Source organism: Oncorhynchus tshawytscha, linkage group LG07 (assembly GCF_018296145.1).
Source record: "Oncorhynchus tshawytscha isolate Ot180627B linkage group LG07, Otsh_v2.0, whole genome shotgun sequence".
Taxonomy (NCBI): Eukaryota; Metazoa; Chordata; class Actinopteri; order Salmoniformes; family Salmonidae; genus Oncorhynchus; species Oncorhynchus tshawytscha.
In genome coordinates, this window is record NC_056435.1 from 57,637,869 (window position 1) to 57,705,487 (window position 67,619).

The window sequence follows — 67,619 nt, forward strand, 5'->3', positions numbered from 1 at the left end:
ATATATATATATATACCCACCTTTGTGTGGAGTTTCAGTTTAGTCTCAACTCCCTATTCCACCTATTGGACTATAAAAGAATGGGGGATTCTACCACACACCCCTCACAACCTCAACTCTACCCTGCTTACTTGCCTGTCCTTATCCTTACAGCCTGTTTCTAGTCGATCATGTATGTTGGATGTTTTCCTCCACCTCAACCTCCTCAACCTTTTTCTAGTTGGCCCGGTCTTGTGTCCATCAAATGATTCAGCCAATCATCCCAGTCTTTTTAATAGAGATGATTATTTCCTTGGAGGAAGAAGCCCCATCCTCCCTCCCAATCAGAATTGTTTTACTGTGCTTCTTTTTTGTTTGTTTTAAGTGTCATCATGAGGAGAACTCCATATCCATATGTTATTTTTAGTTTTTTTTAGTAGCAATGTTCTTTTTTTAACATCTTGATGTTGGCTCGCCTCTACTAGTTTGTCCTTTTATTTCAATGTATGAATTTACCAAAATTATTTATTTATAATGATCTAAATGAATTCATCAGTCTTTTTTTTTGTACATTATACTCTCATTTTTTATTCTCTTTTTATCCACGTTGATCTTTTCACCAGTGTCTGTGAAAGAGCAGACCAGTGTCTGTGAAAGAGCAGACCAGTGTCGCAAACTGGCTGTGTGAGATCAGGAAGTCAGTCACCACATGTATCCAGCATAGAGGCGAGCATAAAATGACGACTGTGTTACTTTGTTAATATCATTTTAACAGTGAATAAAACACTTAACTTGCGTTATTACATCATTTTGATTGTGTATTACACTGACGTGATGCTCTTTGCACAGATGTTTTTTGAACATATATTCACATGGAAACACAAACCAATATGCTAAATGTATTTTTATTGAAATTGAGTTGAACATAATTCTTGCAACCTTCAATTGCACTCTTGCAGCTGGGAATCTGTGAAGGATAATGGATTTGGATATGATGAAAAATGATGCGTATGTCCTTATAGTAAGACCGGTGCGGGAGTTACCGATGGGATGGAAGCAAATACTCCACGGCTTTTTGACACTACATTGCAGTCAGTCTTCCACATCAGTAAATATGACATCTTACGTATTTGGCTGGAATTTCATACCTGAGTGTTAAAACTAGTACAATATTAGCAGATATATGGTCCTCTGGTTTCAAGACCTGCCATTTTGGGGGCACTGCACAAGTGTCAACTTTGGAGAAAATAAATGAATCGCAAGAAATGTGCATTGGTCCATTTAAGCCTAAAGGCAATGCAAAGAAAACAAAGCAGCAACATCATTATCACCACTGTTTTAGACACAAAACCGACTGTCCTTTTCTCCTTGGCTCTCAGATACAAAATACCACTTTTACATTACTAAATACTTCCAAAGACCACCCTCTGCTGGCCACCCAAAATAACTGTGAAGGAGATGAAGAACTGAGGCCTGTCATTAAAAAACATCCCCAGAAAGGCAGATGATCGGCAGCAACAGCGCTGTCTCGTGGACGCTTTGTGTTCCACATATGAAGTTAGTAAGTATACACTACTACACTACTGTGTAATTCTCTGCCATACAACACTTTTCTACTAGGCCATGCTGACATGTGCTATCCAATTCTATCCTTATTGGTGATTCCATACCACTTCTTTGCTCAAAGTAAAGTGAACACACAATTTGAAACAATTACCAAGCTATGAAATGCTCTTCCACTTTGACATTAAAACTAGTTCAGGAGTAGATGTGACCAAAACAAAGTTGCACTAATGTAAGCCACTGATAGTTTTGGGCACTAGGCAGAATGCATGTTGGTCCTCCAAAGAGCTCTACAGTAAAGCTTGTATTAATGCTTTAAAGGAGAAGTTCACCCATTTTTACATGTGGCCTTATCTTCACTCTTTCTGTGCTTGTAGTTGATCCCACAAACCGTTTTTTAATATTTTGTTTCGTTACAGAGAAAATTGGTTGTCACATTTAGCTGAGTCATCACATGCTATATGAACTACAATGCACCATGAACATGTGTCTAAGCATGTTATAAACAGTAGCGGTGTGTGGGTAAAAGTACTGGGGAACCCAAGCCAGAAGAAAATGCCATTTTACAACCTGTGTTGTGATAATTGCGTTGTTTTCTTTATAACCTGATCATTTGCCTTGCCACTGTGATAAATAGGCCTAAGGCAGGGACAATAAGAAGAAACAGTGGCAGAATAAATTGAACCACACATTTTTTTCTATCACAAATCCGGAGAGCTACCTAGGTCCGGTAAAGTCCACAAAGCATATTGCATGTAACGGTTACATGACATACAGCAAGCAAGTTAATATTTACATTTTCAGACTACTAAAACAACTATTAATTTATAAACACAGAGAGTTACCGCAAGTCGGAAAGAAAACAGGAACAGCCTCCACTATTCCAGCACCATTTCAACTTCAACATTTCAACATCAAATCCCCTATGCTCACAGTGACAACTAAAAGATACAACAAAAGAATTGGCCAATCAACATAAGCTAAATATGATGTGGCTGTCCATGGTTCTGATTTCTCTCCGTATGTGTGTGTGCAAGTAGAAAAAACATGTTAACCCTACTTTTAGAGAAACACCAATGTCATCCTCCTCTCTTTCATTTTGACGAAACAGTCTATGACTCTGGCATACAGTACACACTTTTAGTTGTTGACCTAGGCTACCTGACTAAAATGCTTGCTCTCTAGTCTAACTTCCTTTCATGGGCAACAATGAACCAAATAGTTAACATTAGCCTACTACATCTAGCCACATTTTGAACTTCCATCCTCTTCAGACAGGGGCACAATGTATGAATTTATGGTTAGATCAGAATCACTGTTGTAATGATTGGCCAGTATGGAGAAATAATTAAAACCATAAGTCCAAATCCCTATCTCTGTTCATGGCTAATTTAGGAAAGGGCTCATTTTAGCTATTTAGCCATCGGATGACAACAACACAATGAGATGCAACAATTCAAGTTTTCTGTCTGTCGTTTGGTATTTTGATGTGATGTGTTTGGAGTGAAGATAGATCCAAACTGGCTTCCCTTGACACTTTGTTTTGGTGTGCAGGACCCTTCAAAGTAGAGCTCACTCAGTTTAGCTCAACGCTAATTGGATATTATTTTATACTTTTTTATCAAGGGAGGTTAAATGCTTACTGGCTTGCCTTGCATTCAATGCTATGGGCGGCAATAGTGTCATACTCTTTTTGACCAGACAACATCAGATGGGCTACACATACAGAAAGAGGGGGGCGCTGTTTGGCTCGCTCGGATGCTTTCTCTGGTGAGATACATTCAACCTCTTGCAAATTGAAGGAAAATTATGAAACACAGAGAGACTGGTTATAAAACACTCCAAACTACCTCATATTACAACAGAATCTCATTCTGGATAATGTCTCTGCACTCAATTTTTGTTTTCCACTGTTCTATGAATCCATATTTGCACATTTTAGTTGTTGTAAACTGCATTATTCAAACATTGATTTATGGCACAGTGAAAAAAACATGTGAGTGCAAAAGCATTATTCAGATTGAGAGTGTGATGTAATACGAGTTGGTTTGGAGTGTTTTATTACATGCTTTAGACACATTTTCATAATGCATTGTAGTCTACAGAAAAATCTGACAACCAATTTTCACTGTAACATAAAATCAAAAAATACATATTTGGGGGATCAACTACATGTAATGGATGTACACAAAATAGTCCAAATTGGTGAAGTGAAATGAAAAAAAATAACATGTTTCAAAAAATCATCATTGCTATGAAGCCCCTAAATAAGTTCTGGTGCAACCAATTACCTTCAGAAGTCACATAATTAGTTAAATAAAGTCCACCTGTGTGCAATCTAAGTGTCATATGATCTGTCACATGATGTTGTCCGACGAACCATCAAACAGGCAAAGCATCAATACAGGACTAAGATCAAATCGTACTACATCGGCTCTGACGCTCGTCATGTGGCAGGGCTTGCAAACTATCACAGACTACAAAGTGAAGCACAGCCTAAAGCTGCCCAGTGACACGAGCCTACCAGATGAGCTAAACTACTTCTATGCTTGCTTCGAGGGAAATAACACTGAAACATGCATGAGAGCACCAGCTGTTCCGCAAGACTGTGTGATCACGCTCTTCGCAGCTGATGTAAGAACTTTAAACAGGACAACATTCACAAGGCTGCAGGGCCAGACGGTTTACCAGGACGTGTACTCCGAGCATGCGCTGACCAACTGGTAAGTGACTTCACTGACATTTTCAACTTCTCCCTGTTTAAGTCTTTAATACCAACATGTTTCAAGCAGACCACCATAGTCCCTGTGCCCAAGAAAACTAAGGTAACCTGCATAAATTATTACCGACCCATAGCACTCACATCTGTAGCCATGAAGTGCTTTGAAAGGCTGGTCATGGCTCACATCAACACCATTATCCCAGAAAACCTAGACCCACTCAAATGTGCATACCACTCCAACAGATCCACAGATGATGCAATCTCTATTGCACTCCACACTACCCTTTCCCACCTGGACAAAAGGAGAATGCTATTCATTGACTACAGCTCAGCGTTCAACACCATAGTGCCTTCGAAGCTCATGAATAAGCTAAGGACCCTGGGACTAAACACCTTCTGTAAATTGTATCCTGGGCTTCCTGACGGGCTACCCCCAGGTGGTAAGGGTAGGTAACAACACATCCGCCACGCTGATTTTCAACACGGGCCCCTCAGGGGTGGGTGCTCAGTCCCCTTATGTACTGCCTGTTCACTCATGACTGCACGGCCAGGCATAACTCCAACGCCATCATTAAGTTTTCCGATGACAACAGTGGTAGGCCTGATCACCGACAATGACGAGACCGCCTATAGGGAGGAGGTCAGAGACCTGACCATGTGGTCCCAGGACAACAACCTCTCCCTCAACGTGTTCAAGACAAAGAAGATGATTGTGGACTATGCTTTGGCATGGGTACTCAGTTCCTCTGTCACGTTTGCTGTTTTCAAACTCCCTATCATAAATGAGCCAAGGCGCAGGGTGCATCTAATTCCACATCTTAAATCGAAGTGAAACCTTTCACAAAAAAAAACAGGTAAATCAGACCGTGACGCAACCGTGGCGCACACAAACACTCATAGAAAATAAATAATTACCCACAAACACAGGTGGGGAAAAAGGCTGCCTAAGTATGATTCCCAATCAGAGACAATGATAGACAGCTGCCTCTGATTGGGAACTATATCCGGCCAACAAAGAAATAGAAAACTAGAATTCCCACCCAAATCACACCCTGACCTAACCAAAGAGAGAAATAAAAAGGCCCTCTAAGGTCAGGGCGTGACATATTCAAAATGTTCTACAGCGGCACCATTGAAAGCACTGGTTGCATCACTGCCTGGTATTGACAGGGCTGCAGTGGACCAGGTTGAGAGCTTCACGTTCCTTGGTGTCCACATCAACAACAAACTATCATGGTCCAAACACACCAAGACAGTGGTGAAGAGGGCATGACAAAAGCTATTCCCCCACAGGAATAGCGCCAACTGAAAAGAGTGCAAAGTCTAGGTCCAAGGGGCTCCTAAACAACTTCTATCCCCAAGCCATAAGACTCCTGGATACCTAATCAATTGGCTACCCAGACTATTTGCATTGCTCCCCCCTTTTTACACCACGCTGCTACTCTCTGTTATCATCTATACATAGTCATGCTCTACCTACATGTACAAATGACCTCCCCCCGCACATTGACCCTGTACCGGTACCCCTCTGTATATAGTCTCGCTATTGTTATTTTACTGCTGCTCTTTAATTACTTGTTATTTTTAATTCTTATTCTGATCCATATTTTTTTTAACTGCATTGTTGGTTGGGGCTCGTAAGTAAGCATTTCAATGTATGGTCTACCTACACCTGTTGTATTCCACGCATGTGACTAATAAAATTTGAATTGATTTGAACATGAAGACACTGCAACCAACTGTCTGTCTACTTACATGTGCTCACACCATGTGCTCTCTCGCTCAATCAATCAAATTTCAATCAAATGTATTTATAAAGCCCTTTTTATGTCAGCAGATTTCACAAAGTGCTATACTGAAACCCAGCCTAAAACCCAAAACAGCAAGCATTGCAGATGTAGAAGCACAGTGGATAGGAAAAAGGAAGACACCTAGAGTTGAACCAGGCTCTGAGGTGTGGCCAGTCCTCTTCTGGCTGTGCCGGGTGGAGATTATAAGGGTACATGGCCATTTATGGCCAGATTGTTCTTCAAGATGTTCCAACGTTCATAGATGACCAGCAGGGTCAAACAATAATCACAGTGGTTGTAGAGGGTGCAAAAGGTCAGTACCTCACAGAGTATATATCAGCTGGCTTTTCATAGCCGAGCATTCAGAGTTCGAGACAGCAGGTGCAGTAGAGAGAGAGAAAGTCGAAAACAGCAGGTCCGGGACAAGGTAGCACGTCCGGTGAACAGGTCAGGGTTCCCTAGCCGCAGGCAGAACAGTTGAAACTGGAGCAGCAGCACGACCGGGTGGACTGTGGACAGCCAGGAGTCATCAGGCCAGGTAGTCCTGAAGCATGATCCTAGGGCTCAGGTCTTCCGAGAGAGAGAGAATTAGAGGGAGCATACTTAAATTCACACAAGGACACCAGATAAGAGAGAATTACACCAGATATAACAGACTGACCCTAGCCAACCGGCACATAGACTATTGCAGCATAGATACTGGAGACTGAGACAGAGGTGGGTCGGGGGACACTGTGGCCCCATCCGATGATACCCCCGGACAGGGCCAACCAGGCAGGATATAACCCCACTCACTTTGCCAAAGCACATTCCCCACACCACTAGAGGGATATCAACAGACCACCAATTTACTACCCTGAGACAAGGCTGAGTACAGACCACGAAGATCTCCTCCACCACATGAGCCCAAGGGGAGCTGGTGCGGTCTCTCTCTCTCTCTCTCTCTCTCTGTCTATCTCTCTGTCTCGCTCTGTCTCTCTTTCTCTCTGTCTCTAACTTTCTCTATCTGTGTCTTTCTCTCTCTCTCTCCTCTTCCTCTCTCTCTCTCTCTGTCTATCTCTCTGTCTCGCTCTCTGTCTCTCTTTCTCTGTCTCTAACTTTCTCTCTGTCACTGTGTCTTTCTCTCTCTCTCTCTCTCTCTCTCTCTCTCTCTCTCCTCTTCCTCTCTCTTTCTCTCTGTCTGTCTGTTTGATTATACACTACTTGTATCTTAGTTTCTATTTCAACTGTGTACAAATGGACAGGAAGGAAACAAGCTGTTTGCCATCATTACCTTTTCCTCTTGCCTTCTATTTGCTTTTTCAAGAATGAGAAAAAAAACTGTTTATACAACACAACACATCAAAAGGTAGGAATACACTTTCTTGTAATTCATGAAATGGTTTCGGTTCAGGATTTCCAACTGGGTCAATATTAATAATCCAACATATTTCTTGTGAATCAGTTTTGCATCCTGTTCATTAATGTTGGTTTACTCTGCAGAAAATAGCCTACTCTGATTGATTCATTGAAATGAGGGGATTAATTTCGGTTTTCAGCAGCCATAGCAAATCAGAATTGAAAAACAATTAAAAGTGTGGGGGGTTTTTTCCAATGGGAGAGAAATAGAGGATTCCTCCCACTATTGTGACCCATGGCCCAGTGTCAGACTCTCTCTCAGCCCAGTGTTTGTTATCTACTATGGGCCTCTTGGAGTCCCTCCCTTGGCCCTGATAAAGATGGGACTTCCTCTCTGAGTAAGGAAGAAAATCAAGGATGAACATAAACTCATGCTGGGCGCAAACCATAAACAGCAGGGAACATGATAGTGTATAGGCCAACCATGCAGATCACTATAGGGGGGGTCTGCCTCCCCATAGCCCACACCTGCTGTTTATCACTTTATCACACATTCATCTTGTTCTATATATTGCCTTTAAAATTCATACAATATAGCCTAACGTCTCTGCTTACATCTCCACTGTGTGTTTTGGAGAACATGGCTCCATATTTCTAACCCGAGGATTCTCTTCTGGTGATTTCCAAAACATTGAACATGTTAATATTTAATCAGTCAGACAGCCAACTTCTCTATAGGGCATTTGGTGAATTGGAAATTACACACTGTCTTGGAATATCATATCTGATTAATATTTTAATATTCAAAATTACATACCTAGTCTAGTATTTTAATATCACATCTCATAAAATGGACTGTCTTACTTTCTCTCAGACCTTGCTGCTGATCGATTTCAGCACCTTCAGCACTGGACAGCTTTCTATTGGCATGTACTTGCAACTTGTTTCATGTGAACAATTACATTTAAAAAAAAACTTCCAGGAATTTGTAGCCTTCGGAAGTAGTAAATGTAGAAATATTCTGCTCTGTTTGATGGAGAAGAAGCTATCCGGGTAAACGGATGAGTGGGGAACGACATGAAACAGGACCGGATTAGGCATCAGTAATCTCTCGACGACAGTGTGCATGCGCAAACATTGATGAGATTGACAGTTTTGGGGGGAGAAAAAAAACTAACCTATGGCCCTAAACCTTGGACCCCAGTCAACATTTGCCCACGGTTAATACGTAACCAATGATGAGGAGGTGAGCAGACTTCCAAAATCCTTTTTTACGAACGTAAAGTTTGTGGTGCATCATGGTGGGTCGCGCGCGGTGTCACTAAAACTGGGTAGCCATCGGATTAAAACGGGTGGTTAACTGGTCGTTATTAGCATTGTCATCGAGAATAGTGACGTTCTGGAATGTATATATATCTATAGCCTAGTGTGAAATTGCGTTTAAAGAAACGATGTGATGACCTCAATAACATCTCCAATGGTAAATTACAATTTAACACCAATATACACTATAGGCTTTCCTTTTTATCCTATAGATTTTTTTTTTAAAACTGTTAAACATGGTCGAGTCTGTGTAACTAATTTGTAACCGATGTGGATAGTTGTTGCTGAGCTACACGTAGTGGTGGCCCAGTTGGCGAGGTGTGACCGTGCAGCGCCTGTTCTTATTCTTGTCAATACATTACGCTATAGGGGACACAATCGTTCCAACTCCAACAACTGCATTCCTAAAATCAAAAATATTATAGTTGCACTTGACTTGGTCACAGCTAGGGGGTCTAGGGGGTCGACCTTTGTCAGGGCTGCTCTTTTAGCTAAGATATATCACTTTCAATTCAGAGTGAAGGAAATCCTTTATTCTATTCCAGGAGTTATAGCCTAAATGAGCATACTGCACATGCTTGGAATAGCAATAGATAGGCAATTTTCATTCAACCTCTCAATTGTATGCATTCCCTAGTAGAATAGTGCCTTTTTGTCTACAGTCTGTATAGTCATGGATCATTTTTTCCTCATGTCAATCCCCGCTGAGTGCCTCTTTCCCAACAGTCACATGAATACAGGTGGCCTGTCATGTTTCTGTCATGTCAAAAGTTTCCATTGAATGTCTGAAATATCTTCCTCATTCGCTGTCACGTGAAAGCTATGCTCTCGTGCAAGATTAAACTAGTCAACTTGTCCCACGTTTTATATATAATCTTATGAATCCTGGTTTTGGCCAACAAATATTAATCTACATTTTTTTTCTCCATTTGTAGGCTATATTTCATATGTAGCCAGAGCCAGCTGTATTCTACCAACTACTTTTCTTGCTGTTGAACTGTTAAACAGAATTTAAATCTTTCTCTAGTTTTGGTGGATGAAAATGAAGTCTGTGAAAGGAATGAGTGCAGTCAGCTGGTTCATCTTCTGTCTTTCTGTTCCAGGTATAGACAGCAGTCAGGATACTGGGATGTGATGAAGTCTGAATGTGATTAAAGAACTCCTGTAGAAAGATGTATTTTTTAAATTCCCTCTGATTTAGAAAGCCTGACTGGTCTGTGACAGAGCCTGAAGAGGACTCCAAGAACAGATGTTGTTCATCTGACACCTGTTCTGGCACACTGCTCATCACTGCTCATCACGCCAACACTTTCTCTGCAAGATAGACATCATCTGACATGATCAAGGCTTAAAATACGGATGCTGCGATGGTCCGTGGACGGATTAATAACAGCGAGACTGAGTTCGCTGCATGGACCAGGTGTAGGTGTAGTCCATGCTAACCATGGGCAGTGAGTCTCCACAGGCCATTGCCCGGCTTTTTGCCTGGGTCAACGGGATCTCCAAGTGTGAGCTGATTGAGCTGAAAGATCTCAGCCTAAATGATCGCACTGAGCTGGCACCGGAACCACCAGCCGCTCCGCCCCCAGCAGCACCCCTGACTCCCAGGCAGGTGAGAGATTCCCAGAGGTCCAGCCAAGTGGTCCAGTTGGTGGTGGATAGTGTGAGAGTTGAGGGGCCCTCGTTGTTCACAGGGCAGGGTGGGAAGGGACATGACTTCCAGCCTTGCAGCTACACCCAGATCACATGGTGAGACCTGTGTGGAGAATTCATCTAGGGCCTTTACAAACAGAGCCTGAGCTGTGCGAGTAAGTATCCAACCCAGTGTGTGCGTGTGTGTGTGCACGCGATCACTGTATGTGTGTTGGTTTGTGGGTATATACACTGAGTACACCAATCAGAACAGCCTCAATTCATCGGGGCATGGACTCTGCAAGGTGTCAAGTGTTCCACAGGGATGCTGGCCCATGTTGACTCCAATTCTTCCCACAAAGTTGGCTGGATGTCCTTCGGGTGGTGGACCATTCTTGATACACACGGAAAACTGTTGAGTGTGAAAAACCCAGCAGTGTTGCAGTTCTTGACACAAATCTGTGCGCCTGGCATCTACTACCATACCTGTTCAAAGGCACTTAAATATTTTGTCTTGCCCATTCACCCTCTGAATGGCACACCTACGCAATCCATGTCTCAATGGTCTCAAGGCTTAAAAATACTTCTTTAAGGGGTCTCCCCCCCTTCATCAACACTGATTTTAAGTTTATTTAACCAGTTACATCGGTAAGGGATCATAGCTTTCACCTTGATTCACCTGATTAGTCTATGTCATGGAAAGAGAAGGTATTCTTAATATTTGTTATTCAGTGTATATGCATGTCAATTTGTGTGAGAGTTGAGAGAGTCAGACATTCACACAAGCAGGAATATATATATAAGCGTGTGAGCATGTTTTCTGAAGCAATCTCTTTTTCCTATAGTGTGATAGAGCCTTATATTTCTCCCATATACTGTGTACTCATCCCAATAGGATGTTTATTGATTGGGAATCAGATCTGTCTTATTGCATCTTAATAAAGATAACTAATCAGACTAATCTTTAGATGAAGTCGATTATTTCTCAAATATGTGAACTACTCCATGAGACAAACAGCCTGCTTTTTGGATTTGTTTTTTCATCCAATCAGGTGAGAGCTTGTCCCAGAGCACGACCCTATCAGCAGAAAACCTGGTGTTTTTAGAGCATAGGGGATAGCAGGAGCATGGGAACATTCTTGTCTTCTAAAATAACCTTTGGACTGCATGTTTTTCTGTGTTGTGTATTTTAAGTGAAGAAGGAAACTGCAACGGCCATCAAAAATATATGGCCAATCCCAAGTGGGCCCCTAGACCCTATGCACTTGTGGAGACCAGAGAAGATGTCACGTGGTATCTTAAGCTTTCTTAAGATGAATGCACTAACTTTAAGTCTGTCTGGATAAGAGTGTCTGCTAAATGAGTCAAATGTAAATGTAAAAATTGTAATAGCTCCCCCTTGCCCTCTGATAGGCTAGGGGGAAGTTTCACAATGTTTCTTATAGCAATCAAGTCTTCTCAGATCTCCACAAGGGTGTATAGTCTAGTGATCCATTTGGGATAGAGCTCACTAGCTTTGCTAGGTCTCTCTTTATGTAGTGTTGTCTCTCTTGTTGTGATGTGTGTTTTGTCCTATATTTATATTGCATTTATTTATTTATTCAACTTTATTCAACTTCTTGATATGCCACACCTGTCAGGTGGAGGGATTATATTGGAAAAGGAGAAATACTCACTAAGAGGGATGTAAACAAATTTGCGTACAAAATTTGAGAGAAATAAGATTTTTGTGCGTACGGGACATTTCTGGGATCTTTTATTTCAGCTCATGAAACATAGGGACAACACTTTAAATGTTGCATTCATATTTTTGTTCAGTGTATGAGTTCCTCAGGCACGTTATGTTCACACTGTATTGACATGCCCATTGACAATCCATCTAAGGACTTATGTTCCTGTATCCTTTTTTCAGAACCGAGACGGATCATACACTGGCTTCATCAGGGTCCTTTTTAAGCTGACTCGTCCCGTGTCACTCCCACCCCCTTGGAAGGCGTCTTCACCACAGGAATCGGGGCAGCTGGATGGGGGAATGAAGTGCCGGACCTCTTTCTACCTTCCCAAAGATACAGCCAAACACCTGCACATAGGCTCCCGGACACAGGTACGAGAGGTCATAGAGGCCCTGAACGTCAAAACCAGAGTGAGTGTCCATAGGCAATATAACCTAAAAGCACTGTCATGAACGTGCTCAAATAATTTCAACTTAATATGATACCAAACACAATGTATGAACATGTCCTCTCTCTCTTTCTCTTATTTATTTATTTGCATGGGAAAGAGAGATTTATTTTTATTTATTTATTTATTTATTTGTTAGTCGGCAGTCGCCTGCCGACTAACTCAGCCCAGGGACATAGTAGTGTAAGCTAGGAGAGAAGGTAGAGATATTTAGAGCAAACATGTGGGCTACTACTATGGGTGTTGTGAGGCCTGGATTGGGCACTACTGTGAATGACTGGAAGAAGTTGTCTGAGGAGTGAGGACCGACGATAACGTCATTGACTGGACACCCGGTAGATGTCCGCTATGGACACCGCTTAACTGGAGAACTGGAGTTTCTCCACTGGGAAAATGTATTCTGCTGCTCAGATGTTGGGGGAGGTTGCAATAACTGAAAATTTAATTGTATTGAGCTGTTACTCCAATAATTCCCCTTGTTAATAAAGGGATCATTGAATGCGTCTGACATGCCAATCTGTTGTGGGCTTTCTCTAGATTTCTATCTTAGTTTAGGGACGTGTGATGAAACTTGACAACAGTTTTAGACCAGGGCTGTGTTCAGTAGTGCATACTGTAGCAAAAATGTATTTCAATCAAAAACAAAATTCTGTGTTCTTACAGGGACAGTTTTAGGTCTCTCCCTGTTTAAAAAACATTTTCTTCCTACTGCACATGGCCCAGCTTTCTGGGAAGCCATTTGTCAAAATTACTCAGATAAATCCTTTAAACTTTTAATTAGCCAGTGTCATGCATGTTTTATTATGGGAATTACATATCTAAGGAAATAAATATATTTTGCAGTGCTCATATTTCCAATAATAAAAAGATAAGTCATTGAATATTTATTTTGTTATCAGTGTTGTTACTTTGACTTAACGTTACATCACCCACTTTAGAGTAGACTATTTTGCTTATCTGCTCTCTTTCCTCATCTCCTTTCCTTCCCAACAAGGAAAGTAATAAAACAAATAGACTGGAAGTGACGCAGGTACATTCCCTCCATTTGACGGAAGTGAGGGAGAGGCTGAAAGCTGTGTCTAGCTTTTTCAGCATGAGAGAGCTGTTTGTGTTTTGAAGGCATTCGTCGTCAAAGGAAGTTGCCACTTCCTAGATTTCAATCGACATCACGCTGAAATTACTCTGGGTATGGCGATAGTGAATGCGCTTTCAAGCATGTAACAATCAAATGGAAACGTGACAGCACGTATGGCGTTTTGTAGCTAGCTATCTGATATTCTGAAGGGCCTTAGCTACAACTAGCATATCACCGCCTCAGACACGCTGGAATGTTCTGCCAAGCTCAATACTTCAACCCGTTTCAGATATGACATGCTGCTATTTAACAGGAAAGTTATAAGTGAGTTGTCCGCTAGATAGCTACGGATGATGACAGGACGTCGTTGGTGTAAACAGCTCGCTAACAGCTAGCTAAGCTATATTGGTTTGGGGAAACTAACGCCAGCCTCAAATCCTACCATGCTCGTTTGCGATGTTTAAAAAAAAAATAAACTGGGTGGTTCGAGGCCTGAATGCTGATCGGCCGTGGTATATTTAAGCAATAAGGCACGAGGGTGTGTTTATATGGCCAATATACCACGGCTAACGGTTGTTCTGAATCACGACGTAACACGGAATGCCTGGATACAGCGCTTAGCCGTGGTATGTTGGCCATATACCACATACCCCCAAGGTGCCTTATTGCTATTATAAATTGGTTACAAACGTAATTAGAACAGTAAAAATAAATGTTGTCATGCCCGTGGTCTACGGTCTGATATACCATGGCTGTCAGCCAATTAGCATTCAGAGCTGAACCACCAAGTTTATAATTAAGTGATAATGACCGAGAAGCTGGTGTTTGGAGGGTATATTGGCATGGGGTGTTGTTAGGGACGAGGCAAAGTATTTTATGCAACGGGTTAGCAACATATTCAAATAATGATTGACATGTTCATGTTATTTTGATTAACTTATTCATACTCTTTCATCCTTCCACAAGCTTATAGTCCTGACAATTTGTGTTGCTATCCAAGCTGGCTGGCTGGTCTTTCGTTCTATCAGTTCGGTTGCCAGAGACGCGACCCGGTCATTCAGTCTTTTTGTTCTATATCTATGGACGCGACCCAGTCTTTCGTTCTAAATGTTCTATTACCATACTGGCTGGCAACGTTCTTATCCCTTGCTTGCTGGCTAGCTAACTATGGCTAACTTAGTCACGCCAAACAGTGCAGCCAGAATAACAACAGTAGCTGCATTTGTTTAAGCAGCTTTCTAGTGACATTTATTAGGCTACATCCATAACAATGAGCAAATGAGACGTGATTTCGCCTGGCATAGAAAATGTGCTCTCTCTTCACGTCACTGTTGTTGATAGGAGCTAGCCAACAACACAACTAACACAATCACTTCAAACTGAAGCTGGAAAGTGTAAACAGTACTTTGTTTCGTTGTAGCTTTTTTCAATTGACATTTCTTTGTATATATCTGTAAAAACAATACCATCTGATTCATGATTTCTACTGGCTGAGAGGCTGTTTCTCATCCCGACTCTTGACATTCCCATTACAATGGGAAAGTTGGGACTCCCAATCACATCCGGGTTGTGATACAGCCTGGAATCGAACCAGGATCTGTAGTGATGCCTCTAGCACTGAGATGCAGTGCCTTAAACTGCTGCGCCACTCAGGAGCCCACAAATCTGAGAATGTGAGAATAAAAAGACGCTTTTTATAGTGGAGATCAACTTTATATATTGCCCGGCTGGGTTGATGAGACAGTGGATTGCGTAGTCACATGGAATGGGCATGACTAATGGGCATTTTAACGTCAGATTTAGCCTGTGGTAATTTGTGGAATAGACACCGGCTGGAAAGTGGTTTTAACCAATTAGCATTCAGGATTAGAAGCACCTGTTGTATAACAGACCGTATACCACGGGCATGACATTTACTTTTACTGTTCTAATTTCGTTGGCAACCAGTTTATAATAACAATAAAGCACCTTGGGGGTCTGTGGTGTATGGCCAATATACCACGGCTAAGGGCTGTATCCAGGCACTCCGTGTTGTGATCTTGAACAGCCATTAGTCATGGTATATTGGCCACATACCACACCCCATCTGGCCTTATTGCTTGAGTATAGAATACTAGATGAAAGACCACTAACTCATGCTAAATAGTAACAAATGGCTAGCTAGCTAGCAAAAGATGTCAACATAGCTAAGACTGCAGGTAATGTGGTCTCTAGCAAAACCAGCAGCTGCCAGGGAAATGTTTGTCACCATTCATCCATATCTAGCTTCTAGTAACTTCCTTTCTCTGTAATTCCTTTAGATTCGAGCTAGCTACTGTCTTCTACTTGATTAACAACGTCCCTGTCTCGAACTGTCAACACCTTCATCGAGCACCAACTAGCTACATCTCCTGGGTGCAGTCTGGCCAAGAAAATAATGTCCTACAGTTGAAGATGGGAGGTAGTGGCTCCAAAACCAAGGGTTATTGGCCTTTTGCTGGTTCAGGCAGTGTTGATGGTGATCCAACCAAAGAGGGAGTCGACGAACAGTCGCTGGCGAGGCTCCGAAGTTTCCAAAGGGCGACGCCCTTCGTGTTTACCAGACAAAGGTAAATACAGCATCATAAGTACCTATAGTGCATTCGGAAAGTATTCAGACCCCTTGACTTTTTCCACATTTTGTTACGTTAGACGTATTCTAAAATAGATTTTGTTTAAATTCCCTCAATCTACACACAATACCCCATATGACAAAGCAATAACAGGGTTTTAGAAATTGTAGCATACCCCGTCTTATTGGGTATGACTCTACAAGCTTGGCACACCAGTATTGGGGGTGTTTCTCCCATTCTTCTCTGCAGATCCTCTCAAGCTCTGTCAGGTTGGATGGTGAGCGTCGCTGTGCAGCTATTTTCAGGTCTCTGAGACTTGTCCCGAAGCCACTCCTGCGTTGTCTTGGCTGTGTGCTTAGGGTCGTTATCCTGTTTGAAGGTGAACCTTCGCCCCAGTCTGAGTTCCTGAGCGCTCTGGAGCAGGTTTTCACCAAGGATCTCTCTGTACTTTGCTCCGATCATCTTTCCCTCGATCCTGACTAGTCTCCCAGTCCTTGCCGCTGAAAAGTGTGCAAAGCTGCCATTAAGGCAAAGGGTGGCTATTTGAAGAATCTCACAAACAAATCAAAATGTATTTTATATAGCACTTTTTTTGGTTTCTAAATTATTCCATGTGTTATTTCATAGTTTTGATGTCTTCACTATTATTCAACAATGTAGAAAATAAAGAAAAACCCTTGAATGAGTACCGGTAGGTGTTCTAAAACAGGTAGTGTATCTGTGGAGAACACCTAGTCTGATTAATCACGGAGTAACACAATTAATTGTTATATACAGCCTCAAACTAATGCTTGCAAAATAATTAAAATGTTCCTTACAAGAAAGAATGTTGAATAAAATTACATTTTAAACTTACTCTACTCGTTGTCTGTGTGGTTTGATCTTCAGCTGCTTGAAATTTGACCAAATATCTACAGGAAAGTATTGTTTACTCAACTTTTTAGAGAGCCAGTAGGTGTATGGTTCGGTTCAGCACCAAAGTAAAGTTTGTTTTATGTTGGATATTTGGTATATTTCTCTTGTATTTCTCTTGTCAATAGCTATTGAACCAAGCATGCCATGACAATGAACATTTATATATTCTGATTTGGGAGGATGGAGAACAATTGAAATTGGCATACAAAAAAGGTGTCTATTTGTTCTCCATCCTCCCCTAATTCAGACTGTACAACTGTTCATTGTCATGGAACGCTTGGTTCAATAGCTATTGTTGAGAGAACAGAATATTGAATATAAAACAAACTTTTCTTGGTACTGAACCGAATCAACCCGGCTCTCTAAAAAGTTGTGATAAGCAATACTTTCCTGTGGATATTTTGTTCAAAAAAATCGAGCAGCTTACTGATAAACCTCACAATTGGTAGAGTAAGTTTAAATGATATTATATTCAACATTCTGGCTTGTAAGGAACATTTACACGATTTTGCAGGAATTAGTCCAAGGCTGTACATACCAATTAATTGTGTATTACAGCCTGATTAATCAGACTAGACCACACCCAGCAGTAACCCTTATGTCTTATCTGCTTTCAGCTCCCTGTACTTCGACGAGGATGGAGACCTGGCCCACGAGTTCTATGAGGAGACGGTTGTGACGAAGAATGGCCGCAAGAGGGCCAAACTGAAGAAGATTCAGAAAAACCTCATACCTCAGGTAACGTTCCCCTCTGTCAGGTAACGGCCCCCTCTGTCAGGTAACGGCCCCCATTTGGAATACAAAATACAAAAGTTCCTGTTTGCTTCCAATCTGAATTTCTCCAATAGAAACTCTATTGGACACCCCCCTAGTATGCATGATGAAAATTGTCCCACCCCCACACCAGTATATCCGATATGGCGATATCCAAAATCCTGATCTCACATCTCAACGTTTAGGTAACTAATGAATGATCATGTGCTTTAGTTTTAGTTCATCATTCTGTCTCTCTTGTGTTTTTTTTTCATATAGGGAACCATAAAGCTGGAGCACCCCTGCATCCATGTGGATTTCCCTGTCGTTCTCTGTGAGGTTTGATGAAGCCTGGAGCCACGTTTTGAGACCAGACTCAGACTAGCCAATGTGTCAACTCCGTCCCCCTGTTTCCCTCTCCACCTATACTTTACCCTGAAGCCCTCTAAACCACCGTGGTCTCCCTGTGATGATGTTTGGCCGGAGCCCTGACCTGTGATGATAGACAGGCTGTCTAAACACATGATTGTGTTGAGCCCCTGCATGTGGACTCTGTAAAGTGTGGCCTGTGTGCAGTCACGTTACACAAAGTAGTACCTGGCCACTTACGGAGACCGTCGATGATCTGTGAAACACGTCAGTTAAGATGGCTGAAGACATAATTATTGCTCACGTTACCCTCAACCTGTTCAATATATACAGTATGTGTGTTAGTGGATATGGAATGAAGTGTGACAACAGCTTGTCTGCCTGTCTCACAGCAGCAGTGTGCTCTGGTAGGAGGATCCATTGTACGTTGTAAGAAGAATGTAATGGGACAATATGAGTTGAACCATGGGCTGTTAAGTAGAGTCTCTCAAAATAGGCCGGCAATCCTATATCTTTAAACCCTGCCCTAGAGAGTTAATTTACCATCTGTACGCATTAAGGGGTGAGATTTTCCGATACCTGTTCAGTCTTCAGAGCTTCCAGAGTAATGATAGGGCTTCAGCTATTAGGGCCATATCCTGTGGTCAGAGATATAGAAATATTTAATGCACATTATATGTTTACAAGTAAAACAAAAAAACACCATGGCTTGATATAATTTCCACCATGTGTGATGATGGCTCTGCTTCTCATTTCCCCATGATGGAGCTAAACAATTGGTGGCCAATGTGATGTAAGCTTATCTTAATGTGACGTGTTGTAATGTTTGACTGGCTGTGGTGATCATGGTGTCAAGACCAGGGCTTTATGAAATGTTTGAGTGACGGGCTGGGGTCTGATCCTAGCTCGGCAATCCTACTGAATTGCTTTTTTCCCCCTTTTTTTTTTTAGCACTGGCCCAGGCTTCAGACACATGTACAGAGAAGCACGAACTTTAGTCCCCCTGGGAAAGTCCTCTGTTCCTTCACTGCTTTAGCGCAATACATTTCACTGTTAATTTATTTTAACTGTTATAATGGCATTATTTTTAATTACAACTCAAAATGTATCCAGTTGGGTCGTGGTCCCTTTGTCTTCTACATACCATTACACAAACTGATGTCTCCCTCTTTCAACTGTGGAATTTCTGTGTTCTCTTCTCCCCATATCTGTGTTCATGGAAAGTGTTATGGAATAGGTTACTTAGTTGAGACCGCACACTACAGCTCACTACCACTTCCACACTCCATTCTCCCGCCAGGGGGCAGCAGCAAACTTGTCCAGGTGTTGAGCCTGGTTGATAAGCACATCAGGTGCTGCCAATTCAGTTGGTCAGTGTCCCAGCTTGAGAGCCATGAGGCTGCTGGGTTGGTTTGGTGGCCATAAAGCCTTTCGTTTTGATGTTGTCTCTTTAGTTTAGGTATGCCTGTTTGTAGTTTTTTTATACATTTGTTTCCGTCACCATCTGAACATAATAATCCGCTTTAGCTCGCCAACCCAAAGGAGTCAAGTCAGAGCTGGACCTAAGGCAAGGTTGCTGTCTCCCTGGGCACCTGTGCACCCAACACCGTCCTCAAACACTGATTTCTCATACAATGAACAAAAATAAACCCAACATGTAAAGTGTTGGTCCCATGTTTCATGAGTTTAAATAAAAATTCCACAAAAAGTTCCATATGCACAAAAAGCTTATTTATTTCGTTCTGTGCACAAATGTGAGCATTTCTCCTTTGCCAAGATAATCTAACCACCTGACAGGTGTGGCATATAAAGAAGCTGACTAAACAGCATAATCATTACACAGGTGCACCTTGTGCTGGGGGCAAAAGGTCACTTTAAAATGTGCAGGTTTGTCACAACACAATGCCAATGATGAATTGAATGTTAATTTCTCTACCATGAGCTGCCTCCACTGTTGTAATAGAGAATTTGGCAGTACTTCCAAACAGCAGACCACGTGCAACCATTTCAGCCCAGGACCTCCACATCCGGCTTCTTCACCTGCGGGATCATCTGAGGTGGGGTGTGGGTGTGCTGAGGAGTATTTCTGTCTGTCGTGAAGCCCTTTTGTGGGGGAAAACAAATTCTCATTGACTGGGCCTGGCTCCCCAGTGAATGGGCCTGGCTGCCAAGTGGGTCGGCCTATGCTCTCCAAAGCCCACCCATGGCTGCACCCTTGCACAGTCATGTGAAATCCATAGATTAGGGCCTAATTTATTTATTTCAATGGACTGATTTCCTTATATGAACTGTAACAGTAAAATCTTTGAAATTGTTGCATGTTGCATTTATTTTTGTTCAGTATATAAATGCACACATTCAATCACGTTACAGACCATGTAACTAGGCCTGAGACCACTATACAAAGGGAGTGCAACAATATCAGTAGGCTAGTTATTTGTTTGGTAACAATAGTTGTGCCTGATTCAGCCACAAGGGGGAGTATTTGTCATTTCATCTTTGCCCTTTAGCCTCCTGTACTAGTGATTGGCTCAAGCTTTTCCCCTAGCGACCCCAACAGAAAGGCGATTCCCTCTGCCCAATACAACATCATTGTACTGACCAACTGATGAGAGCATTGCTCCAAGGGAAATTTTCAGACGTTGTACTTTTCAGATGACTTTATCGGCCAGTCATATTGAAGTGGTGGAAGCCTGCCCTATCTAACGGGTGTACACTTCCAGACCTTTGCCTAAAGTGGAAAAGATCAACATTGGGCCAGAGCACATTCATGTTCACAATGGCACAATATGTTGAATCGCCATGTCCACAGACACGCACCTCTCCAGCCTGCCTCTCAGGGGGACGTTAATTTAATTTCCAAGCCCCCATTGGCTACTCACCCACACACGGGTCCCCTGTAGTCTCTAATTTCCTTCTGAGGACAGACTCTGAGATCCCTGCAGACAGCAAGATATGTTTTAATTGGGTAAGGGGTGGGAGTTTCTAATCTTATAATCTATGCCATATGGGCCCATTATGTCTGTCTGTTTTATGGGCTTTTGTCTGATAAATTGCTTCTTGTATCCTCAGTTAACTCTGAACTCCATGGAAGAGGTATACATAGTGGTCAAATCTAGCTAGACATGACGAGAGCCTTCTAATGTAAATGTCTCTATTGTAAATAGAAGGCTCTGTACATGACTGTGCTTGAGTTCTTGGCACAGATGACTCCTGCAGTGTCAAGCCATATTATAAAAAAATAATTTTACACTGTTAGGAAAGTGATTGGGCATGTTTGACATTGCAGCCAATGTGATGCATTTTCAGTCAATTGTGACTGAATGATCTACAAATAATATTGAGTAATTATTTATGATGTAAGGTTATTTGTAGATCAGTCAGTCGGCAGTCTCATGCAAGGCTGGCTGCAGTTTCGAACAAGCCCAGTAACTCATTGTTTGACAACCAGGGTGGTACCGTGTCTGGGAGGAGAGGGAGGAGAGGATGGAGTTCAGCAATCATGTGAGGGTGTGTTTCTACATATTATAAATAACTTCTAAAGTGGTCCTTCCGCTCTGTCACTATTCTAGGTTGGAGGATGTGTGTGTGTGTGTGTGTGTGTGTGTGTGTGTGTGTGTGTGTGTGTGTGTGTGTGTGTGTGTGTGTGTGTGTGTGTGTGTGTGTTTGCACATAGCATGCCGTTCTGTTGTAAATTGTGTTTTGTCTGATTGCTAGCAGATGACCCACAGTACTTACGCTGTGACTTCATTAAACTTTAGAGCAGTGGATAGATGCCACAGACGCTGCTTCTGCTGCAGTTTCTCTACCACTGATCGGAGCATGTGTCGTCTGGAGAACACTACTTGAAAAGTTGTAATTGTCATCCACTAAATTGTGTCTATGAAAAGTGAATTGTAGATATTGCATAGAACTTTGTGTCACTAGGATTACTAAAGGCACTACTTCAAACATTATTTCACTACAGAGGTTAACATTAGATCTGGTTGACAGGCTTGAGAGACATTATTTTGCGTCTCACATTATAAAACTATTGAAGGCTGTGAAGCTCTGTGTTCACACGAGTGTGAGTCTGTGTGTGCCCTTGACCTTGGCACATTTGGCAGCTGTAGATTGCTCCCAGGGCAATACCATTATGTTCAGCAACAGCATGTGACATGTCCTTGGCCCTGGTGTCACAATACCGGGTACTCTGCTGATGTGCGGTCAACTTTGTCACGCTGTAGTTGCAGCCACAGTCCACCAATGTTGTTATGGAAGGCGTCTTCCTGTCTCCCGTCCTCTATGGGTCTGGACATGCTAAGAGGGGAAATTGAAACCTGGGAAGGATGTCACTGACGTATACACAGGGTGGAGGAAACAACCCCAACTACACTCCTAGAAAAAAGGCTTCCAAAAGGGTTCTTCAGCTGTCTCCATAGGACAACCATTTTTGGTTCCAGGTAAAAACCCTTTTGGGTTCAATCTAGAACCCTCTGTGGAAAGGGTTTTATATGAAACCAAAAATAATTATTCCAAGGGTTTTCTTATGGGGCCAACCAAAGAACCCTTTTAGGTTCTAGATAGCACCTTTTTTTCTAAGAGTGTACTGCACAGGAAACAGCAGAGGCCAACAGCAGTTATACTGGTCGGTGTGTTGGTGTTCGTGGGGCTACCTTTCACTCTCATACCTTTTCCTATTTATTACTCATGAGGAAGGTGGGTTGTTCCACCTCCAAAAACCACAAGAAAGAGTTTTTCTACGGACACATCTCAGATTGTTCTGAAATTGTTTCTGTCGTTAGAAACAGTTAAGATTAGCATTCCTGCAACATTATTTTGTTGAATTTTTTTCTGAGAAATTAAGTTGATTGCACCCAAATATGCCATTTTAATTTAACCTAACATCCGGTTTGGACCAAGCTTTTTTCTAACAGTGAGGAATCCAGAGAAATTGACAAAAGCCACCCAGGGTCATTGAAGTTGTTAGGTTTATGTCCCATCCTACATCCTACATCACCTAACAGCAGAAACAGCACCATCTAGTCAGACCTGGTAATATCAGTATGTAGGATGAGAAATAACTTCAATAACACATTTTTCTGAACAGGGCGGGAAAAAACGTACCAAATTCAACTGAGAATACATTACATGAATAACAAATTCTCAGAGCCGCAGCTGCATACTAATTCTCCAACATAGAGAACTGATATTGTATACTCATTGTTAGGGTAGTATTGGTGTGGGTGGCTTTCGACAATTTCTTTGAATTCCTCATGTCTTACTCACTGTTAGAATTGGATGTTAGGTACTTTATTTATTGAATATTATATTTCTCATATAAATGAAAATGGCCAATTTGTGTGCAATCAATTAGCTTAATTTCTCAGCGATCAAACTATATTTCAACGAAATAATGTTGCAGGAATGCGAATGTTTCTAACTACAGAAATGATTTCAGAACCATGTGTCATGGCTTGTTGATATGACATGGAATGACTCAGGTGTCTTTTAGCACCCTGTTCTTTGCCCATCTGAAAGTGTATGTTGAATGTGTGTGTTTGTCCTGCAAAGAAGTCTGTGTTATTGTCTGCTTAGAGGATAAAAGAATGCTGTGTAATGGTCCACTTCACTTTATTGCTTTTATACAAGGTTTTGTTCTTGTCTTTTCAGCCTTCAAAAAACTCTGCTGTGAGTCGCTGTGTGCACTGCGTCACAGGAGGGAGATTAAACAACGGTTAATAGTTTGTTTTATCTCTGTACTTTTCCACAAAGCTACAATAATATTCCAGAGGTTTGGTGAAGGGCTATGCACAGGTGAGATGGAAAGTTTTGTTTTTTTGGTAGGTTGTGTTCTGAACTTCATAATTTTTCTTTGGGGCTTTCGAGAAACCCAAAATTCTCTTTGGGTCCAAAGAAAAGGGATAATGAGTGTCTTATTTGTTCACGTTGGCTTTTATACAAGCATATTGTTTTTATTTCACATATTGTAGGCCTTATTGTGGCAGTCTCAGAGTATTTATGAGGAAACTCAATGCCCATTCCCTCTGGAGGACATTTTTCTTTCAGTTTAGGGAAAGAACAAGTATTAGTAGAAGAAGAGCTCTTTCTAGCATCACACTTCCAAGAACGGAACCATTATTTTTTCTGTCCCTGGCTGTCATATAGCAAGGCGCTCACTTCAGAATGTTTTGCATAGTACTTATTGTAATTGTCATTGCAAAGAATTTTGCTTAATGTTGTAATTAGTGAATTACCATGAAACATGTTTGTGGGTGGGAGGGACTGGAGCCAACCAAACTGTAATCAAATGTAAACACATCAGAAAAGCCAAAGGATAGGAAAGAAAACGAAAGCCAAAGAAAGACTAGAAGCTATTTGGAATGTCAATGATTCAAGGAGCCATTTTCCACATCCTGGTGTGGGTTTTCTGTTATCCCTGGCCGCCTCGTATGTCCTAACAGACCTGTGGTTTTATGGGGATGTAGATTAATGCAGGGTCAAAGGTGACATTCTCCCTGCTGGACAGTCAGACCGGAGTCTTTGAACCGGCCCTGTCTCGTCTCGAGTTACCTCTTCAGAGTTCGGAATTCTAAACTGTTACATTGTGCATGAGCGGAATGCAAACCATTTTGATTGGAGGCATCCGAAGGCTCTTCCCAGTTCTATCCTATAGTTATGTAATGTGAAATATGATGGTGGCAAGGAAAAGGATAATTACTACCATCACTAGCAGTAGCTACACATCCATAACACAAGCTGAAAGTCTGTACCAAGATAGCCTTTACTCCAGTCGTTCTATGTTTATCCATAGAAACAAAGTAGAATATTGTGTGATGTCTGGTAGCACGAGACTAGTACAAAGTTCCTGCTAAACCCAACATATATTTCAGACTGAGTAACCTGATGAAGGTCAGAACTTGATGATCATAGTTAACATAGTTAATACTGTGATTATTACCCTAATTTTACCCTTATCCATCTCACTTGAGCACCAACCCCACTAACTGGCACTAATGATTATTCACAAGCCTAGCTTTTTAGTTTAGTGACTGTTATTGGCTTTGATCTATGACCTTGCTTTTGCCCAGCGTATAAAAGCAGCTTTTGTTTCTGCCTATACAGGGACACACTAAGGACAGTGTCTATCACGCAATGAGAAAGTGTCTATTATATAGGGCTCAACACAATGCAGCACAAAGTGGCAATGTTCCTACCACAGAGGTCTTTTGTGTCAACAGTCACCCAAAATACCCAATGCAAAGAACAGTATGTACATTCATGCTCATTTGAATGTACTTTCAACAGCATTTAAAGTGCTGATTAGACTAAAAACTATGGGTTGCCGGAGACGTTTCACGCTAGCCCTAAGCGTTATCGTGTGTGTGTGTGTGCGTGTGTGTGTGACCCCAGGCATACCCTTTCCCCCAGTACAGGGTCAGAATTAACTTTATACCCTGAGCAGGACAATAGCTGGACAATGGGAGACGCTTGAGGTCATACTTCAGTCAGATGATCAGTGACAAAAACAAAGGAAACCCCCGGCTTCGACACTAAACCCTAACATGTGCCTTATCTCTCTCTCTCTCTCTCTCTCTCTCTCACACACACACACACACACACACACACACACACACACACACACACACACACACACACACACACACACACACACACACACACACACACACACACACACACACACACACACACACACACACACACACACACACACACAGGATTTTTGTAGGGTTTGGGCATTTGGGGATTGTCTAGTAAAATAAGTAATCTTTATGCCTCAGAATTGATACCTAGTATAATACCCGATCCAACAACCTGTCAGTTTACCATTAAATTAAGGAATAGGGCGGAATTAACTCTTATGAGCATGAGAGGGTAGGAAGTACCTTCTGGTTTGTTTGAGCCCTAAGTCTAACTAAACCTAACCTTGGTGAGAGGGGTGAGTTATATTTTATTGAGTTCATGAGCCTGATGTCTATTTGGCATGGTTGGATGGGCGGGACAGAGGTGGGGTCTGTCAGAGGTTGAAATAAGATGTAAGGCTGGATCTCTGCATTTAACTACTGACACACTCAAAGGATTGTCAATGCAGGGGGACCCATGACACTTTAGCCAACATTATAGTGGGGAAAGAAACTGGTCTGTACAACACATCCAGTGCTCTTCGGTGGATTTGCAAGGAAAAGGAGTCTAGCCTCTGTTGGGTAAGTGGGAAAAACATCAGAGACCGATTTATTCAACATTTGACTATAACATATTTGTCTGCATTCCTTTTTTTTACTCCATTTCTTACTATGCATGTATCCATCATCTAAAAGTAATGTTTTCTACTCCTGAATCAATTAACCAAGGTTGATTACCAGTTGCATTTCAGACACCATTTCTCATTGTCTGCTTGTCACGCCCTGACCTTAGAGATCCTTATTATTCTCTATGTTTGGTTAGGTCAGGGTGTGACTCGGGTGGGAAAAACTGTTTTCTATTTCTTTGTTTTTTTTGGCTGAGTATGGTTCTCAATCAGAGGCAGCTGTCTAACGTTGTCTCTTATTGGGGATCATATATAAGTTGTCATTTTCCTTTTGGGTTTTGTGGGATCTTGTTCTCTGTATAGTTTATTTTGCCTTACAGAATTGTGCACTTTCGTTTTTGTCTTTGTTTGTTGCTTTAGACACAACTAGCTTTTGTGTTAGGTTTATGTTCATTGTTTTTCCCGGTGTTACGTTTTCAAACCTACTATGCTGCACCTTGGTCCGGTCATTTATCATCCAACGATGAGCGTAACACTGCTATGGCAGGAGGTACATCACATTGATGCCTTTTGTAAAATGTCTAAACATATCACACACAGTGTGTTAGGTCATTTTAATTTGATAATATTCCAATTTACTCTAACATCTATTTTCATGTGTTTTTAGCTTCGTCATAGTTGTTTCATGTGTGTAGTCTATGCATAGGAGATTCTTGTCTAAAAGTTGTGATTTTTGTTAGCATGCTATCAATTAGGGAGTGTAGCATAAAACAAATCCACCCCTAAACTCTCCCCGCTAGAGAGTTTCTTCCTTGGATAACTACTTCAACCTACAAAACACATTTCTACAACATCTTTGTCATTCCTCTCTGCACTGCACTGCCCTCCTCTCAAAAAACACCCTGTCAAATCCCCTCTGGTTTGCTGAATGATTTGTTCCTGTCAAGTAGATTCCTGTCTGGATTTCACAACAGTGGACCCTAGGCCAGACTTCAAAGCACCACACATCTGTGCCTGTAGCTGCCTAGCTGTGTGTGGGTGGCATACTAAGGCACTGATTGCATTGCGGTAAATGCACTCTACTGTGGTCAATCATTCAATCAAACTTTATTTGTCACATGCACCGAATACAACAAGTGTAGACTTTACCATGAAATGCGTACTTACAAGTCCTTAAACAACAGTGCAGTTCAAGAAGTGTTAAGAAAATATTTACCAAGTAGACTAAAATAAAGGTAATAATAAAAAGTAACACAATAAGAATAACAATAACCAGGCTATATACAATCAAATGTATTTATAAAGCCCCTTTTACATCCACAGTTGTCACAAAGTGGTTATACAGAAACCCAGCCTAAAAGAACAATTAAGCAATGAAGAGGTAGAAGCACGGTGGCTTCACTACTACTGTAGTTTACCTCCAGGTGTGTGTTAGGTAGTAGCAATTCCTGGTTACTGCCCGCTCCACAGGGCTTAGAGAGAGGGGAAGGCTTTAAACCATGGACATTCAGTGGCGATAGACCAGACTACAGGCAGATACACCTGGGACTGATGTAAAGCAGGCAGGCCCTGTTTACATGATACGTTACTTTAAGGTATCCCAGTTGACTTAAAATGGTCTGGTCTTCTGTGTTCCTTGTACTGAAATTACATCTGCGAACAAGCAAACAGAGTGAGAAAGAGAGCGAGAAAATCCTGCTGTAGGTCTTAACCTGCTTGGTCAGCAGCCATGAGAGACGCTTTCCCCTTCATAAGTTTGACCCTGTCAGGTGAGTCAGCACGGAGAGTCAATGGTCGCTCCCAACTTTCACAGGAACAGCAGCTATGTCCACAGCACATGGTCAGTGGACATCATGCTTTCTAGGGGGTGAACTGCAAATGTGTGGATGAAGTTAGACAGCTGTATGCTTTATTTCTGTTTCCTGAAAGATTTGAAAGAGTATGGTCACATAGCTTGTCAATTACTGAGAAGTATTAGTAAGGACTACATTAAGATGACTGAATTATAACAAACACGCAGTCTAAAAGTACGATGGGCTCGTTTAAAGTGGACATCCACACTCCTGTAACACGTGGTATTTATAGACTAGCTAGCAGTGCTAGTCACCCACATATCTGCTATCTAAACCTACATAAACATAATTAATTGGATTGGTTCCTACATGTGACTATCTCCTATCTTAATTTAAAGAACACATTTCGGGGTGATATCCTACCCCTCAGCGAAATTGGAAGACTAAGCCACTATTGACATTTAAAGGGAGTAATCGTAAACAAACGTCAAACCAAAAACGCTACAAATACATTAGTATGGCTTTAACATACACATAAATATATATTGACATTAATTAGTCAAATGACATATATGTATTACTCCTCATCAAGACGAAGTGACCTAAACATTGAAGTCAATTTCTGAACGTATCCCCCCCTTTCCCGTAGAATGGAACGAGCAGTTCTAAACTCGTAGCACATCGGAGCATTGTTTCTCTGCTTCGAACTGGGCGCGATGCGTTGTTGGCAAGAGTGGATTTTCCCGAAAAATGTATTGATTATAATATGTTATTAGCAAGAAGACTGGTGGAACATTTCCATCATGAGGAGATATGTATACCAGGATGTCGGCAGATTCTTGTCGTTTTTTGTTTGAAACCACATTAGTGGAATAAACCGTTGTCCTGATCTAGTCGTCTGCTACAGGTCAGATTCCCTTGGTCATCTAGTGAAACTTGTGTTGCTACCGTAGCAAGTAGTGTAACATTATTGCACAGTTCGCAACTGTATCGTTCAATTTCAGTTATTGTATGTGGCTACAATGTGATGAGTAAATGCAATGACTGTGAAACTAGCTCGTGCTAACGTTGTGCGCGTGTACAACTACGTCGCGTGTTCGTACTAGTTTGTGGTGAATTTGGTATGCATATAATTACTTATTTGATTAACGAATTAGCGAGTAATGATAATCATTCACATTGTCTGAAACTGGTGAGCTGGTTTGGTTTTACATTTGAGTGTATTGTTCGATTCGTTTCGAGGCCAGCATAAACACGAAAACAGGGTAAAATGCAGTCATCGGTATTTTTTGGTCCACAGACATAATCAGGGTTGGGGTGTAATCCGTTACATGTAAAGGATTACAAAAACGGTAACTAATTCGTTACATTACCAGCAAAAATATTGTTATCAGATTACAGATACTTTTGAACAACTAGATGATTATTTCAAGGGTTACTTTTAAATTCAGAAAGGATGTTAGCGAAAAACATATTTTAGACTTGTTTTCTCAATGACATTCAAGCATTGAAAAAAAGTTCAAATTTGTTCCACCTGAGCGAGTCTGACCACAAGTCAGAGACCACTATGATGACACACAAAATGTGTTTGATCGATCGCAGGAATAGGCTTTTGAAGGCTACTGTCCAATGGTGCGACTACTGTCGGCATCCAAAGATTATCGAATTTGAATTAACGCTTGGAAGTGAGGATAACAGCAGTGGTGTACTCTACGGTGATATGGATTTAATTTGTTATTGATATCTACATAGCCCATTGATGTGAATCACACTGCTCTCATTTAGTTATTTGCACCTTACGGATTGTGGTTGTTGTGCATGGCTGTTCACAAATCTAAATGTGTATTTGAACCCAATAATGGTTGAATTCAAGAAGTTTAAACTGCCTAGCAATCATTGTTTTTGAAACCAGTGGACATCCAGTGAAAAGTACACTTGCAACAGCAGCCTATGGAATAAAAGTGGGGCTTTTATTGCTCAATCAAATTCATGCTGATAAAATAAAAATCCATAGGCCTAATGGACACATGCCCAAAATCACATTTTTGATAAATTTAAAGAGGCAATCTGTAGTTGCTACATAATGTTTTTGACTTATAGATTATATATCTATTTGATTCTTGAATAATATAATTTATAATGCCTCATGAGCTAAATTCAACTGTCACACTCCATGAGAACTCAAAATATCTTGTTTTTCTCAAATGTTTGTAAATGTGAACAAACACTGTATAGCCTCATAACATGGTTAAAACAATACTTTTGATATCGTGGATGGTCAGTCCTACCATCCGTAGTTCTGTCTATTAATCTGAGAGTGGTTACATTTCTCCAGGCCCATCCCTCAGCTTTTTACTAAAACAGGCGGGACGGTGATTTTGTTATTGTTTCATCTGTGGATTTGCCCAATAAACAGCTGCATATTATCAAGATATCAAAAAGTGTCACCAACAAAAAGGTCAACAATAGGCCTATAGCAAATGCAGCATAAGGCATTAATTTTTCACATGTAAATAGCACTTTTCAGTAGTGCTCAAAGCATGCCATTTAATGAGTGCAGCATTTATTTTTTAACTGGAATCAATGAGCCCAATCAGTCGTCCATGACCACAAAATCATTAAGAACAGAGTAGTGCTGGCTAATAAGTCCTTAGTTTTGGGGTTATGCTCAGGTAAATCAATTTGTCTAATCTATAATTCCATATTTCCAAATCCTATTCTTGAAGATCAAGGGGTATAATATTTATTTGAATGACTGGAATTCTGATAGACTTTGGTTTTTAATGTAAATATATAATTTAATCATATTATTTTTATATGTAGTAGAAAGCGATGGGTTAGAAGAAGCCTACATAACCAACCCATAAAGTAACATTTTACATCCATATATGGGCAGCTATGTAAACTTTAACGTTGATTTATCCTGCAATAGATGTTGTTCAATTGGTAACATACATTTTTGTCTTCTAATGTGTTTTAAGGGGAAAGAAATCGAATAGTAACTGAATGTAATCAGATTACATTACTGAGTTTGGGTAATCCAAAAGTTACGTTACTGATTACAATTTTGGACAGGTAACTGTAACGGATTATATTTAGAAAGTAACCTACCCAACCCTGGAAATAATATATTATCTCCCCATGCATTGTCAGACAGTTTTGTCTGTCTTTTGTTTGTGTTATTTACTGCAGGGCTACATGACCTTCCAACAATGTTAGTATGAAGAGTAGTACCAAGATACTCTCTTACATTTCAGAGATATCCTACAAGCTAGCCCTGTCATAATGGTTGGCAATCTCCTACCATATGTGTGCCAATCAGTGTTGTGAAAGGAAGTTAATGTTGATTTGAAGTTGAAAACACACACACTCTTGCTCAAGGCATATTATTACATAACACAGTTAGAAATGGTTTGTGAGGGCACCTGGAGAAATGTATATTAAGTAAACATGCCATTTCATTCAGTAAAAATAGCTCTCTTTTTTATCACTGCCAAATTATATAGTCTACAGAGAAACTGAGTAACTGGAGAGGCTCATTTCCTAGGCTGTGATTGTAAAGAGCTACATTGACATTGTGTCTCTCTTCCAGGGCAGAGAAGGTGGCCATGGGGGTAGCGCCTCACTCTCTCCTGGACCTGACTGGCCAGCTGCCCTGGCTGCTGCTCCTGGCTCTGCTCACTCCCTGGAATGTCCTCGGAGTTGAAGAACTGAAGCCCACTAGATGGCCCATGTTCTCCCAGAAGCCTTTGCTCCTCGCCTGGAATGCCCCGACAGAGGACTGCCGCCCCCGGCATGGTGTGCGTTTCCCGCTGGAGCAGTTCCAGATAGTGGCGTCGCCCAACGAGGGCTTTGTCAGACAGAACCTCACCATCTTCTATAAGGACCGGTTAGGGCTGTATCCGTATTACGAGCGGGACGGCACCGCGGTGAACGGTGGGCTCCCACAGGCCGCCAGCCTCACGCAGCACTACGAGAAGATGCCCGAAGGTGTTCACAAGTACATAAGTGAACCAAACGCCAAAGGCCTTGCCGTCATCGATTGGGAGGAGTGGCGTCCGCTGTGGATCCGCAACTGGGACGTCAAGGACGTATACCGGAACCAATCCCGGCAACTGGTGGCCAACAAAAACCTGGAGTGGCCCCTGGAGCGCGTGGGGAAAGTGGCCCAGCAGGAGTTTGAGCTGTCGGCCCGGAAATTCATGCTGGAGACCTTGCGGCTGGCCAAGAGCCTGCGGCCCAACCAGCTGTGGGGGTTCTACCTGTTTCCAGACTGCTACAACCATGACTACCGAAGCGGCCTGGAGAACTACACTGGTCGCTGCCCTGACGTGGAGGTGGCTCGCAATGACCAGCTGACCTGGCTATGGACTGAGAGCACGGCCCTGTTCCCATCTGTCTACATGAGCACAGTGCTGCGCTCCACCATGTTTGGACGGCAGTTTGTCCGCAACCGGGTGAAGGAGGGGATGCGTCTGGCATCGGCAGGTGACGCGCTGGCACGGCCTGTCTTTGTCTATACCCGGCCTACGTATGCCAACGAGCTGACTCCGCTGACTGAGGTGAGAGGGCCCATGTTATAGGCCTGATTCTGTCCCTATACTGTAGATATGATTAGCTTACTTCATCATGACCATAACTTGTGCTATGCAGAGACCTGATATCTCTGTTTTTGTTATTCCGGTAAGAAATCAATCAGACACACTATAGCTTTGAAATTCTCAGCTGCCTCTTACCACAACTGTTTTTGTTGTTGTTGTTTTTTGTCGATAAAGTGTGTCTGTCTGTGTGTGAGACTGAATTAACCCTGATGTACACTACCGGTCCAAAGTTTTAGAACACCTACTCATTCAAGGGTTTGTCTTTATTTGTACTATTTTCTACATTGTAAAATAACCAAAAATGTGTTAAACAAATCAAAATATATTTTATATTTGATATTTTTCAAATAGCAACTCTTTGCTAAATATTTTGATTTGTTGAACACTTTTTTGGTTACTACATGATTCCATATGTCTTATTTCATAGTTTTTATGTCGTCACTATTATTCTACAATGTAGAAAATAGTAAAAATAAGACATATGGAATCATGTAGTAACCAAAAAAGCGTTAAACAAATCAAGTTTTAACATGTTAACCAAGAATGCAGTCCCCTCTGGTCTTACAAGGCAAGTGTTACTCTAACCAGGGCCTAAAAATATAGGGCTGGTGGTTTTACAGACACGGATTAAGCCAAGTCCTGGATTAAAAAGCATTCTCAATGAAGAATCTCTGTTGACCATGGTATTTATTTCAGGACTAAGCTTAAAGGGATACTTCAGGATTTTGGAAATAGGGCCCTTTATCTAGTTCCCTAGAGTCTGATGAATGCGTGTATGCCATTTTTATGTCTCTGCGTGCAGTTTGAAGTAGGTTGTTAATTACTCCTGCTAGTAGATACCCATAGACTTACAGTCATTGTGCTAACACTAGTTAGCTTTGGCTCATGAAACTACCTCTAATTTCCTTCATACTAGACACAGACAAACAAATGGTATCCAGGAGTTCATCTGACTCTGGGGAGTAGATAAAGGGCCTCATTGATAAAAATCCCAAAGTATCCCTTTAACTTGTGTCCGGGAAACCGGCCCATGAGGATCTGAATGCTTTGTTGTCTGAATCGTATAGTGTTAAAGAAAGCCAGGCTAATATGTCAGGGCTAAATGTAGAACATTCACATGTCCACACACACTCGTACATGACCAGGCTTCGCATGTCTAGCAACACAGAGTTGCCTGTGTTTCCCCAGAAACCTAAATATGTCTCTCTGCGGTTTCTACACCAAATATCATTACCTTTGGCCAACCTTCCAATAACACGCACATGTACTAATCTGGAGTACACACACACACATTGTGCACAAAATATTGTATGTCAAGCAGCAACTGATTCTTACCCACATCAGAGTCATGAATGAATTGATTGGGCCATAGTAGAGCCATTAGCCTAGTCTAAATAATTCCCTTCGCTCTTTACTGTCCAGTTTTTCTCTGCTTAGGACAAATGCAGGAAGGAAGACAGATTGTCTCCAAGTTCAAGTGAATTTCGTGTGTGTGGTGTGTGTGTGCGTGCGTGTACATGTGAATGTACTGTTTAACCACTCTGTTGAAAACGCTGTGGAAAAACTCCACTGCTCGTCTGAAGAGTGACGTTTGTTTGCTGGTTCCCATTTCTGTCAGCAGTTTACATTACATTTCCTGCAGCTGTTTCACCAAGGGATAGAAGAGGGGAGTTAGACAAATTCACTGTAGTAGTGAGTCAAAAGACAATTGGAAATAGATTACTGCCTGAATAGATTTAAATGAGAGGTTGGTTGTGTGTGTGCTGAAGAGGTGCGTTTGGAGAGGTTGGAACTAATGTGTGTGAGCGTATGTTTGCAGTGAGGTTTGTTGTGTGTGGATGAATAAATTGCTGTTAGGCAGCCTGGGCATCAGTGTTTACTTTCCCACTGGACCACTCTTCACACAGACACACTGGAGGAGAGAGGGAGAGACAGAAGGTGTGTTTGTAGGATTATTCTGAATGAACGAGAGATCATGGTTAGCCTATATATTGTATCATGCTTAATTTCTTACTTTGAGTGTGTCTGAAGCCTCCATAAGGATGTGTCGGAGTGAAAGGATGTGCGTGGGAGTGACACACATGTCTGTGTGTTTAAACCAGGGAGTAAAGAGATATGTGTCAGTTCCTCTGACATTCCGTTCTGAATCACCATCTTTTCCATATAATGTGACCTCATCTACATGAAGGGTGTGGGTCAGCTCAGCTGGTCAGTGTTAAAGAAATGAATAAATGATGTGTGTGTTCCTGTTCATAGAGGGTGGTGCGTGTGTTTCAGATTGATGGTGCGTGTGTTACAGTTAATGTCACTGTTGTCAGCCACTCCAGACTGACTGAACTACAAATCACCTGACATCATGATGACAACTCATTATGATTTGACGGGTCGTCGCCGACTGCAATGTAGTCGATCTCAAACATGGCCAGTATGTTCATAATGGGTTGCCAACTTCCATACTGAACTTGTGTGTGTGTGATTGTGTGTATGCAGACAGACCTGGTGTCCACTATTGGGGAGAGTGTAGCCCTGGGAGCATCTGGGGTCATCATCTGGGGAGATCATACCTACGCCAGCAGCAATGTGAGTGTTCTCATCACTCAAGCTGTTTAATCATTCAATATTATGCATAGCCTAGTTTGAGTCCTCTGTCTGGTGTTCCCCTCTGTAACATACTTATGGCTGCAGCAATGGGAGTGTTGTCCCTGAAGATTCCCTATTCCCAACATAATGACTCAAACTAGGCATAATCTATGAATGTTCAAATTGGGCTGTTTCCCAAACGGCACCCTATTCCCTTCGTAGTGCACTCGTTTTGACCAGGGCCCTGTAGAGAATAGGTTGCCATTTGGGGGACACACCTATTTGATCATTCATAGATTATGCCTAGTTTGAGTCATCAGTCTGGTGTTCACCCCTGTAGCTACTATGTAACGACTATTTCCTGTCTATCCACATTAAATGCTAACATGTGTTGGTGTCTCTGTTTGCCCCGTATCACACTTGACCTCCAATTCCCCACTTTGTTTTTGTCTGAGTTTCTCATTTCCATTCTGAGTCTGTGCCTCTGTCTCACTCTGTGGGTATATGTGTGTGTCTCAATGTATGTGTGTGTTTCGCTGTATGTATGTGTGTCTCTCTCTCCAGGCCAGCTGCTCCAGTCTGAGTGAGTACCTCCGGGGTCCACTGGGCCGGTACCTATTCAATGTCTCCACAGCAGCAGAACTGTGCAGTCAGAAGTTGTGCGGCTTCCATGGCCGCTGCCTCCGCAAACACTCAGACACTGATGCCTACCTGCACCTCAGCCCCCTCACCCACAGCATCAGCAGCCAGGGGGGGAGGCTGAAGGTGACTGGGCAACTAGGCCAGGGGGAGCTGGCTGGGTACCGTCAACACTTCCAGTGCCAGTGTTACAGTGGGTACAAGGGCGAGGGCTGTGCCCAGAGAGAGCTGGGGAAGAGTGGTGCTGCCCCTGTCTGGAAAGTCTGGTCTGTACTGACTCTGCTGCTCCCTCTGGGGCTTCTCACTGTGCTCCACTGAGGCTGCGAGGAGCAGGAGCTGACACCGTGCAATATGGGGGAAGCCACCACCACCACACCTTGATCCTGGTTCTAGTCCTGGCCTCTACTGGTGCTCAGGGGGCTTCCTGGTCAGGGATGGGCACTAGCTGCTCTGTGGGACTGATCCATGGAGGAGAGGACATGGGAATGCCTGCTTCTCAACATGATGAAGGAAGGAGGGGACTGAAGGTACCCTTCAGTTACCCACACAAGCTAAAGGGACAGCATTTGAAGTGGGCAAAACAACAGGCCTTCTATTTTGACTTGATGTTTTTAGGGAGTGGGTGCTCTGCAAGTGTGGCAGAAATGAAGGTCCATACTGTAGTGATCTATCCCTCCCTTCACCAGAGCTGGAAGACATGTGGAGCTAACAGCCAGAACTAGAACTAAAATGTCTGCAAGGTGTATGAATGCTAACCAGCTGTATTATTGAGTTTGTGTGTGTGTCTAAGTAAACTGTCATTAGTTAGAAGTGTACCTGGGTTACTAGTTAGACAGTAGTTTGTTAGAATATACCTCTCTCTTTTTACTTATGTTGAAACTTATGAGGGAATTGAATCTTCAACAACAGAGAAGCTAATGCATCACACAAGAATGCTACTTTTCTATGAAGAGACTCCTACTGTGAAGATTCTGTCCAAAGAGACCTGTGCTGTGCACACCTCTCGGGTAGACGGCTACCCCCTCACCCAGTTCTGATCTGGTCCAACTGCAGATACGGCGAGGAAAATCAACAGCAATTTTCAACATCTTTTTGTAATGTTCTCTTTTTCTATGGTCTTATTTTTTTTATGCCTCTAATGATGCTGTGGAAAATAACTGGAATATTTGGAAAAGACTGCTTCATTTGAATATTCATGACCTTCAGTAAAGCTTAGCATTGTGGCAAGGAACTCATTTCATCTACTGTGTCGTACGCTGACTGCTTTTGCAACACTTTAGCACCTCCGTCACATTAACAAGAAACAACTCATCTAAGAATGTGTAAGAAATGTTTGTAGTCCACAACATATTCTTTGATATTTGTAAACACACCACTCATCTACACAGATGACAGTGCGAAGTGCCTGTCCAACGAGTGTGTTTGGCCTAACGTGTCTGTGGTCATCATCCTTATTGTCATGATTCTTATTCTGGTGCATCTACATTTTCTCTGTGTTGATGTTTTCTGAGTGTTTGTGAGGATTGTAAACCAAAGCTGAAAGCACTTTTGCTCATTTTGTCTTTACTCTATTCTGCCTTCTGTTGCCTGAAACCAAATTCCTAAGAACATGGCTTTGTCCTCTCGTAGGCTTCTTCAGGGGGCCTCCAGGGGCCTCAGTGAGGGTCTATCGTTTTCACTGCTCTTATTTATGTCCCAAACATGCTTCTCATTTACTCTCCTACATGTACATTGGATGTAATTGTAATTAAGTGTAATTAGTCATTTATTTTTATTACATTAAACTTGAAATATGAGAAGGCTCTCAATGAATTTGTATCTTGGAGCTGTTGTGCTGCCGTTATTAGCATCGTGGTGGGTCGGAGTTCACAATCACATACCATGTGTTGCAAACACAGTGAGCAGTTTGACATACATTTTGGAAAAGCATGTTTTAACCATTCATGGTCAGTACAGTGACACATTAAGTTGTAGTTGGATTTAATGGCATCAGAAAAGTAAGGGAAAAGGCCATACTTAATCAGTTGCACAACTGGATGGATTCACCCAACCCCTCTGAATCAGAGAAGTGCAGGGGGCTGTCTTAATCGACGTCCACGTCATCGCCTCAGGCGCCCGGGGAGCAGGCTGCAACGTGTCTGGTAAGGTTTTCACGTGAAGGCCTTTGCACCTTGGTAACTTGCTCTCCTGAGTCACCTACCTCTGTGTCTTGCCAACATTTCACTTTTCCTCTTTTTCCCCTCCGTTTTTGGGAATCTCTTCCAAGTGTAAGGGGGGGTAATCTCATGGTGCCAAAAGCAATATTATTGTGCTAGGAGTACAGAGAAAGCCTTGTTTTATAACTAAAACCAGACTTCAAGCCCCCCCAATCTTCCAGTTCCGACCCTCCAGGAGGAAGGGTACTGCTGTTCACTCATTCAACAGCATCCACATTTTCTAGCACGTGTAATACTATTGATGCGTGTACAGTTGGACTATTAAAGGCAATGTGTGGCCAAGATGTGAATTCCATAAATCAATAGATTGTGAATGCAAGACTGCTGTTACTCTAGTTGGTAGGTAAGTAAACAAAACAATCATTAACAAACATGTTACTAAAGCCCTATAACATCTTAGCCAATTCACAGGACCTTTATAACATTTTTAGATTGATAGGAAAATATAAATCAAATCAAACTATTTGTCACGTGCCGAATACATGTGAAATGCGTACTTACAAGCCCTTAACCAACAGTGCAGTTCAAGAAGAGTTAAGAACATTTTAACCAAATAAACTAAAGTAAAAAATATCTACAAATAATTAAAAGTAACAATAACAAGGCTATATACAGGGGGTACTGGTACCGAGTCAGTGTGTGGGGGTACAGGTTAGGTGAGGTAATTTGTTCATGTACAAGTCAGAAGTTTACATAGATTGAAGTCATTAAAACTCGTTTTTCAACCACTCCACAAATTTCTTGTTAACAAACTATAGTTTTGGCAAGTCGGTTAGGACATCTACTTTGTGCATGACACAAGTAATTTTTCCAACTATTGTTTACAGACAGATTATTTCACTTATAATTCACAATTCCAGTGGGTCAGAAGTTTACATACACTAAGTTGACTGTGCCTTTAAATAGCTTGGAAAATTCCAGAAAATTATGTCATGGCTATAGAAGCTTCTGATAGGCTAATTGACATCATGTGAGTCCATTGGAGGTGTACCTGTGGATGTATTTCAAGGCCTACCTTCAAACTCAGTGCCTCTTTGCTTGACATCATGGGGAAATCAGCCAAGACCTCAGAAAATAAATTGTAGACCTCCACAAGTCTGGTTCATCATTGGGAGCAATTTCCAAACGCCTGAAGGTACCATGTTCATCTGTACAAACAATAGTATGCAAGTATAAACACCATGGGACAACGCAGCCATCATACCGCTCAGGATGGAGACTCGTTCCGTCTCCTAGAGATGAACGTACTTTGGTGTGAAAAGTGCAAATCAATCCCAGAACAACAGCAAAGGACCTTGTGAAGATGCTGGAGGAAACGGGTACAAAAGTATCTACATCCACAGTAAAACGAGTCCTATATCGACATAACCTGAAAGGCCGCTGAGCAAGGAAGAAGCCACTGCTCCAAAACCGGCATAAAAAATCCAGACTACGGTTTGCAACTGCACATGGGGACGAAGATCGTACTTTTTGGAGAAATGTCCTCTGGTCTGATGAAAAAAAAATAGAACTGTTTGGCCATAATGACCAACGTTATGTTTGGAGGAAAAAGGGGGAGGCTTGCAAGCCGAAGAACATCATCCCAACCGTGAAGCACCATGTTGTGGGGGTGCTTTGCTGCAGGAGGGACTGGTGCACTTCACAAAATAGATGGCATCATGAGGCAGGAAAATTATGTGGATATTTTGAAGCAACATCTCAAGACATCAGTCAGGAAGTTAAAGCTTGGTTGCAAATGGGTCTTCCAAATGGACAATGACCCAAAGTTGTGGAAAAATGGCTTAAGGACAAGAAAGTCAAGGTATTGAAGTGGCCATCACAAAGTCCTGACCTCAATCCCATAGAAAATTTGTGGGCAGAACTGAAAAAGCGTGTATGAGCAAGGACGCCTGCAAACCTGACCTCAGTTACACCAGCTCTGTCAGGAGGAATGGGCCAAATTCACCCAACTTATTGTGGGAAGCTTATTGAAGGCTACCTAAAATGTTTGACCCAAGTTAAACAATTTAAAGGCAATGCTACCAAATACTAAGTGAGTGTACGTAAACTTCTGACCCACTGGGAATGTGATGAAAGAAATAAAAGCTGAAATAAATCATTCTCTCTGCTATTATTCTGACATTTCACATTCTTAAAATAAAGTAGTGATCCTAACTGACCTAAGACAGGGAATTTTTTACAAGGATTATATGTCAAGAATTGTGAAAAACTGAGTTTAAATGTATTTGGCTAAGGTGCATGTAAACTTCTGACTTCAACTGTAGGTAGGGGTGAAGTGACTATGCATAGATAATAATCTGTGAGTAGCAGCAGTGTACAAAACAAATGGAGGGGGGGATCAATGTAAATAGTCCGGTGGCCATTTGATTAATTGTTCAGCAGTCTTATGGCTTGGGGATAGAAGCTGCTGAGGAGCCCTTTGGTCTTAGACTTGGCGCTCCGGTACAGCTTGCTGTGCGGTAGCAGAGAAAACAGTCTATGACTTGGGTTACTGGAGTCTCTGACAATTTAATGGGCTTTCCTCTGACACAGCCTATTATATAGGTCCTGGATGGCAGGAAGCTTGGCCCCAGTGATGTACTGGGCTGTAAGCACTACCTTCTGTAGCTCCTTACGGTCAGATGCTGAGCAGTTAATCCATACTTCTGACCTTTTTCAGTGAACGTTACCTTCTTATACAGGATTTTTTGTATATGTGAGATTATACTGTATGGTATTAATTGTTTAGAAAGAGAAGCCATCTTAAATAAATATGAGTTAGATGTAAGAGAAGAAAACCAAGGTATTGTGAAACGCCAGGTGTGGATGGTGAGAGATGAACACAATACCATCCTCTAATCTGTCATTATTCAAGTCTGGACCACAATGATGCTCTGTGATTACTCCATGAGGATACTTTGGAACAAAAAGGATAGTGTTTTTTTTATTACACCATCTCTTTGTTTTATTGATCATCAACATCTGTTTCATTGTTCATTTCCAAAATGTTACAAAAGAGGTAAGAGTAAGAATATACTATAAAGTATGCATGCAAGCTTCCTAACTGCTTCAATAACAAAATGTTGAAGGATATTTTGATATGTATGCCTGGTCCTATAGACATTCTTCAGTGGGCATTCGATACAGGAAACAAGATAACAAAATGAATTGTTTGATTTTATAATTGTCATTGTTAAAATGCATGATAGAATTGGACCATTTTAAACACAATACAACCACACAATTTAAAACGTATTTCCATTGTGGTCCCCTTGAAAATACACAAAAACAAAATATACACAAGATTATAAACCGGGTAGTTTGTGTTCTGGATGTTGACTGGTTGAAAGCCATGGTATATTTAAGCAATAAGGCCAGAGGGGGGTGGTATATGGCCAATATACTACAACTAAGGGCTTTTCTTAGGCACAACGTGGCATGCCTGGATACAACCCTTAGCTCTGGTATTTTGGCCATATGCCACAAACCCCTGAGGTGCCTTATTGCTTAAATATACCACGGATATGACCCATAATTACTTCCTTACTATTGTAATTACGTTTGTAACCTCAGGGGTTTGTGGCATATTGCCAATATACAACAGCTACGGACTGAATCCAGGAACTCCTCGTTGCGTCGTGCATAAGAACAGCCCTTGGCCGTGGTATGTTGGTCATATACCACACCCCCTCGGGGGCCTTATTGCTTAAATATACCACAGGTATGATGCATAATTACTTGTTTACTGTTCTAATTACATTGGTAACCAGTTTATAATATAATTAAGGCACATCAGGAGTTTGCTTTATATGGGCTAAGGGCTGTATCAAGGCACACCACGTTGCACCTAAGAACAGCCTTTAGCTGTGGTAGTTTGGCAATATATAACACCTCGTCAGGCTTTATTGCTTAATTATAACATCTCAAATGCATCTCATCAATAGGGAGGAAACAGTAAAAGGAATAAAATAGATGACCAAGTAATGTTCATTGATACAATTATACTTTCTTTTAGCTTGTGTAGTTTTAAAGCATTTTACCATAAACCATTTATTTCCTCTTAAGGTTTCTTAAAACTCCCTAGTGTAGGGATGGATTTTATAAGGTTTGGTACACCATTCCATTCTTCTGCACCAGTTTTAAGGAAATAATTATTTTCCCAGAAATCCCACAGGGCAAAAACTGGTTTAATCAACATAGATGTTTTTGTTGAAATGACGTGGAAACAATGTGATGACTTCTATGTGATGAAATGTGGTGAATGTGATGAATCTATGTGGAAAAATGATCGTATTTGCAAAAAGTCATCAACGTACAGGATTTTTTTTCACCCAACTTGGTACCTAAATCCAATGTCATGGTGAAATGTTTTGCTGATTTCATTTTGAATTCACGTTAGTTTACAAAAATGTAAAATAGATGTTGAACTGACATCTGTGCCTAATGTAATCCTACTATAGCACAGCAGTCTAATATTGGCAACACTGGCTCTGGTATGATGGCTATGAGGGTCTACAATAACATTTAAATAACCAGACAATACAAGATACCAAACCACAGCTCACTATATACAAATACACAACAAGTTCTACAAAATTAAATTAATCTTCTAAATCTCTCATATTATCAACACCAAAGTGAGTTATTGAACAGTTCCATATCAGAATGAATTCATAATTTTACTCCTTTGTCCAAGACAGTTTAGTAGACGGTGTCTTTTCAGATAGTAAAGCCCTCTGAAAGTATTTTTACAAACATAGCAGGTATGATGTTGCTGCTTGGAGTGGCTCTGAATGAGCTTTAGTAGGGCAGATGCTTCAGACCAGCCCAGTTTCCACTTGGAGCGCTCAGAAACATGGCTCTCCTGCTTGGGTGTGTTATTGTGGCGGTGGGTGTTGAGGTACTCCAACCACTTGTTTCTATGATTTCGCTCATGCTTCTTGAGGTTTTCTGCAATGTGGAATACTTTGTAACACATTGAGCATGAGAAGGGCCTTTCAGTAGAATGTGTGTACTTGTGGTGCTTCAGATGATCCGCCCGGCTGAAGCTTAGGCCACACTCCTCACATTGGAACACCTTACCTGCCTTTGTGTGAGTGTGATATCTATGTCTCCGGAGAGAGTTACGGTCCTTGAACGTTGTCCCACAAGTCTTACAAAGATAACTTCTCAAAATTGTGTGCATTTTACCGAGGTGGGTCTTTAAGTCCTCCTGCCGCCCAAATGTATCTCCATAACAATGACTAAGGTGAGGTTTCTCATTGGTGTGCAGGTTCTCATGCCGTCTCAAATGCTCTCGCCTCTTGAACTTTGTACCGCAATATGAACAAACATGGGGAGTTTTGGCCGAATGGATCATTCTGTGTTTCCCCAGCCTTTCCCCAGTACTACATTTCTTGCCACACTGGTGGCATGTATAACCGTCTGGTCCTGGATGATCAACTTCATGATGCAACATCAGTTCCTTTTGATGTTCACATCGCTTCTCACGCAGTTGGAAGATGTGGTTTCTCACCGGATGAGTCTTTTCATGCGTCCGCAACTCTCCTGGATCCCTGAATCTAACACCACAATCAAAACAGATAAAGGAACTGCCAGAATGAGAACAGCTATGGCGCTTTAGGTGATCTTTTCGGCCAAAGTCAAGTCCACATTTTTCACAGTGGTGCAGCTTGGAGGCTTTTACGTTGCTCTCCCGAATTCTCCTAGAGTCTTTGCGATCCTTTAAACATTTCCCACAAAAATTAAACGAAACATGATATATGAAACAGTCCCCACAATCTTTGCAAATAAATTGTCTCGATACATCTTCCTCTATCTCTCCTACAGTGTTTAAGTCTATTTCAGTTGCCTCCAGATCCCTTTGTGTCGGCAAGCCTTTCAAGGTGTCTTTAATGATACATGTCCTGACATTGCCTACTGCTTTTAGGGTTTTGCGGTATTGGTCTGGGTGCATTTCCCTGGCATGATTCTCAAACTCCAGTCCACTGGCGAGCTTTAGGACACAGAGTTGACAATAGAAAATATCCCCCTGTTGGCTCACCCTACTTGCCTCTATGAAAGCCTTTACATGCTTACGCAGGTGGAAGCACTTGTGCTTTTGGAAAATATCTGCCTTTTCAAAATGACGGTCACATTCACAGCACGTTAAAGAAAATGTGTTTTTACGCAAGTTATTTTCCCGATGATACATTTTCTCGTGTTTGGTGCAAGCTTTAAGCTTGTTGAATGCTCTACCACAAACTGGACATCTAATCTGTTGTTTCACTTCCGGTCCGTGCTCCTGTTTAGGAGGCACTATTTCACTTTTGCCCTGTGCCCAAGCATGTCTTTTCTGGTGTTTTTGGTAAGATTTGAAAAACTTAAAAACCTTCCCACAGTCCAGACAAGGAAACGGAGGAGAACGGTTAGAGTCAGCCGGAAAAGGAGGAGAACGGTTAGAGTCAGAAGGAAAAGGAGAACGGTTAGAGTCAGAAGGAAAAGGAGGAGAACGGTTAGAGTCAGGTGTTTGCTGCTCTGCAGTGTTGGCTAGTTCATCATCAGAAGATATTAGAATACATGCATCCTGATCCTCAGTATCATTGATGTTCTTCCTTTTTTTCTTGGTGGCCCTTACACAAGTTTCTGTGTATTCTTTCCTATTGCCTTCAAGACGTACAATAATCTCAGAACTTGAAGGGTTCCTCTGTTTTTTTCTGCTTTTTTTGGTTATCCTGTGAGTCTTCTCATGCTTTATGAAAGAAGTTAGGTATTTGAACCCCTTACCACAGTGCCTGCAGGTGTGAAGGCCTTTCACTTTCTGATTGACATTTAAGCCTACTGCTATGATTGACTTTCCATTTCCTCTCAGTCTTGGTACAATGTGAGTGGCCTGGTGCTTTGTGAATGAAGTTAGGTATTTAAACTCCTTCCCACACGTCTTGCAGGTGTACAGGGCTTTGATATGAGTTTCCTCATGTTTTCGAAATGAAGTTAGGTATTTGAACACCTTCCCACAAGTCATGCAGGTGTGCAGGGGTGAGACACCTTCTGTTTCCATTGACTTTGCTTTCAGTCTTCCTCTCTCACTTGCTACATCACATATTGAATGAGAGCTTATGAAGTGCTGCTCCAGCTCTGGTTCACTAGTGAAAGAGGCTTCACAGGCATCACATGGAAAGAACTGGAGTTCCACATTCGCAAAACCTTTAAAAAAAGACAGAGGCAACAAGTACAACATTTAGATTATTTTGACCTCACAGTTAACCCAGTTAATAACAAGTTAGCCTAACCCACAAACCAATACCCTTGTTCTTTTCTTACCATGCCCATCATCATTATGAAAGTCAGCATCCATCTCCATGTCTAGGCTGCCATGGTTACTTTCAGGTAGGTTGTCTTTTACCTCGAGAACAAGCAAGTCTGGAGAGACGTCTGAGATCTCCAGGGTCATTATCTCTCCATTGGCATATCCAGATAGTGAGCTAGAAGGGTCCTCCCTCTCCAAATCAATGGACTCCATGTTATCGTCTTATTCTGAGACATATCACCAAAGAAGCACACAAACACACAAAAATAAATCTACAAACATCTTTCTAAATGTTAGATAAAGAATCCCTTCTCATTGTTGATAGACACACGAGATGTGCACTTTTCAATTGAGAAGCAAAGCAGAATGCAAATTATCAGAGGATCTCAAAGTTGAACGCTATCATGGCCAAACTAACTCAATTATTTGGTTTGAAGTTACTTTCATATTATTGAGATAAAAAATAAATTACATTGCACGGTTGATATCACATCCATTGACTGTTAGCTAGCTAGCTGTGGGTAAAGTTAGCGGATGTTGGCGGAAAAAAAAACGAACCATGGATTCGGTTTTCTACCATAGACTACTTTCAGGATGAGGAACCATCTAATCATCTAAATAACAAACTTCCGCAGAGAGACAGAAAGCACGATAGCTATGCCTAATAAATTCACAAATGTACCAGATACAAACCTAATACAACATCGAGTCACTCCGTTATTTTTCTGCCGTGGTTACCCGGTCAAGACTAGAAGGTATCCAGCTTTGGTCAAATTAACACCAAAAGTTGATTTATTTAGCATTTTACTAACACTAACCATAACTCTTGTCATAACCTTAACACAAGTATCCTAACCTGCTACGTTCATTCTCTTAACCTGCTTCGTAAATTATCATAACCTGCTGCAAAAAGTCAAATATGATGTTAATTTGACAAAAGCTGCATCCCATCTAGCCATAACCTGGCTTTTAACCCGCCATATTGTTGTGCAGCCCACAAATGTGTTCGATTAGAAACAACAATTTATTTGATCTAAATGAAAAACGTTTCATTATAATATCTTGTAGATGTCATAGTTCAGTAGTTAATTATTCCATAATTGATACTGAGCTATATTAATTGTATATGTTTTACAATTACCTGGATTTGTCTTGGAACGCAAACAACGCAAAGTAATAGTTGTTTTCCGGAATTATTTATGTGAAACACACTTTATATCTGCCACTGCAAATAGCAAAGGATTTCACTACGCACCCATTCGCTACTGCCTTAGACTAATAACAACTGCGGCACCCAGCTATTTATGAGGTATATTTTTAAATAATTTTATGTTAGCTATGAAATTTGTGTCACGGGACGAATGACTGTCGTGAAGAAGGCTTATATCATGCATGTTAGCTAGTTAGGTACCTAGGTAGCTAACAACGTTAGCTTAATTTCACATGGATGGGTGTATTGACACTGGAACTATTTCGTGTCCTACCTTCGCTGCCATTCAGTTCAGCACTACTAGCCACTAACTTTATCATAATAATGTTCAGTGCTTTAAACATAATCATCAAAATATACAAGTGTCATAGAAGCATTAATTATGGAGTACTCCACAGGCAAATACTCACCTCTTTATGGATATTTTAGTATATCAGAAACTACTTATGGACATTTTGTTGGCTTCTTACTAAATCCCGAATCTCTGTTATTCTCTCCAGATCAACCAACTTTGGCTGAAATGAATTTTCTACGTAACCGTCTTGTTGTGCTGGGCCTGGTGTTGCTGGCCACTGTTCTGTTGTACCTGCTACTGCCGTCCATTCGTCAGGGCAGCATGGAGCCTTCGCTGGATGTCCAGAGGATGGGCCTGGTGGCTGTCTCTCCTCCTCCGCCTCCTGCCATCAACGTGTCCGTCCGCACAGGGCAGCTACCCGGGGACCCTCCACTCTTCTTCAGGGAAGCTTTGCCAGTCGATGGATCTGGTAGGCAGATACTGCCCAGGTGAGGGTAGTCACCTCCAGCAGCAATAAAAATGGTCAGACATCCACACACCGAACCCCCTCCTCATACAAATTAGCCTAGCTCAGCAACCTCTTATCTGGAAACTGCATAAAGTAAGAATTGCAGAGAACCCAAGCCCATGTAAACAGATTTAACTAAAGATGTGTTGATGCATAAGCACTGTAGTTACTCAATAATTATGATTACCCTGTGCAACTGTTAGTCACTGGATTGCCATTACAGTAGTGCGGGAGGACTGAAATAAATAGTGACTTAAACACCTGGTTGTCTTTCCTATACAGGCTGCAAGTGGTCCTTCTCCATGGCCAAGCTTTCTCTTCCAAAACCTGGGAGGAACTGGGCACCCTGGCCTTACTGGCCACAAACGGATACCAGGCCTTGGCTGTGGACCTACCAGGTTCGAGCTACAATAACATTCAAGCCTGAGAATGTTATGTTGTTTAACTGGCTGAAATGCAGTTAAAGCCCACTTAAAGCTGGAATCCTTAATGGTGAAACTGCCACATCTGTTTGGGATTTTACAACAACAAAGAAGTTACTTCAAACAACCAACACTGCTTTTTTCCCTCAGACATCATTGCACGTACGATAGAACAGTATGTAATGATTTTTTTTAACCACGATGCTGGATGCTCTTTTCCTCTGTTTCAACAACGAAACAATAACAAATGTTACTGCAGATTTCAGCTTTATCTGTGGTTTAATGTGCTGCACGGTGTTGTTCACTGTGTAGCACAGCATCACTGACCCAACTGTTAGAAATGGCAGTGTGAAGGAGTTGGAAGGGAACACTATAATTACTGAACTTAAATACATATCATGTTAGGTTCCTTGGTTCTCGTTGAATTCTACAAATGTTTTTTTTACACCCACACAAAATGCCAAAATGGGATGGAGAAGGTATTTTATAATGCTTTATCAGTTATTTATCTTCTCTCTCGCTCTCTTTTCTCCCTCCAGGATTTGGGAACTCTCCAGACTCGGATGCTGTGAAGACAGACCAGCATCGGGTGGACCTTCTGGGGAGGTTTATGGAGGCTTTGGGCGTGAGGACAGCGGTGCTGCTCAGCCCCTCTATGAGCGGCCACTACTCCATCCCCTTCCTTATGAAACACAGTGCCCAGCTGCACGGCTTCATCCCCATAGCCCCAGTAGGAACCCGCAGCTACACCCCTCAGCAGTACCAGAGCATCCAGGTGAGAGCTGTGATTCTGGGTGGTTGGGAGTTCAGTCTGATACATAAACCTAATAAAAGCAAAGAACTGGATGAATTTTTGCGTGGAACTAGATACTTTTTTGGGGTGTGAACCAGCTTCCAGTGGGACGCTTCTAGTAGTAGCAGTGGAAGCAGTGCGAAAATGTCACCGTAAAGATGGCAATGATTACTTGAAGGCATACAGTGCCTTTAGAAAGTATTCATACCCCTTGACTTATTCCACATTTTGTTGTTACAGCCTGAATTCAAAATGTATTAAAAAAAAATCTCACCCATCTACACACAATAAACCAAAGTGAAAACATATTTTAGAAATGTTTACTAATTTAAAATTAAATACATAAATATGTAATTTACATAAGTATTCACACCCCTGAGTCAATACTTTGTTGAAGCACCATTGGCAGCGATTACAGCTGTGAGTTTTTCAGGATAAGTTTTAATAGCTTTTCACACCTGGATTGTGCAATATTTTCCAATTTATTTAAAAATAATTATTCAAGCTCTGTCAAATTGGTTGTTGATCATTGCTAGACAGGTCTTGCTGTGGATTTACAAGTATATTTAAGTCAAAACTGTAACTTGGCCACTGTCTTCCTGGTAAGCAACTCCAGTGTAGATTTGGCCTTGTGTTTTAGGTTATTGTTCTGCTGAAAAGTGAATTAATCTCCCAGTGTCTGGTGGAAAGCAGACTGAACCATGTTTTCCTCTAGGATTTTGCTTGTGCTTAGCTCCATTCCCATAAAAAATTTTATCCTAAAAACTCCCCAGTCCTTAACGATTACATGCATACTTATAACATGATGCAGCCATCACTATGCTTGAAAATATGGAGAGTGCAACTCAGTAATGTGTTTTATTGGATTTGCCCCAAACTTAACACTTTGTAATCAGGACAAAAAGTTAATTATTTTTGCCACATTTTTTGCTGTATTACTAATTGCCTTGTTGCAAACAGGATGTATGTTTTGGAATATTTTGTATTCTGTAAAGGCTTTCTTCTTTTCCCTCTGTCAACTAGGTTAGTATTGTGGAGTAACTACAATGTTGTTGATCTATCCTCAGTTTTTCTCCTATCAAAGCCATTAAACTCTTAACTGTTTTTAAGTCACCATTGGCTTCATGGTGAAATTTCTGAGCGATTTCCTTCATCTCCGGCAACTGAGTTAGGAAGGATGACTGTATCCTTAGTGTGATGGGTGTATTGATATACCATTCCAAGTGTAATCAATAACTTCACCAATGTTCAAAGGGATATTCCTTTTTTTTACCCATCTACCAATAGGTGCCCTTCTTTGCAAGGCATTGGAAAACCTCCCTCGACTTTGTGGTTGAATCTGGGTTTTAAATTCACTGAGGGACCTTACAGATAATTGTATGTGTGGGGTACAGAGTTGAGGTAGTCATTCAAAAATCATGTTAAAATATATTATTGCACACAGAGTGAGTTCATACAACTTATTATGTGACTTGTTAAGCCCATTTTACCCCTGAATGTATTTAAACTTGCCATAACAAAGGGGTTGAATACTAATTTACTCGAGGCATTTCAGCTTTTTATTGTTTATTAATTTGTAAAAAGAAAAACATAATTCCACTTTGACATTATGGGGTAACGAGTGACGAAACAAATCTATATTTAATCCATTTTAAATTCGGCTGTAACAAAAAAATGTGGAACAGGTCGAGGGGTCTGAATACGTTCTGAAGGCACTGTACATTTTGTTTACTTTGTAAGGGTTACTGTATATAATCACTCTTAAGCAGTTAGTATCTGACATAATGGTCTTGGGCACAGCTAAATGGTTCTCTTGGCACTGAGAAATACACCAATAACAGCAGGTCTTGTCGTCTTAGATCAGTGGAAGTCCGTGATTGGTTTAAGGTTATCCCTGACTGGGCTCACACACAATCATAGTTGATGTGTTTTAACTCTATTCACAATTAAATTCAATTACTCGGAGCCTCTATCAGTAATAAATCAGTGTCATTTTTCTGATACGGATATTTACAGGTTTTGTTTAGATAAAAAATGTCACGGACTAGTTTTGAATGTAAAATAACCACCAGGGAGCAGAATGGAGCTATGGGTATTTTATTTATTTATTTTATTTCACCTTTATTTAACCAGTTAGGCTAGTTGAGAACAAGTTCTCATTTGCAACTGCGACCTGGCCAAGATAAAGCAAAGCAGTTCGACACATACAACACATGGAATAAACAAACATACAGTCAATAATACAGTAGAAAAAGTCTATATACTGTATGTGCAAATGAGGTAGGATAAGGGAGGTAAGGCAATAAATAGGCCATGGTGGCAAAGTAACTACAATATAGCAATTAAACACTGGAATGGTAGATGTGCAGAAGATGAATGTGCAAGTAGAGATACTGTGGTGCAAAGGAGCAAGATAAATAAATATATTCAGTATGGGAATGAGGTAGTTGGATGGGCTATTTACAGATGGGCTATGTACAGGTGCAGTGATCTGTGAGCTGCTCTGACAGCTGGTGCTTTAAGCTAGTGAGGGAGATATGAGTCTTCAGCTTCAGTGATTTTTGCATTTCGTTCCAGTCATTGGCAGCAGAGAACTGGAAGGAAAGGCGGCCAAAGGAACAATTGGCTTTGGGGGTGACCAGTTAGATATACCTGCTGGAGCGCGTGCTGCGGGTGGGTGCTGCTTTGGTGACCAGTGAGCTGAGATAAGGCGGGGCTTTACCTAGCAGAGACTTGTAGATGACCTGGAGGGTGGATGACCAGTGGGTTTGGCGACGAGTATGAAGCGAGGGCCAGCCAACGAGAGTGTACAGGTCGCAGTGGTGGGTAGAAAATGGGGCTTTGGTGACAAAACAGATTGCACTGTGATAGACTGCATCCAATTTGTTGAGTAGGGTGTTGGAGGCTATTTTGTAAATGACATCCCCGAAGTCGAGGATCGGTAGGATGGTCAGTTTTACGAGGGTATGTTTCGCAGCATGAGTGAAGGATGCTTTGTTGCGAAATTGGAAGCCAATTCTAGATTTTACTTTGGATTGGAGATGCTTAATGTGAATCTGGAAGGAGAGTTTACAGTCTAACCAGACACCGTAGTATTTTTCGTGACCTGTATCTGTAATGCATTTGCACAAATGACAGAATCTGTTTTTAGACGTTGAGAACAGCCTTTGAAATTTATTTTGACTCTAATCTGAGTACTAATACTGTCCACAAATTTATAGTAAAACACTAATGTAGGGTTGGAAAATTCTGGTAACGTTCCTGATTGGAGGGTTTCTGATATTCTTTCTTATTCCATCCTGATTCCAGGAATCATCCAACCTGGAGCTCTAGAAAATGTTGGGAAAGTGGCCAGAATTTTGCAGCTCTGAGTAGATGTATTGTTTCCTGATCCTTGCTTGCTCCTATGTCCCTGTTTAGACTCCTACTCTGATTGTGTTTGGAGCACTGGACACCAACCTGGGGGCCCAGTCCCACAAGAATCTCATGCAGCTTCCACACCACTCAGTCCTGAAGATGGAGGGGGCGCGCCATGCCTGCTACATGGACAAACCTTGGGAGTTCCACCAAGCACTGTTGGACTTTCTCAGCAAACTGGAGTGAGAGGGGGAGGAGGAAGATAGAGGGAAGGAAAAAAGAGATAAACAGGGTTGTGTTTGCGTGGAAGTGGAGAAATTATACACAAATAAGAAAAAGGGAAGGTAGTCCTCTGGGATAATAGGGCAAAGGCTGCTTTTGATATTACAAATTACCCCAGGCCCCCTAGTTATCCTGGTAGAGTGGCTTACTCCAGGCCCCTAGCCACCCTGGTAGAGTGGCTAACTCCAGGCCCCTAGCCACCCTGGTAGAGTGGCTTACTCCAGGCCCCTAGCCACCCTGGTAGAGTGGCTTACTCCAGGACCCTAGCCACCCTGGTAGAGTGGCTAACTCCAGGCCCCTAGCCACCCTGGTAGAGTGGCTAACTCCAGGCCCCTAGCCACCCTGGTAGAGGTGCTTACTCCAGGCCCCTAGCCACCCTGGTAGAGGTGCTTACTCCAGGCCCCTAGCCACCCTGGTAGAGTGGCTTACTCCAGGCCCCTAGCCACCCTGGTAGAGTGGCTTACTCCAGGCCCCTAGCCACCCTGGTAGAGTGGCTTACTCCAGGTCCCTAGCCACCCTGGTAGAGTGGCTTCCATTGCGATGCTTTTGTTGACATCCCATCAAATCGAGAGCAACTCTAAAAGAAGTTTACTCTTTGAGTTGAGCATGTAGAACAGAATATATGCAAATTCAAAGACTAGAAGCAAAGACTTGTTTTTTTCTACAGGCATCATTATTGGTTCCATGATGAAGATCAACATCAGTTAGTTGAGATGAGGATGAAGAGGTTAAAGGAGATCTAAGGTGATAGTACCAGGGTTGTATTCATTCGTGCACACTGTAGCAAAGTGTTTTGTAACGGAAAACAAAGTTCAGGTAGTCCCTTCCTGTTTCATCCCTTTTGCTTCTGTTTGGTTCATAGTGAATACGAACGACCCTGTTTAGAGAAATTACCTGTGAAAATTGTGAGATCAGTTTAAAATACAATCTCTTGTGTGTTTTTTTTGTTGAGACAGAATCGATGGTTGCCAATTCACAACTGTATCTCATGGTACAGAAACTTGGATAAAGACTAACAATAACATTAAGATATTTATTTATAGACTTCAGCTCCCTGTTAAAGCATGTTCACGTTCATTCTGAATTTCTTGCTGAAGTGTGTGTGTGTGTGTGTGTGTGTGTGTGTGTGTGTGTGGGGGGGGTCCAACGATGATTAAGGTATTTACTAAATGAGAAAGCTGTTGCAACCAGAAAAGTACACTCTGTTACATTTCTATGTTATGAGGATGACCACTATTTTAAGTTATGAGTTTGTACATATTAGATGATTTTGTTTCATCGGACAACAAGTTAAAGCCTCAAGTTAAATGGCTTAAACAATCATGAAAGGTATTTTGAGTTGTGCTGTTATTGCGCTTAAGTTCCTTTAATAAAGACTGCATAGAATATGTTCTGTATTTAGTTTTTGTCTATTTACAACAAGTACTCAGTGAAGCAAATATACAAAGACTGTACTGGTCGGAGAAAAATGTATGATTTGGAGATCGATTGCACATCCTTTGTGCCGAATGTTCCAAGCAGAGAGGAAGAGGAGAAGTGAGAGGCGTAACTCGGCTCAAAATCTGTCTCTTTAAGTAAGTGGTGTTTTGCTTGTTTTTTCGCCCACCAAGCAAGTAGTTTTTGTATGGAGGTCAATGCGAGTGTGGAATTTGGTCATCTTATTTGTTATGTGAGGCTTATTTGATTGAAAAGACATTTTGTGATGTTTAGGTTGTTACGAATGGATGATATAAATACACACGTGGCAAACCGGCAACTTGGAGAAAAAGTATTTTATATTTATGACCTGTTGGTCACATGATACCAGAATAAAAAAACAAGCTGGCGCACGCACACCCAGAAAAAATATTTTGTGTGGAGGTGCTGACCAACGGCCAATAAACTATAAAAATAGAGTTGCACACTCCATATATAAACTTCCAGTAATTTATTGGGTAAATCACCAACGTTTCGGCATCACTGCCTTCTTCAGGGCGACACAATACCTGCCTTCTCATTGGCTAGAATGGTCCCACGTGATCTCGCCTCTCAATTCAAGGGCTTTATTGGCATGGGAAACGTATGTTAATATTGCCAAAGCAAGTGAAGTAGATAATACACAAAAGTGAAATAAACAATAAAAATGAACAGTAAACATTACACTCACAGAAGTTCCAAAATAACAAAGACATTTCAAATGTCTATGTAAACTGAGCAAAAAAAGAAACGTCTCTTTTTCAGGACCCTGTCTTTCAAAGATAATTTGTAAATATCCAAATAACTTCACAGATCTTCATTGTAAAGGGTTTAAACACTGTTTCCCATGCTTGTTCAATGACCCATTAACAATTAATGAACATGTACCTGTGGAACAGTCGTTAAGACACTAAAAGCTTACAGACGGTAGGCAATTAAGGTCACAGTTATGAAAACTTAGGACACTAAAGAGGTCTTTCTACTGACTGAAAAACACCAAAAGAAAGATGCTGAGCTTGATGTCATTGCAGGCAATCTCAACACTGTGCATTATAGGGAAGACATCCTCCTCCCTCATGTGGTACTCTTCCTGCAGGCTCATCCTGACATGACCCTCCTTCATGACAATGCCACTAGCCATACTGCTCGTTCTGTGTGTGATCTCCTGCAAGACAGGAATATCAGTGTTCTGCCATGGCCAGCGAAGAGCCCGGATCTCAATCGCATTGAGCACATTTGTGACCTGTTGGATCGGAGGGTGAGGGCTAGGGCCATTCCCCCCAGAAATGTCTGGGAACTTGCAGGTGCCTTGGTGGAAGAGTGGGGTAACATCTCCCAGCAAGAACTGGCAAATCTGGTCCAGTCCATGAGGAGGAGATGCACTGCAGAGTACTTAATGCAGCTGGTGGCCACACCAGATACTGTTACTTTTGATTTTGACAAGGGGCACATTATTCCATTTCTGTTAGTCACATGTCTGTGGAACTTGTTCAGTTTATGTCTGTTGTTGAGTCTTGTTATGTTCATACAAATATTTACACATGTTAAGTTTGCTGAAAGTAAATGCAGTTGACACTGAGAGGACATTTCTTTTTTTGCTGAGTTTATATACAGTGGGGAGAACAAGTATTTGATACACTGTCGATTTTGCAAGTTTTCCTACTTACAAAGCATGTAGAGGTCTGTAATTTTTTTATCATAGGTACACTTCAACTGTGAGAGACGGAATCTAAAACAAAAATCCAGAAAATCACATTGTATGATTTTTAAGTAATTAATTTGCATTTTATTGCATGACATAAGTATTTGATCACCTACCAACCAGTAAGAATTCCGTCTCTCACATACCTTTTAGTTTTTCTTTAAGAAGCCCTCTTGTTCTCCACCCATTACCTGTTTGAACTCGTTACCTGTATAAAAGACACCTGTCCACACACTCAATCAAACACACTCCAACCTCTCCACAATGGCCAAGACCAGAGAGCTGTGTAAGGACATCAGGGGTAAAATTGTAGACCTGCACAAGGCTGGGATGGGCTACAGTACAATAGGCAAGCAGCTTGGTGAGAAGGCAACAACTGTTGGTGCAATTATTAGAAAATGGAAGAAGTTCAAGATGATGGTCAATCACCCTCGGTCTGGGGCTCCATGCAAGATCTCACCTCGTGGGGCATTAATGATCATGAGGAAGGTGAGGGATCAGTCCAGAACTACACGGCAGGACCTGGTCAATGACCTGAAGAGAGCTGGGACCACAGTCTCAAAGAAAACCATTAGTAACACACTACGCTGTCATGGATAAAAATCCTGCAGCGCACATAAGGTCCCCCTGCTCAAGCCAGTGCATGTCCAGGCCCATCTAAAGTTTGCCAATGACCAGCTGGATGATCCAGAGGAGGAATGGGAGAAGGTCATGTGGTCTGATGAGAAAGAAATAGAGCTTTTTGGTCTAAACTCCACTTGCCGTGTTTGGAGGAAGAAGGATGAGTACAACCCCAAGAACACCATCCCAACCGTGACGCATGGAGGTGGAAACACCATTCTTTGGGGATGCTTTTCTGCAAAGGGGACAGGACAACTGCACCGTATTGAGGGGAGGATGGATGGGGCCATGTATCGCAAGATCTTGGCCAACAACCTCCTTCCCTCAGTAAGAGCATTGAAGATGGGTCGTGGCTGGGTCTTCCAGCATGACAACGACCCGTAAGAAGCATCTCAAGGTCCTGGAGTGGCCTAGCCAGTCTCCAGATCTGAACCCAATAGAAAATCTTTGGAGGGAGCTGAAAGTCTGTATTGCCCAGCGTCAGCCCCGAAACCTGAAGGATCTGGAGAAGGTCTGTATGGCGGAGTGGGCCAAAATCCCTGCTGCAGTGTGTGCAAACATGGTCAAGAACTATAGGAAAAGTATGATCTCTGTAATTGCAAACAAAGGTTTCTGTACCAAATATCAAGTTCTGTTTTTCTGATGTATCATGCAATAAAATGCTAATTAATTACTTAAAAATCATACAATGTGATTTTCTGGATTTTTTTTTAGATTCCGTCTCTCACAGTTGAAGTGTACCTATGATACAAAATTACAGATCTCTACATGCTTTGTAAGTAGGAAACACTGCCTATTTTGCAGGTTATCAAATACTTGTTCTCCCCACTGTATACAGTGTTGTAACGATGTGAAAGTACAAAAGGGAAAATAAACATAAATATGGGTTTTTATTTACAATGGTGTTTGTTCTTCACTGGTTGCCCTTTACTTGTGGCAACAGGTCACAAATCTTGCTGCTGTGATGGCACACTGTGGTATTTCACCCAGTAGATATTGGAGTTTATAAAAATAAAAATAAAATTCTAATTCTTTGTGGATCTGTGTAATTTGAGGCTAATATGTGTCTCTAATATTGTCATATATTTGTCAGGAGGTTAAGAAATGCAGCTCAGTTTCCACCTCATTTTGTGGGCATGGTGCACATAGCCAGTCTTCTCTTGAGAGCCAGGTCCGCCTACCGCTGCTTTTCTCAATAGCATGGCTATGCTCACTGAGTCTGTACATAGTCAAAGCTTTCCTTATGTTTGGGTCAGTCACAGTGGTCAGGTGTTCTGCCACTGTGTACTCTCTGTTTAGGGCCAAGTAGCATTCTAGTTTGCTCTGTTTTTTTGTTAATTACTTGACACATTGAAAATAATTATCTTTTTGTTTCCTCATGATTTGGTTGGGTCCAATTGTGTTGCTGTCCTGGGGCTCTGTGGGGTCTGTTTGTGACCAGAGCCCCAGGACGAGCTTGCTTAGGTGTCTCTTCTCCAGGTTCATCACTCTGTAGATTGTCTTTGTTATGGAAGGTTTGGGAATCGCTTCCTTTTAGGTGGTTGTTGAATTTAACCGCTTTTTTCTCTCTCTCTTCTGCTGCTTCCTCTCCTGAGGTCAGCGAATCATGAGAAATTAACATATCGGTCATTATATACGTATCGAGCCACTGCCTGTTCACCCAGCCACCATCCAGAAGGGAAAATAAATAAACATAAACATGGGTTGTATTTACAATGGTGTTTCTTCTTCACTAGTTGCCCTTTTCTTGTGGCAACAGGTCACAAATCTTGCTGCTGTGATTGCAAACTGACCCTTAAAAATATATATATTTCACTGCGACCTGATGCTGACTATAAGGCAGTGAAGCAGGCTGTTGCTGAGTGAGTGAGTGGTGGGGAAGGCCGCAGGGGTTTGAGTATGGGGTGTGATTCATGCCAGAATTTAGCCTCGTGAAGCTACTGATACCTCTCACCAAGACACCTAACCTCTTCCTAGCTTCATAAATTACCACCATGAATTAACATGGACTGTCAATTGAGACAAGTTTTTTTCTGAGGGGTCAAACTTCTGATGTGTTCACATCACGCTCATTTCATGTGACATGTACACATCATGTAGACATAGTGTTCACTTCGGGTAACGTAGCACTGACACATCACGTGTCAGTTTGCATGTAGGTTTATTATGAATGATCTCACCATGAATGCCTTGACGTCTACATGACATCATTCTTTCCCGTCGTGTACATGCGTCACGTGTTAGTTTAAGTTTGTTTATTATTAAATGTCTCACAATGAACGTCTTACAAACGTCTACATGACGTCCACATGTACTTCATTTAGTAAAAAAATATTTTAAATTGCCAGAGTAATCTAATCAATTGAATAAGTCGATTAGCTAAAATAGGCATATCACCTCAATACAACAATTATTAGGCTAGTTGATTTGCAGCCAACCACCATTACAGTGCAGATATACCTATTTCTCCAATCAATACGGACACAAGGGCTTCTTTGTTGGAGGTAGCCCTATTCAGAAATAAGAGGTAGCCTAGGTCTCTAGTGGCACATTCAAAACAACTCGAAAAAGGCAATCAATTAAATTCAATTCAATTTCAATTTAAGGGCTTTATTGGCATGGGAAACATGTGTTAACATTGCCAAAGCAAGTGAGGTAGATAATATATAAAGTGAAATAAACAATAAAAATTAACAGTAGACATCACACATACAGAAGTTTCAAAACAATAAAGACATTACAAATGTCATATTATATATATATATACAGTGTTTTAACAATGTACAAATGGTAAAGGACACAAGATAAAATAAATAAGCATAGATATGGGTTGTATTTACAATGGTGCGTGTTCTTCACTGGTTGCCCTTTTCTCGTGGCAACAGGTTACAAATCTTGCTGCTTTGATGGCACACTGTGGAATTTCACCCAGTAGATATGGGAGTTTTTCAAAATTGGATTTGTTTTCGAATTCTTTGTGGATCTGTGTAATCTGAGGGAAATATGTCTCTCTAATATGGTCATACATTGGGCAGGAGGTTAGGAAGTGCAGCTCAGTTTCCACCTCATTTTGTGGGCAGTGAGCACATAGCCTGTCTTCTCTTGAGAGCCATGTCTGCCTACGGCGGCCTTTCTCAATAGCAAGGCTATGTCAGAGTCTGTACATAGTCAAAGCTTTCCTAATTTTGGGTCAGTCACAGTGGTCAGGTATTCTGCCGCTGTGTAGGGCCAAATAGCATTCTAGTTTGCTCTGTTTTTTTGTTAATTCTTTCCAATGTGTCAAGTAGTTATCTTTTTGTTTTCTCATGATTTGGTTGGGTCTAATTGTGCTGCTGTCCTGGGACTCTGTAGGGTGTGTTTGTGAACAGAGCCCCAGGACCAGCTTGCTTAGGGGACTCTTCTCCAGGTTCATCTCTCTGTAGGTGATGGCTTTGTTGTGGAAGGTTTGGGAATCGCTTCCTTTTAGGTGGTTATAGAATTTAACAGCTCTTTTCTGGATTTTGATAATTAGTGGGTATCGGCCTAATTCTGCTCTGCATGCATTATTTGGTGTTCTACGTTGTACACGGAGGATATTTTTGCAGAATTCTGCGTGCAGAGTCTCAATTTGGTGTTTGTCCCATTTTGTGAAGTCTTGGTTGGTGAGCGGACCCCAGACCTCACAACCATAAAGGGCAATGGGCTCTATGACTGATTCAAGTATTTTTAGCCAGATCCTAATTGGTATGTTGAAATTTATGTTCCTTTTGATGGCATAGAATGCCCTTCTTGCCTTGTCTCTCAGATCGTTCACAGCTTTGTGGAAGTTACCTGTGGCGCTGATGTTTAGGCCAAGGTATGTATAGTTTTTTGTGTGCTCTAGGGCAACAGTGTCTAGATGGAATTTGTATTTGTGGTCCTGGTGACTGGACCTTTTTGGAACACCATTATTTTGGTCTTACTGAGATTTACTGTCAGGGCCCAGGTCTGGCAGAATCTGTGCATAAGATCTAGGTGCTGCTGTAGGCCCTCCTTGGTTGGTGACAGAAGTACCAGATCATCAGCAAACAGCAGACATTTGACTTCGGATTCTAGTAGGGTGAGGCCGGGTGCTGCAGACTTCTCTCGTGCCCGCGCCAGTTCGTTGATATATATGTTGAAGAGGGTGGGGCTTAAGCTTCATCCCTGTCTAACCCCACGACCCTGTGTGAAGAAATTTGTGTGTTTTTTGCCAATTTTAACCGCACACTTGTTGTTTGTGTACATGGATTTTATGATGTCGTATGTTTTACCCCCAACACCACTTTCCATCAGTTTGTATAGCAGACCCTCATGCCAAATTGAGTCGAAGGCTTTTTTGAAATCAACAAAGCATGAGAAGACTTTGCCTTTGTTTTGGTTTGTTTGGTTGTCAATTAGGGTGTGCAGGGTGAATACATGGTCTGTTGTACGGTAATTTGGTAAAAAGCCAATTTGACATTTGCTCAGTACATTGTTTTCATTGAGGAAATGTACGAGTCTGCTGTTAATGATAATGCAGAGGATTTTCCCAAGGTTACTGTTGACGCATATTCCACGGTAGTTATTGGGGTCAAATTTGTCTCCACTTTTGTGGATTGGGGTGATCAGTCCTTGGTTCCAAATACTGGGGAAGATGCCAGAGCTATGGATGATGTTAAAGAGTTTTAGTATAGCCAATTGGAATTTGTTGTCTGTATATTTGATCATTTCATTGAGGATACCATCAACACCACAGGCCTTTTTGGGTTGGAGGGTTTTTATTTTGTCCTGTAACTCATTCAATGTAATTGGAGAATCCAGTGGGTTCTGGTAGTCTTTAATAGTTGATTCTAAGATCTGTATTTGATCATGTATATGTTTTTGCTCTTTATTCTTTGTTATAGAGCCAAAAAGATTGGAGAAGTGGTTTACCCATACATCTCCATTTTGGATAGATAATTCTTCGTGTTGTTGTTTGTTTAGTGTTTTCCAATTTTCCCAGAAGTGGTTAGAGTCTATGGATTCTTCAATTACATTGAGCTGATTTCTGACATGCTGTTCCTTCTTTTTCCGTAGTGTATTTCTGTATTGTTTTAGTGATTCACCATACAATCTCTGACTTCCGACTTCAATGTGTTCAAGACTACTGGGAACTCTGAAAAAACGAGCTCAGACAGGGAAAATAGTTTTGAATGGTTATCCAACTCAGAAACTCTGGCATCTTTCTATTGTCTGAAAATCATTGATGTCATGATTTGACCTCGTTTTTCCCCCAGAGTTCGCAGTTTACTGGTTTAACAGACACAATCACTGTCACCATGCAATCCATAGACTATACATTTCTGTGGAAATTTCTTATGGTTAAAAGCAAAAAACATACGCTACCCCTTGTTTGCTTAGCCGTGGAAAACACAACGGTCTAGATTATATAAAACGATCTAGGCTATAACAATGATTAACGACACTAGTATTTCTGCATAGTCTACTAGTCTATCGAAGGTCTTGCTCAGCCTCAACATGGTTTCTTGGTAGACCTATAGGCTTATGAAAACATTCACTTTATATTTTTATTTTTTTGTACCTCTTTTTTTCTCCCCAATTTCGTGATTACGATCTTGTCTCATTGCTGCAATGGGCTCGGGAGAGGCGAAGGTTGAGTCATGCATCCTCCGAAACATGACCCGTTTAATGCATTTGACACCATTCCACCTATTCCACTCCAGCCATTACCACAAGGATCCTTTGACTTTTTCACATGTTATATTTGTTCCCAATTAGGCTAAATGTAGTTTTATTAATAAGCTTTTAATGTTTTCCTATTCATTTGCATAGGCTAACCATTGTGATAATGATATTTACTATCTTAAAATGAATCAATAAAATTGATATTTAAGCCCTTTTTTTTACATCAGCCAATTATCAAAGTGCTATTCTGCTTTTTATGAATAAACAGGCATCGCGGTAATACACCAAAGAAATTGTTTCGATGCATCCCCACACACATTAATGTTACTTACCTTACAGATCACAAAGTCAGCTAATTTACCCTCCATTCATATGCAAATACATTTGATTCATACATTGGCTTGTCTGGAATGTTGTTATTTTACATTGGCCGTCTCTTATCTACACTGAAATAATATTATTTCAGTAGTCCTCTATTAAAAAAGAATCATAGCTCATTAGTCCTCCCTTGTGGTGAATATATATTTACTGTAGGTCCTAGGATACAATGAATAATGTTAAACTAACAAATACCATCAAGGGATACGTTACAATTTACAATAATGAACAACCTGTGAACCAGCTGTGAAAACCAACCTGGAAATATTTAAGATTTAAATATATAAACGTTGCTATTTTTTGTTGGTACACTCACATGGCAATCATAGACTGAAATACTAAATTATGACGTGTGGAATAGAGAAGAGGTGGGTGCTGTGTGGGTGGGAGGTTCTGCCTCTCACTTGTTCTCAACAAGCAGGCCGTCTCGGAAGGGGGACTCAAAGAGGGAGACTGCAAAGTACAGGTCCTGCTGCTCTTTTTGTTCTGAGTGTTTGCAGTGCTAGTGTTTTTAGCTATCTCACATTATGTGCCCAGTATGATAGATCAATAACTTTCTCAGCAGATAATGACAACATGACAATAACAGTGGTTGTAGATGATGTTATGAAAAGTTGGAGGGTGGTTGGTAATAGAAGACATCATGTATTTGTATTTATTATGGATCCCCATTAGCTACTGCTAAGGCAGTTCCTGGAGTGCAGCAGCATTACGGCAGTCATACATTTTAAAAACCTTACAATACATCCATAACAGATTTCACAACATATTAAGTGTGTGCCCTCAGGTCTCTATTCTACTACCAATTATCTATAACAAAACAATCCATGTGTACATGTGTGTATAGTGTGTATGCTATTGTGTGTTTGTATGCATGTGTCTATGTTTGTGTTGCTTCACAGTCCCCACTGTTCCATAAGGTGTATTTCTCTCTGTTTTTTAAACCTAATTTTACTGCTGGCGAGAGTTACTTGATGTGGATAGAGTTCCATGTAGTCATGGCTCTATGTAGTACTGTGCACCTCCCATAGTCTGTTCTGGACTTGGATCCATGTCTGGATTTTTGGCACAACCCCTAGGTCCTGGAGCAGAGTAAAGAAAAAGGATGATGAAAGCATCTGAACTTTCTGTACTTTCTTTCAACAACATTTTAGATCCTATTTGTTTTATATTCTATGAACAAAGGCTCAGTTTAGTTCAGGTAATATATGTAAATATGTGATGCCACAATAACATGTATTAAAGTGTTAATATTTGTATGAAAATAGTGTAAGAGACAGAGATGTAAACAAGCAAACACAGTTTACAGGTTGATCAGTTATGTACAGTTATTGAATTATTTAATTTAAATGTTTGATTAGACATGCAATAATGTTATTGGCAGACAGAAAATGCAGGATACCTCACAAAAAAAAAACGCATTGGTTAACAAAGCTTTGATTATGACCAAAGCCTAATAGTTGCGATAACATTCTTGAATACTCTCTCTCTCTCTGTTCTAACTTACCACAAATTCACATCGTAGCCTATCTGCATGAATCCGTCCTGTTAGAGCCTTTTCCTGTCAGTTTACTGTTAGCTAGCAATCTCAAGCCACATCAGTGGCTAACGTTAACCAAAATGTTAGATACAAGTAGACCTGTCACTAGTGCGAACAGCAGCCTTAGATGCGATGAAACGGTTGACGAAAAAAAAAGAAATCACAGAGAAAATATATTGACTGATATATTTATTTATTTATGGGGGACTAAAGAATATCTTTGGGGGTCTAAAGCCCCCCTAAAATAGGCCTAGCGACGTCCCTGATTGACAAAATATATTTATTGGAGCCAAATCTTCACGAATAGCCTATTCTACTCTGGTGGAAGTACGAGAGGAATCCTGGCTGACAAAATATATTTATTGGAGCCAAGTCTTTGCGAATAGCCTATTCTACTCTGGTGGAGCTGTGGCACGAAAGATATTTGTAGTAGTCTAGGCCTATCTGGCTATCTGTGTGTGCCCAAAGCGCACAGATGGAGCGAGTGACACAGTCAAAGACCCTGCAAGATGTGCATCTTGGTTGTGATTGGTTGATTGGTGATTGGTTGTAAATCATTATGGGCTGCAGAGCAACTCTGCTGTCCTTAGAACTGGATCATTATAAACCAATTCGCATTTTTTCCTCATCCTCCTTTCTTATTAGGCCTAGGCTACTATATGCATTGTAGGTAGGTTGCACATTGCTGGAATAATATAGAATCGGGCTAGGTCAAATTTTCTTTTGACTCCTCATTATAAACTCACAAAAAAAGAAACGTCCTCTCACTGTCAACTGCATTTATTTTCAGCAAACTTAACATGTGTAAATATTTGTATGAACATATCAAGATTCATCAACTGAGACATAAACTGAACAAGTTCCACAGGCATGTGACTAACATAAATGGAATAATGTGTCCCTGAACAAAGGGGGGGGTCAAAATCAAAAGTAACAGTCAGTATCTGGTGTGGCCACCAGCTGCATTAAGTACTGCAGTGCATCTCCTCCTCATGGACTGCACCAGATTTTCCAGTTCTTGCTGTGAGATGTTAACCTACTCTTCCACCTGCAAGTTCCTGGACATTTCTGGGGGGAATGGCCCTAGCCCTCACCCTCTGATCCAACAGGTTCCAGTCGTGCTCAATGGGATTGAGATCCGGGCTCTTCGCTGGGCATGGCAGATCACTGAAATCACGCACAGAACGAGCAGTATGGCTGGTGGCATTATCATGATGGAGGGTCATGTCAGGATGAGCCTGCAGGAAGGGTACCACATGAGGGAGGAGGATGTCTTCCCTGTAACACACAGTGTTGAAATTGCCTGCAATGACAACAAGCTCAGTCCGATGATGCTATGACACACCGCCCCAGACCATGACGGACCCTCCACCTCCAAATCGATCCCGCTCCAGAGTACAGGCCTCGGTGTAACGCTCATTCCTTCAATGATAAACGCAAATCCGACCATCACCCCTGGTGAGACAAAACCGCGACTCGTCAGTGAATAGTACTTTTTGCCAGTCCTGTCCGGTCCAGCGACGGTGGGTTTGTGCCCCTCAGTCCAGCCTCTCTCAGCCTATTGCAGACAGTCTGAGCACTGATGGAGGGATTGTGCATTCCTGATGAAACTCGGGCAGTTTTTGTTCCCATCCTGTACCTGCCCCGCAGGTGTGATGTTCGGATGTACTGATCCTGTGCAGGTGTTGTTACACGTGGTCTGCCACTGGGAGGAAGATCAGCTGTCCGTCCTGTTTCCCTGTAGCGCTATATTAGGCGTCTTACAGTACGGACATTGCAATGTATTGATTGCCCTGGCCACATCTGCAGTCCTCATGCCTCCTTGCAGCATGCCTAAGGCATGTTCACGCAGATGAGCAGGGACCTTGGGCATCTTTCTTTTGGTGTTATTCAGAGTCAGTAGAAAGGCCTCTTTAGTGTCCTAAGTTTTCAGAACTGTGACCTTAATTGCCTACCATCTGTAAGATGTTAATGTCTGTTCCACAGGTGCATGTTCATTAATTGTTTATGGTTCATTGAACAAGCATGGGAAACAGTGTTTAAACCCTTTACAATGAAGATCTGTGAAGTTATTTGGATTTTTACGATTTATCTTTGAAAGACAGGGTCCTGAAAACAGGGTCCTGTTTCTTTTCTTGCTGAGTTTATTTTTCGATCTTGGTATTGTTTGCTCAATTTCACTTCTTGTGGGCTATAATATTTGTCATTCAAAATACATCTGTGAATGAGAATAGCATAGACTCTGACTTTCATAATTATTCCCAATTATTAATCTGTAACTTTAGGACATTAAACACTTTATTATTAGAACAGTTTGGAAAATACTCTTCATAACTTTAATTTGTGTTAATGCTTTTGTGATATTTCACTTAGTAGGATTAGGCTTTGGTTGTTTGGTTCGCAACGGCAAGGATTTTTTTCTTTCTGGCCTTTCTGCATCATTTCTGTATTATAATGCTCTGCTCAAATGTGAGGTTTGTTAAAATTTCTCATTTGATTTTTACATCTTGCCATTGTTTCTTCTATCTCTCACATTATTACCTTAGCAGTGGCGATTTTAGCATGTAAATGTTGGTGGGATAAACATTCATATATTTTAGTTCATGCATGCCAGCTAAGCCACTACACAACACTAAACAATACATTAATTGCACTATAGCAGTGACAAATGGTGCCCACAAACTGTTAGCGCCTACATAAAGCTGTCCCAACAGCAGAGCTTTCTTTTCAGCACCATGAATCCTTACCACTGCTACACCTGGCTATCAGCAGAGCCTTGTCTGGCAGCGAAACAGTTCATTCAGCCTCATTTACTTCTGTAAAAAAACAGCTGATATGGCTAACTCGCTTAAACAAATGTGGTTTCTACTGACAATTGAGATGTATAAACTATGGCATAAGGGGACGACGAGCGGATAAGAGGCAATCTGTAATTTCGATTAAGACATTAATGAGCGAGCTAGGATGGACGAAGTCAATATAACTATTTGTTCAGCACTTTTGAAATGTACAGTGACAGAATTCAGAACATGGGCCATTCTTACAATATTCTCCCTGTACACCAAGTCAGAACCGTAGGATGAATAAAGAGGACATATAAGCAGACAATGAAAGCTCTTACAATATTTGATGATTACATTTCTCTAAAACAGGTTATAGGCTACATGTGCACCACCAAGTCAGAATAGTAGGCTAAGTAATGAGGGGGAAAGGGACCAAATTATTAGGGTGAGGCACATGGGCTACTAACAGCTTACTACACAACATACACTTAGTATGACTTTCTTAGCTACAGTATACATATCTCCCTGGCATATTACCTCATTTATGCAGCAGCATACAAGACAAGGACTCACACTGTTGTGCTCACTTGAACAGGAAGGTGGCGCGGCGGTCCTTGTGGGCAAATGTTGTAATCGAACTTCATCATCAATGTTTGGTTGAATCAGTGATCTTCAGGTCGGCGCTCTAGAAAGAGGCAGAGATCCCGACTTGGAATTCTGAGTTGGATGACCGTTCAAAACGTATTTTCCCAGTCAGAGCTCATTTTTTTTCTAGAGTTCCCAGTTTTCTTGAACTCACTGAAGTCCGATATTTCCCAGTGCCGACTTCCCAGTTGTTTTGAACGCATCAGAAGTCATCCTGGACTGACAGCATGGCCAATGTATTCAACCTTTTCTGGCCCATGGCATGTGAACATTTATCCTTTTAAGCTTAGAAAAGAGACCCTTAAACCCAGACGTGGACCACACACCCACTCCACTGAATAGCAACCTAGTGATTACTTTGCAACGCTTGTAGTTAGCCACTGAATCCT

The 67,619-nt window shown here is 41.4% G+C and overlaps 5 protein-coding genes across 15 annotated transcripts in view; 4 read left to right on the forward strand and 1 right to left on the reverse strand.

The window, feature by feature from the left end:
• LOC112254920 (helicase ARIP4-like) overlaps positions 1–782 on the forward strand; it is a 32,293-nt gene extending 31,511 nt beyond the window's left edge. Inside the window, exon 22 of the mRNA XM_042324686.1 lies at positions 1–782. This exon is cut by the window's left edge and continues 2,827 nt beyond it. The gene's annotated coding sequence lies outside the window, so the exon portion shown is untranslated.
• Positions 783–8,527: 7,745 nt separating this feature from the next.
• Positions 8,528–19,339, forward strand: LOC112254921 (tumor suppressor candidate 2). Of its 6 annotated transcripts, none has more exons than XM_042324687.1 (4): positions 8,528–8,638; positions 9,819–10,327; positions 12,260–12,490; positions 15,904–15,997. In XM_042324687.1, the coding sequence occupies exons 2-4, from the start codon at positions 10,151–10,153 to the stop codon at positions 15,934–15,936; spliced, it is 441 nt and encodes a 146-aa protein (XP_042180621.1). In that variant the 5' UTR covers positions 8,528–8,638; positions 9,819–10,150; the 3' UTR covers positions 15,937–15,997. The 6 variants fall into 6 exon arrangements, with proteins under 6 accessions (XP_042180621.1, XP_024283657.1, XP_024283655.1 ...); XM_024427889.2 differs by lacking the exon at positions 8,528–8,638 and adding an exon at positions 8,667–8,872 and having other exon boundaries at positions 12,260–12,451; positions 15,904–16,025; XM_024427887.2 differs by lacking the exon at positions 8,528–8,638 and adding an exon at positions 8,667–8,872.
• Positions 19,340–26,285: 6,946 nt separating this feature from the next.
• LOC112254922 (hyaluronidase-2) lies at positions 26,286–37,888 on the forward strand. 5 transcript variants are annotated; one of them, XM_024427895.2, is made up of 4 exons: positions 26,286–26,435; positions 31,865–32,834; positions 35,364–35,453; positions 36,018–37,888. In XM_024427895.2, the coding sequence occupies exons 2-4, from the start codon at positions 31,881–31,883 to the stop codon at positions 36,408–36,410; spliced, it is 1,437 nt and encodes a 478-aa protein (XP_024283663.1). In that variant the 5' UTR covers positions 26,286–26,435; positions 31,865–31,880; the 3' UTR covers positions 36,411–37,888. The 5 variants fall into 5 exon arrangements, with proteins under 5 accessions (XP_024283663.1, XP_024283664.1, XP_024283661.1 ...); XM_024427896.2 differs by lacking the exon at positions 26,286–26,435 and adding an exon at positions 27,912–28,248; XM_024427893.2 differs by lacking the exon at positions 26,286–26,435 and adding an exon at positions 28,267–28,319.
• Positions 37,889–42,053: 4,165 nt separating this feature from the next.
• On the reverse strand, positions 42,054–46,540 carry LOC112254923 (zinc finger protein 493). 2 transcript variants are annotated; one of them, XM_024427899.2, is made up of 3 exons: positions 46,269–46,540; positions 45,590–45,802; positions 42,054–45,472 (listed from the first exon to the last, which is right to left on the reverse strand). In XM_024427899.2, the coding sequence occupies exons 2-3, from the start codon at positions 45,786–45,788 to the stop codon at positions 42,948–42,950; spliced, it is 2,724 nt and encodes a 907-aa protein (XP_024283667.1). In that variant the 5' UTR covers positions 45,789–45,802; positions 46,269–46,540; the 3' UTR covers positions 42,054–42,947. The 2 variants fall into 2 exon arrangements, with proteins under 2 accessions (XP_024283667.1, XP_024283668.1); XM_024427900.2 differs by lacking the exon at positions 46,269–46,540 and adding an exon at positions 46,048–46,255.
• A 212-nt stretch (positions 46,541–46,752) lies between these two features.
• On the forward strand, positions 46,753–53,839 carry abhd14a (abhydrolase domain containing 14A). Its single transcript, XM_024427901.2, has 5 exons — positions 46,753–46,884; positions 47,286–47,568; positions 47,871–47,986; positions 48,550–48,785; positions 52,224–53,839. The coding sequence occupies exons 2-5, from the start codon at positions 47,306–47,308 to the stop codon at positions 52,404–52,406; spliced, it is 798 nt and encodes a 265-aa protein (XP_024283669.1). The 5' UTR covers positions 46,753–46,884; positions 47,286–47,305; the 3' UTR covers positions 52,407–53,839.
• The last annotated feature ends 13,780 nt before the right edge of the window (positions 53,840–67,619 follow it).

Coding starts and splice junctions, on each gene's coding strand:
- LOC112254921 (XM_042324687.1), top strand. CDS start 10,151: ATGCTAACCATGGGCAGTGAGTCTCCACAGGCCATTGCCCGGCTTTTT. Junction 10,328..12,259: donor CACCCCTGACTCCCAGGCAG/GTGAGAGATTCC, acceptor TCCTTTTTTCAG/AACCGAGACGGATCATACAC. Junction 12,491..15,903: donor CCCTGAACGTCAAAACCAGA/GTGAGTGTCCAT, acceptor TAATTCCTTTAG/ATTCGAGCTAGCTACTGTCT.
- LOC112254922 (XM_024427893.2), top strand. CDS start 28,270: ATGGTCGCTCCCAACTTTCACAGGAACAGCAGCTATGTCCACAGCACA. Junction 28,320..31,864: donor AGCTATGTCCACAGCACATG/GTCAGTGGACAT, acceptor TCTCTCTTCCAG/GGCAGAGAAGGTGGCCATGG. Junction 32,835..35,363: donor AGCTGACTCCGCTGACTGAG/GTGAGAGGGCCC, acceptor GTGTGTATGCAG/ACAGACCTGGTGTCCACTAT.
- LOC112254923 (XM_024427899.2), bottom strand. CDS start 45,788: ATGGAGTCCATTGATTTGGAGAGGGAGGACCCTTCTAGCTCACTATCT. Junction 45,473..45,589: donor TCATAATGATGATGGGCATG/GTAAGAAAAGAA, acceptor CTTTTTTTAAAG/GTTTTGCGAATGTGGAACTC.
- abhd14a (XM_024427901.2), top strand. CDS start 47,306: ATGAATTTTCTACGTAACCGTCTTGTTGTGCTGGGCCTGGTGTTGCTG. Junction 47,569..47,870: donor GGTAGGCAGATACTGCCCAG/GTGAGGGTAGTC, acceptor TTTCCTATACAG/GCTGCAAGTGGTCCTTCTCC. Junction 48,786..52,223: donor AGCAGTACCAGAGCATCCAG/GTGAGAGCTGTG, acceptor GTCCCTGTTTAG/ACTCCTACTCTGATTGTGTT.